Genomic DNA, 72,089 nt, shown 5'->3' on the forward strand with positions numbered 1-72,089 from the left:
AAACTCTCTAGTGAGGCTAAGCCATGTTCTAAATTTTTCGAATATCTGAGACTTTACTTTCAACTCAGGGCTAGTTATGTGAAGTGAGCCCTTTTTGCATGTTCTATTTGGTTATCTCTTAGCTCTTTACTAAATGATAAGGTCATATATAAGGGATTGGAGTGATTTCTAGTACCTGACTGACTTTGAAAGACTTTTAGTACCCGTTGGAATTTCGAGGGCGAAATTCTTTGAAGGAGGGGAGATTGTAACATCCCGAATATTAGGAGGTTGTTTGTGAAGAAAATATTAAAGTGTATTTCTTTGGGTTTGATTTAAAACCTATTTTTGTTTTAAAAAGACTAGAAACCCTAATATTGTAGCCAAAAGCCCTAGTTTACTTGTGACTAACCGGTTTACCTAAATCTCTCATATTTTAATTGAAACCCTAATTTTAATTACTGGAATTGGAAAATTCCTCACGTTTTCTTAAAAATTTCCTTTTATTTAAAAATTATTATTTATTAAAGCCCTCCTATCCAATTATTCCATAATAAGTGCAAATGAATCTAGAAAATAGGGTTTTACACTTCGGTTTCAAGATTTGAGCAAAATTAGGGTTTTCGCGATTTTTCGCCGGATGAATTTTCGGTACAGAGTAAGGATTAAATTTGGGGATTAAAAGTGACTTTTAAGTGAGAAATAATATGTGACTAGTAGCAATGATATAAGGTTAGTGAATGGGAAGTAAAAACCCTAGTACGTGTGTTTTTAAGAAAAACGGCGCGAACCGGCGGGCCCCGCGCATTACCGGTTGAACGCACCACTTGACCACCACTTTCTTACCCTACAAGCTCATTGATAATTGAGCAAAATATCTTCTTATATTACAGCTAAGGGGACCGAAATTAGTGGCTAGAAAGCAAGGGAAAGAAAGAGAAAAATGAGTGGCCAAGATTAGGCCAAGTGTTGGGCAATTTGTGGACATCATTAGTTCTAATCTTTTGGCTTTATTATAAGATAAACTTAGCCTCATTTCTCTTCATATTTCTGCCTAAGAGCCGAGAGGGAGAGGGAAGAAAACACCAAGGGAAATTTCTTCATTTCATCTTCAAATCCAACAATTTAGTGAGAAAATAAACAAAGTAAACCGATTAAACTTGTTCCTAAGTGACTAGGTGGTGATTTGTGGTAAGCTTTGGAAGGAGGAAGCTTGGGCTACTCTTTGTGATCTCTATTCAAGGTAAGAGAGTTTATCTCTCCAAGTTTTACTTCTAATCTTGTTAAATTAAGCCTAGTAACTTGATTTTATGGTGAGATTATGGATGATGAGCATGTTTTAGTAGTTTTCCCCAATTTATTTGATGCACTAGGGCTTATGGAAATTCTGCCCAAATGGTTGTATGATGTTTATATGATGCAATTGAGGTTTCATATGGTGTTGTGGTAGTGATTGGACCAAGAAATTAAGGAAAGATTCACTAGAAACTCAAAATTTCCAAAATCTGGAAAATGGTCCCAACATTCTGTCCGAATTTTTATCTATATGTTAGAGGCTTTTTTGGCCTTAGGTCAAAGAATAAAAGTTGTAGAGAATGGCATTTTATAGGTGCCTACAAAATTTCAACTCAATCGGAGCAACGTAAGACGTGGAAAGTCCAAAATACCCCTACTGTTCTAAGTATTTCCCAGCAGTCCGTTTCTTCAGTTCAGTCCAGTTTATCACGATTTTTTATCAGGATATATTCTGATTTAGCTCTGGGCGAAAACATGAAAGTTTTAGTGTTCTGAAGTAGCTTTAAAATGCCTCAAAGAAAACTTGATTCGGACTTTTGTACACTGAGTTATGTCCATTACAGTGTTCTGCATTTAAACAGCCGGTGAATTGGTTTCTGGTTTAGTAATCTGAGATTTTGACTAAGTTACATTAGGAAATGGACTAAGTGACCTTCATGAATGTTGTATCTTTGTGTCTTAGCTTTGAAACGGCATAGGTTTCGCCTTAATCCGATAAGCGTAGCCTCGGATAAGTTATTTCCGCTTTTATACGTCAAATCTGTCTTGTGCCACATTGAATTTCTGCACTTGTCCTTAATACGATTCTTGTTATTATGATATTGTGAGCCTATGGAATGGCTCTTGACATAAATTGCTGATATGTATGATGTTGGGTGGTGTTGAAGAAAAATAATGAAGCCTAAATGGCTGGAAAATTAGGTAAACACAAAGGGCATGCTGCCCAAATTTACGCTCGAAGACTAGAGAACTACTTGCAACTCGAGTATGGGTTAAGAGTGATTACTGCTTGAACCATCTAGGGTACTTGAGTCTGCGTGTTCCGAGGTATATAAGTAAGGACTTGGCCGAACTTGTACCCTTGAGAAATGCAATCATGATTGCTCGAAGTATGTTTTCCTTGTATTTTCCACTCGCATGACGATTTTAAGTATAAAAGTTATAAAGTTTTACCGTTTAAAAAGCGAGCAAGTGTTTCATGACTACTGTCCGAGTGAATTTCAATTTCTTGATTCTTATTGAACGAAACGTCTAAGTTTCGAACTCTAGTCATGTTTCAAAGTTCTCAAATTGAGTTTTATCGCAGATTTGGACTCCGAACTCGTAGTATAACCTGAAAGTGACCTGTAAAAGCACTATATCTTTTGGTGAGTGCTTTCAAATACTGAATTGAACTTGATACTTGTACTTGATACGTGCCAATATGATTACATGTCACATGCGTGAATTGTTAGGGCAAGAGTGTACTTTATCGCACTTGCCCTTACGTGATATACCTGTTTATTGATTGGAATTGACTTGATATACTTGTTATGATGCGCGCACTTCCTGGAATTCCAGAAACCCTGTGGCGAGTTACTCTAGTCGAGCCGGCAAGGGCTTGGTCGATTGGGTAACGAACCCTGGGTCTCTTGTATTGTCGAGTGGAGTGATATCTCCTCGACTAATCGGTATACTCGAGTATTACCACCCGTGTTTATTGAGGATTTTGAGCCCAGCTGGGGGTTTGAACGGTGGACGGAGAGTCGTGTAAGTGGTGTTCTACTGGATTGGTTACTTTACTTGAAAGTTGACGGAGTGTCAACTACTACGGGATCAAGCTTCTGGAAATGCCATGGGAATTTGGCTCCTGAGAGTCATCCGTATCCTTATGCTTTGGAATGATTATTGTTTATTGGATTGGATTATAGTGTCTTCTGAAAACTTTTACACTCGCTCATTTTGAGATTGCTACTTGAAGTGTTATTGCTCACTTTTATGAACTCTTCATGCTCGTTACTTTGCTATATCGAAAACTCGTACTTATAAATAATGGTCAATTTGCTATTTGGAACCTCACTGGGCTTTTACCTCATTCCACTCCATTTGTTATCCTTACAGGGGGTGCGAGTGACGCATGAGACTAGCGTAGCCTTTTGTTTTGACTTTTGGTCTTGTACTCGCACTATTCCTCGAATGGAACATGTTGTACTTGGATTGTATACGTTTTGGACTAGTTTGGTGTATTGAGGCTTTGTACCTCGATTTCTATCAATGTAAATTATAAGCTTGAATTGTGAATGTTATTTATGGTTCATGGATGTGTGTACATAACTCGATTGAGATAGTGAGTGAGTCCTGGCGAGAGCTGGGCAGACGGTCCGCCGAACCCTTTGGTACGCCTTAGGGGGAGGTGGGGTCGTCACAAAGGGTGCAAAAACATGATTTTCTTGGAAACAAAAGATAACATGAAGACCTAGGGTCAACAACCCAAAAGCCCTTCATTTCCATCAAAAGGCAAATCCAACTTAAAGAACCAAACGGCCTAGAAAATCGGACAGCATTTCCCCTCAATTTCTTACTTTTCCAGCCATTAAGGCTTCATGATTTCCTCAAATCAGTCCCAAAACCTCACACAAAAGTCATCTCATTTCCCAAAAGCCGTTCACTAGGCTCAAAGCAATACAAGTACAAAAGTTAGCTAGGAAATGACCGGAATAAGAGTAAGCCTTAAAACATGCAAACAAGTACAACGAGACTCGATAACGAATCATAAAGCCATGCCAATCACAACCCCAATAGGGTTTCATATACATATATAAGCATAATAGCAAACCAGAAAATCAGAAAATATAACTCATTTGATCAATCAACAAAAACAGGTTTGGCCTCCGTATGCGGTAATGGCACAAAATGCGCTACGCTTATCGGATGAGGGCGTAAGACCCACCATATCGAAGCTAAAAGAAAGGGCTACAACAATGTAGAAGGCCTCTCAGTCCAAATCCTAGCACAACTAGGTCAAATGTGCCAAATACTAAACCAGAATTACTAAAACAGGTTTGCAAAACACACAAAACTGTAATGAACACAACTCAGTCTATACAAGTCCAAATGCCGAAATTCCAAAGGAATAAGCTAGCTAAGACATCCAGCTACATTTCATCAGAAGACACCAACTTCAAAATCCAAACCAATGCCAGTCAAAATAGACAATTACTATCGCAGTTCGTACATTCTGTTCACCCAGAACAGCAACAGTAAAAACGGCATAACTCACTCTACAATACTCCAAATGCCCTGAACATTTGCAGTCACTTCAAACTCATCAATACCTACAACTTTCATGTTTTGAGCAAAGTCCAATTCGGCCTCTATCTATGACCTAAAATTTCGGACAGAATGTTCAACCAAGAACCCTAATTTTCCAGAAATTCTTCCAAATTCAAAATTGATTGCAATTTCCTATCATATGCACCTACTAGAGCTAAAGCCCCTTATTACCAACCATCAAAAACAACCACACCATCAAGATCATATGAAACCAGAAAATTCATCATAAAATTGAAAACTCCACCAAAACACTTCAAATCAAGAAACAAGTCACATAATCCATCACTTTAGGTCCCATTAAGCACCATATAAGCATCAATAAGTGTAGTAGAATGTTTAATCATCACTTACCTAAGAAATAAGAGAAGAGGAGTTGTAGACCACCCTAGCTCTTCAAGAAAACTTCACCAAACAACCTCTATCACCAACTAGAAAGATTTTTATGGAGTAGAAATGGATGTAAGCAAATGTTTTTGGGTGATTTGCACCAAGTAGTAGCTAGAACTTGAAGAGTTTCTTCTTCCTTCCTTGCACAAGAGGTTCGGCCAACAATAGGTAAGAAATGGTAATTTTTTTGTGCATTTTTGAGATATTTAACCAATTTTTTGGTCAAAAGTCAAAATAGTGAATAGTAACTCTTAAGTCAAACCACTAAGAGGGTGACACTTGTCACCTACATTAATGCAATCTTATCTTTCTTTTCCTCTCACATCAATCAATCTCACTCTCTACTTATCTCTTAACACCCGATAAATTTTACACAGTATCCGAAACTTAACCTTATTGGCCGAATTTTTCTGAACTTTTCGCACTAGTGGGTCCCACGTCCAATATATATTCTTAATTTTTTAAAAACTATCCAATGCTAGAAAAATTATCTAAAAACTATAATTGCTCATAAAATTTATCTAGAAAATTTTCCGGATACAGAAAGTGTAGAAAACAAGCCATTGAAAATAAGAAAGCCTAGAAAGATTATAAAACCTAACAAATGGAAAAGTTACGGGTTCTCACACTCTCTCCCCCTTAAAAGAATTTCGTCCTCGAAATTCCTTATCATCTATACAGCCAGTTAAGTCAAGTACAAACATAAACGATCCACCGAGGAATGGCCTTTCTAGTTCACCAAATCCTGTCTAACCTAGGCCCTCATATCTTTCGTATCCGGGCGCAAGAATCCCATCTAAGATAATTCACAACTCGAGCCGGCCGGTCCCAAGCGTAAATCATCCTTATTAAAGATTCCTACCCGACATACATACTTAACTTCCTCATGTCCCATGTTAATGATCCTTACACTAATGACATGCACAGTTCATAGCTTACGCTCAAAAGAGCACTGATACCTTTAAACACTTTCACCACAAGCAGGACCATAACAACCCTTGGCCCCAAGCTCGCTCCGCGCAGAGACCACGCGATGTGGCTCTGATACCAATTGTATCAGCCCCACTTTCCCCTAAGGCGAACCAAAGGGGTGAGCGGACTGCCTGCCCAGCTCTTGCCAGGACTCACGATGCAAACTAGAACTATCTATAGCGATCCGGAACTTACGAACGAGCGTAAACGAGTCAAAATGGTAAAATAACCCAAAATTTAAGAAAAATGAAATCCGAAGTCCGCCATGAATAGTGACCGATCCGTCAGAACCCAACCGAAATAGCCAACAAACATTCACATCTGAACTTTAGCGTTTACAAATCAAAATGACATACAAAAGTTTTCAAAAGTTAATATATACACACGGTTTGCCAAATCAAAAGAGAAAACGCCCCAAAAGTACACTTAGGGTTTTAATACATGAGCTATACAAAAGATATGTTCAACTAGCTCAATTTGGCAGCCATTTGTCAAATCCAGACCAAAAGGGTTTATTTTCCTGTAAGGAAAACAAAAGGAACGGAAAGGGGTGAGCTTGCGCTCAATGAGGTACCAAACAGATAGCATTAAAATCATGGCATTTCACATTTAACAAATCAGATACACATGTCAGATGTAAAGTAAAGGAACCAATGATTCAAATCAGAAGGATACGGGTGGCTCTCAGGAGCCAAATTTCCAGCGCAATACTTGATCCAAACCGGTTGACTCTTCGTCAACGTATATAGAACCAATGCGTCCGTAGACCCCTCTTATCACCGAATTCCGTCCACCAAACACCCCTTTACCGGGCCCGCTCACCTCAAACGAACAAAATGGTAATACTCGAGTATACCCGGAATCAAGGGTCTCAATACCCAAAATCCCCGAACAGACTACCGTGGTTCGTTATCTAATCGTCCAGGCCCTTGCCGGCCCGACTCGAATAACTTAGCCACAGGATTGAGCTCATAGGTCATAGAAATCCGAACAGATGCAGACACAGATAACAGATTCAAATTTTGCATAGTAAATTGGCATATGAACAGACTAGAGAACGAGTGTGATAAAGTACACCCTCGTCTCGAACAAATAAACAGATTACAGAGCAGAAATCAAGTTAAATAGCAATGGAGGGGAGTGGTACACTCACCGGCTCAACTTCAAAAGTTTTTACTTCAGATTGGCCTTAATCGCCAAGAAACCCTAAAATAATCAAAATAAACCAATTGAAGGTTTCATATCCAAAATCGAGTAAACGGAATGCACAAGTGAGGCTCGACTACACGTCGTACGCCTTGCCCAAAAATACTAATGCAAGGGTGCAAAAACATGATTTTCTTGGAAACAAAAGATAACATGAAGACCTAGGGTCAACAACCCAAAAGCCCTTCATTTCCATCAAAAGGCAAATCCAACTTAAAGAACCAAACGGCCTAGAAAATCGGACAGCATTTCCCCTCAATTTCTTACTTTTCCAGCCATTAAGGCTTCATGATTTCCTCAAATCAGTCCCAAAACCTCACACAAAAGTCATCTCATTTCCCAAAAGCCGTTCACTAGGCTCAAAGCAATACAAGTACAAAAGTTAGCTAGGAAATGACCGGAATAAGAGTAAGCCTTAAAACATGCAAACAAGTACAATGAGACTCGATAACGAATCATAAAGCCATGCCAATCACAACCCCAATAGGGTTTCATATACATATATAAGCATAATAGCAAACCAGAAAATCAGAAAATATAACTCATTTGATCAATCAACAAAAACAGGTTTGGCCTCCGTATGCGGTAATGGCACAAAATGCGCTACGCTTATCGGATGAGGGCGTAAGACCCACCATCTCGAAGCTAAAAGACAGGGCTACAACAATGTAGAAGGCCTCTCAGTCCAAATCCTAGCACAACTAGGTAAAATGTGCCAAATACTAAACCAGAATTACCAAAAGAGGTTTGCAAAACACACAAAACTGTAATGAACACAACTCAGTCTATACAAGTCCAAATGCCGAAATTCCAAAGGCATAAGCTAGCTAAGACATCCATCTACATTTCATCAGAAGACACCAACTTCAAAATCCAAACCAATGCCAGTCAAAATAGACAATTACTATCGCCGTTCGTACATTCTGTTCACCCAGAACAGCAACAGTAAAAACGGCATAACTCACTCTACACTACTCCAAATGCCCTGAAATTTTGAAGACACTTCAAACTCATCAATACCTATAACTTTCATGTTTTGAGTAAAGTCCAATTCGGCCTCTATCTATGACCTAAAATTTCGGACAGAATGTTCAACCAAGAACCCTAATTTTCCAGAAATTCTTCCAAATTCAAAATTGATTGCAATTTCCTATCATATGCACCTACTAGAGCTAAAGCCCCTTATTACCAACCATCAAAAACAACCACACCATCAAGATCATATGAAACCAGAAAATTCATCATAAAATTGAAAACTCCACCAAAACACTTCAAATCAAGAAACAAGTCACATAATCCATCACTTTAGGTCCCATTAAGCACCATATAAGCATCAATAAGTGTAGTAGAATGTTTAATCATCACTTACCTAAGAAATAAGAGAAGAGGAGTTGTAGACCACCCTAGCTCTTCAAGAAAACTTCACCAAACAACCTCTATCACCAACTAGAAAGATTTTTATGGAGTAGAAATGGATGTAAGCAAATGTTTTTGGGTGATTTGCACCAAGTAGTAGCTAGAACTTGAAGAGTTTCTTCTTCCTTCCTTGCACAAGAGGTTCGGCCAACAAGAGGTAAGAAATGGTAATTTTTTTGTGCATTTTTGAGATATTTAACCAATTTTTTGGTCAAAAGTCAAAATAGTGAATAGTAACTCTTAAGTCAAACCACTAAGAGGGTGACACTTGTCACCTACATTAATGCAATCTTATCCTTCTTTTCCTCTCACATCAATCAATCTCACTCTCTACTTATCTCTTAACACCCGATAAATTTTACACAGTATCCGAAACTTAACCTTATTGGCCGAATTTTTCCGAACTTTTCGCACTAGTGGGTCCCACGTCCAATATATATTCTTAATTTTTCAAAAACTATCCAATGCTAGAAAAATTATCTAAAAACTATAATTGCTCATAAAATTTATCTAGAAAATTTTCCGGATACAGAAAGTGTAGAAAACAAGCCATTGAAAATAAGAAAGCCTAGAAAGATTATAAAACCTAACAAATGGAAAAGTTACGGGTTCTCACAGAGTGGCCTTCTTCAAAATTGTTGCTCTATCTCTTAGCTTCGAAACTGTGTGTATTGTACCTCCATCCGATAATCATAGTGCCAATGGTGCGAAAACCGCAAAATGATGTCAAAACTGTCTTTTGTAAACTTCATTTCCGCACTTGATATTAGCTTAATTTTGTTCTTGTATTGTTTTGAGCATATGGAATGGCTATTGAACTGAAATTGTGTTATGGATAACCTTGGGTTTGATTGAGTAAAAGGATAAAGCCATAAATGGCTGAAAAATAGGAAAATACAAAGGGCATGCTGCCCAAATTTTCGCTCGAGGACTAAGTTTCTATTTGAACTGGTATACTTACGTTTGGTCTATGAAACCCTAGTTATTTTGTCCACGGGTCCAAATGTCCTCGTTTCACTTTAAAATTTTTTTGTACGTTCTACTCAATAATTGTCGAGTTTCTTTGATTGCACCTAATTGTTGTGCTAGATGATCTGTAATATTCTTTCTCGTTTAATTTAGGTTTTCTCGGTGACTGAGGATAATATCCGGAAGGATATTTTACCCGTTGTTTTGCGTACATAGGTAAGTGTTTCTTGTTTGTTATATTCTCCATGATTTCATGACTTGTTGTTGTTGTTTGATGATGTGTTAAGTGTTTTCAATGATTTTCAAAACGAATTTTCTAGGCGAGCGTGTACTTTATCGCGCTCGACCTAAATGAAATGTGAAATTTTCAATGATTTAATGATTGAAACATTAGTTGCGCATGATGTAAGCCTTTTGGCTGAATTGGACCCTGCCCTTCGTTACCGATCGACTCGAGCCAGAAGCGGACTCGGTCGGGCGATATGGTGACCCTGGGTGAATTTGGTATACTCGAGTATTACCTTGTAGGTTGGTGGAGCCTGGCCAACGTACAGGAGGGGGTTAATGAAATGAAACGAACGAACGAACGAGGGTTTTGAGCTTAACTTTCATTTCCGGACTTTTCCCTAGCTTGACTTGTACTAGGACTACTTGGAGCTTGCTGAATGGCTATTGGATGAACTTGTTGTTGTGTGTGTGTACCTTTGGGACTGGATGAGGAAATAATGAAGCCATGATGGCTGGAAAAGTAAGCAAATTCAGGGGAAGTGCTGTCCGAACTTTGAAAGGACTTGATTGCATTGAGTTTGTGATCTAAGACTTGGATTTGAGCAAGGCAATGTTATATGATGGATGATTTCTGAGCCGTGGAGGTGAGTGACCCTAAACTATTTCCAAAGTACTTGTGAAATGTTTCTTGCATTATGTACTCGATTGCATCTCATGCGTGCTTGCATGTGAATTCATGACATGATTTGGCTTCAATGAGTTCTGGGAAAGTCTTGTGCTGGACACCAACGTCTCCACCATTTTCGTGAGTTCGTGACATGATGGAGCAAATGGCTCCGGAGCTCAAAAAGGGGCTCCCTCCTTATGTCAATGTTAATGTTAAATGATCTATTTGAGCGTTGGGTGTTCAAGTGCTATGATTTCCCTGGCTCACGAGAGCACTAAACGAACATTTGATCTCTGAATCATGACATCATCGAAATGATCGAAATGCAACATTGTGAAATATATTTGATTTCTGATTTTACTGGTTACTCGCTGAGCTTCTAGCTCACCCCAAAAATGTTTTATTCCCCTCCACAGGGCTCAAAGCGAAGGAAGGTCTTGTTGTGCTTATTCACATGTCTGGATGGCCTATGTTTTGTACCGTTTGGATGTGGAATAATTTTATGTATAGTTGGAAATCGTTTCCGCTTCGCTTATGACATGTAATTATTGGAGAATTTGATGTATATTGGAGATTTATATTGTAATATGTGAGTTTTATCTTGTAATCTGTTTGAGGAATGTAGTGAACGACTGAGTCCCGGCGAGAGCTGGGCAGGCGGCCCGCCTATCCCTCTGGTTCGCCTTAGGGGGAGGTGGGGCTGTCACAGTTGGTATCAGAGCTTAGGCTTCAGATCTCTGTAGTATATCCTAGGCTTGAAGTTTAGGATGCCGGACTGTGGGTTTGATTTGACTCTTAGTGTCTGCTTGGAATGCTTGAGAGATTTTTGCGGGATGTCTTGACTTGATTGGTACAAGAGGGAATGTCGAGGACGACATTCTTTTAAGGAGGGGAGTTTGTGACGCCCCGAAAAGAATGAGTGTGAGAACCCGAAAATTTTCTAATTTTCTAGGGTTTATTTTATTTAATCGCCCGCCTTTTCTACATTTTCTTTATTAGAAAAATTCCCCAGATAAAGTTTATGAGCAAAGATAGTTTGAAAATGATTTTTCTAGTATCGGTTAGTTTTTGAGAAATTAAAAGCGTATTTTGGACGTGGGACCCGCTAGTGCGGTAAATGCATTATATTTTTGACAACTTGTTGGAATTTTGTATTAAGTGATATTATTTTACAAAGTGTTCAGATATTTGTATTGGAGAGACAAAAAGATAAGTTTTAAACCTAAAGGTGACAAGTGTCACCATAAGATTAAGTCTTGGACTTTGACTACACTATTCATGCCTTTACCAAATTAATATCAAAATTGACCAAAAACTCACCATTTATTCCTCCTTCTTGGCCGACTTCTTGCAAGCTCAAAGGGAAGAAAACTCTCTAAAATTTTGGTCTAGAAGCTTGCTCAATCTTCAACTTCAACCGGTTAAATTTGAAATTGCTCCATAAAACACCTTCAAGTAGTGATTTTGAGGTGATTGGTGAAGTTATTTGGAAAGTTAAGGTGACCACTAGCTCTCTCTCTCTTGTTTCTAAGGTGAGTTGTGAAGAACCACCCTCCTTCTTTAATTGATGCTTAAATCATGCTTAGTGGTAATATGAGATGCAAGTTTATGGATTATTTCTTGACTTGTGGTCGAAATGATGAAGTTTTATTATTTTTGGGGATTTTTCTGTTTTAATATAAGAATGATTGTGTGGTCATGTATCATGATTGGAAATGTTATGTAATGAAGCTGGAAGGTGGAAAAAGTGGACAATTGCAATCAATTTCTATTTTGGAAGAAATTTCAGAAAATTAGGGTTCTTGAGGGAGCATTCTGCCCGAATTTTTAGTTCCTAGATAGAGGCCGAATTGTCCTTGGCTTAAAACATAAAAGTTGTAGGGAATGATATTTTAGAGGTACCTACAAAATTTCAGGTCAATCGGAGTAGTGTAGAATGATATAGGTCGAAATTACTATTGCTGTTCTGGTTTTACCCGAATGCAAGAATTGCGCCTGTAATTGGTTGTTTTGGCTGGAATTGCATCCGAATTGGTTGTTGAGGCCTTCTGGTGAAATTTATCCCTGTTTCTTAGATTTCATCTGGTTTTGGAATTTCTGGATTTGGACTTGGAATGCCTGCTTTATGATGTTTCCGGTAGAATGCGTTCTGTGAATCTGTTTTTGTGATTCTGGTATGGTATCTTGCATTTTTGACCTGGTTACACTCGAAACTGGGTTGAGTGACCTTATACAATATTGTACCCCTGTCTCTTAGCTTCGAAACGGTATATCTTCCACCTTCATCCGACAATCGTAGCTCCTTTGGTACCATTACCGTAAAATAACGTCAAAACTGTTTTTCTGGTTTTGAGCTTAACTTTCATTTCCGGACTTTTCCCAAGCTTGACTTGTACTAGGACTACTTGGAGCTTGCTGAATGGCTATTGGATTGTTGTTGTGTGTGTGTACCTTTGGGACTGTATGAGGAAATAATGAAGCCATGATGGCTGGAAAAGTAAGCAAATTCAGGGGAAGTGCTGTCCGAACTTTGAAAGGACTTGATTGCATTGAGTTTGTGATCTAAGACTTGGATTTGAGCAAGGCAATGTTATATGATGGATGATTTCTGAGCCGTGGAGGTGAGTGACCCTAAGCTATTTCCAAAGTACTTGTGAAATGTTTCTTGCATTATGTACTCGATTGCATCTCATGCGTGCTTGCATGTGAATTCATGACATGATTTGGCTTCAATGAGTTCTGGGAAAGTCTTGTGCTGGACACCAACGTCTCCACCATTTTCGTGAGTTCGTGACATGATGGAGCAAATGGCTCCGGAGCTCAAAAAGGGGCTCCCTCCTAATGTCAATGTTAATGTTAAATGATCTATTTGAGCGTTGGGTGTTCAAGTGCTATGATTTCCCTGGCTCACGAGAGCACTAAACGAACATTTGATCTCTGAATCATGACATCATCGAAATGATCGAAATGCAACATTGTGAAATATATTTGATTTCTGATTTTACTGGTTACTCGCTGAGCTTCTAGCTCACCCCAAAAATGTTTTATTCCCCTCCACAGGGCTCAAAGCGAAGGAAGGTCTTGTTGTGCTTATTCACATGTCTGGATGGCCTATGTTTTGTACCGTTTGGATGTGGAATAATTTTATGTATAGTTGGAAATCGTTTCCGCTTCGCTTATGACATGTAATTATTGGAGAATTTGATGTATATTGGAGATTTATATTGTAATATGTGAGTTTTATCTTGTAATCTGTTTGAGGAATGTAGTGAACGACTGAGTCCCGGCGAGAGCTGCGCAGGCGGCCCGCCGAACCCTCTGGTTCGCCTTAGGGGGAGGTGGGGCTGTCACAGTTGGTATCAGAGCTTAGGCTTCAGATCTCTGTAGTATATCCTAGGCTTGAAGTTTAGGATGCCGGACTGTGGGTTTGATTTGACTCTTTGAGTCAGCTTGGAATGCTTGAGAGATTTTTGCGGGATGTCTTGACTTGATTGGTACAAGAGGGAATGTCGAGGACGACATTCTTTTAAGGAGGGGAGTTTGTGACGCCCCGAAAAGAATGAGTGTGAGAACCCGAAAATTTTCTAATTTTCTAGGGTTTATTTTATTTAATCGCCCGCCTTTTCTACATTTTCTTTATTAGAAAAATTTCCCAGATAAAGCTTATGAGCAAAGATAGTTTGAAAATGATTTTTCTAGTATCGGTTAGTTTTTGAGAAATTAAAAGCGTATTTTGGACGTGGGACCCGCTAGTGCGGTAAATGCATTATATTTTTGACAACTTGTTGGAATTTTGTATTAAGTGATATTATTTTACAAAGTGTTAAGATATTTGTATTGGAGAGACAAAAAGATAAGTTTTAAACCTAAAGGTGACAAGTGTCACCATAAGATTAAGTCTTGGACTTTGACTACACTATTCATGCCTTTACCAAATTAATATCAAAATTGACCAAAAACTCACCATTTATTCCTCCTTCTTGGCCGACTTCTTGCAAGCTCAAAGGGAAGAAAACTCTCCACAATTTTGGTCTACAACCTTGCTCAATCTTCAACTTCAACCGGTTAAATTTGAAATTGCTCCATAAAACACCTTCAAGTAGTGATTTTGAGGTGATTGGTGAAGTTATTTGGAAAGTTAAGGTGACCACTAGCTCTCTCTCTCTTGTTTCTAAGGTGAGTTGTGAAGAACCACCCTCCTTCTTTAATTGATGCTTAAATCATGCTTAGTGGTAATATGAGATGCAAGTTTATGGATTATTTCTTGATTTGTGGTTGAAATGATGAAGTTTTATTATTTTTGGGGATTTTTCTTTTTTAATATAAGAATGATTGTGTGGTCATGTATCATGATTGGAAATGTTATGTAATGAAGCTGGAAGGTGGAAAAAGTGGACAATTGCAATCAATTTCTGTTTTGGAAGAAATTTCAGAAAATTAGGGTTCTTGAGGGAGCATTCTGCCCGAATTTTTAGCTCCTAGATAGAGGCCGAATTGGCCTTGACTTAAAACATGAAAGTTGTAGGGAATGATATTTTAGAGGTGCCTACAAAATTTCAGGTCAATCGGAGTAGTGTAGAATGATATAAGTCGAAATTACTATTGCTATTCTGGTTTTACCCGAATGCAAGAATTGCGCCTGTAATTGGTTGTTTTGGCTGGAATTGCTTCCGAATTGGTTGTTGAGGCCTTCTGGTGAAATTTATCCCTGTTTCTTAGATTTCAGCTGGTTTTGGAATTTCTGGATTTGGACTTGGAATGCCTGCTTTATGATGTTTCCGCTAGAATGCGTTCTGTGAATCTGTTTTTGTGATTCTGGTATGGTATCTTGCATTTTTGACCTGGTTACACTCGAAACTGGGTTGAGTGACCTTATACAATATTGTACCCCTGTCTCTTAGCTTCGAAACGGTATATCTTGCACCTTCATCCGACAATCGTAGCGCCTTTGGTACCATTACCGCAAAATAACGTCGAAACTGTTTTTCTGGTTTTGAGCTTAACTTTCATTTCCGGACTTTTCCGTAGCTTGACTTGTACTAGGACTACTTGGAGCTTGCTGAATGGCTATTGGATGAACTTGTTGTTGTGTGTGTGTACCTTTGGGACTGGATGAGGAAATAATGAAGCCATGATGGCTGGAAAAGTAAGCAAATTCAGGGGAAGTCCTGTCCGAACTTTGAAAGGACTTGATTGCATTGAGTTTCTGATCTAAGACTTGGATTTGAGCAAGGCAATGTTATATGATGGATGATTTCTGAGCCGTGGAGGTGAGTGACCCTAAACTATTTCCAAAGTACTTGTGAAATGTTTCTTGCATTATGTACTCGATTGCATCTCATGCGTGCTTGCATGTGAATTCATGACATGATTTGGCTTCAATGAGTTCTGGGAAAGTCTTGTGCTGGACACCAACGTCTCCACCATTTTCGTGAGTTCGTGACATGATGGAGCAAATGGCTCCGGAGCTCAAAAAGGGGCTCCCTCCTAATGTCAATGTTAATGTTAAATGATCTATTTGAGCGTTGGGTGTTCAAGTGCTATGATTTCCCTGGCTCACGAGAGCACTAAACGAACATTTGATCTCTGAATCATGACATCATCGAAATGATCGAAATGCAACATTGTGAAATATATTTGATTTCTGATTTTACTGGTTACTCGCTGAGCTTCTAGCTCACCCCAAAAATGTTTTATTCCCCTCCACAGGGCTCAAAGCGAAGGAAGGTCTTGTTGTGCTTATTCACAAGTCTAGATGGCCTATGTTTTGTACCGTTTGGATGTGGAATCATTTTATGTATAGTTGGAAATCGTTTCCGCTTCGCTTATGACATGTAATTATTGGAGAATTTGATGTATATTGGAGATTTATATTGTAATATGTGAGTTTTATCTTGTAATCTGTTTGAGGAATGTAGTGAACGACTGAGTCCCGGCGAGAGTTGGGCAGGCGGCCCGCCGAACCCTCTGGTTCGCCTTAGGGGGAGGTGGGGCTTTCACAGTTTTGGGCGAGAGTAACACTAGGATGGGCGAGCACCCTGGGAAGTTCTCGTGTTGCACCCCTCCCTTTTTGTTTCGAAACCCAATTTTCCACCTCGTTCTTTATCCCATATTAATTTAGCTCCGTCGGAACGATTGCTTCATATTTTGCTTCTTATCGATGCATGAAAGCAAATCTAAAGGCGAGACAAATCAGAAACGGTACGGTTCGATCAAAACCCGAGTCATCGCTCAAAGTTGTCGGTGCAAATGTGTAAGCACAAGCGTCAAGGATTAATTTCAATATAACTGAGAGTTGCGCGATGAGGGAAACAAAACAACGTGCAAATCATTAATAAAAAAATATTGAAGTAAATAGATAAAAGGATAAGAAGAAAATACTTGAATTAACGCATAAAATGAAATTTGGTCTAGATAAGCCACATTGTTTCACAAAATGGGGTTACTTAGCAGAATAACGCGAGAGGTACATGGCGGGTGCGATCATACCGGCACTAATACACCGGATCCAATCAGAACTCAGAAGTTAAGAGTTCTTGGGCGGGAGTGGAACTAAGGTGGATGACCCCCAAGGAAGTTCTTGTATTGCACCCGTCCTTTTTTGTTTCGAATTCGTTCTATATCCCATAGTAATTTAGCTCCGTCGGAACCTTTGCATCATATTTTACCTACTATTGAAGCATGAAGGCGGATCTAAAGGCGAGACCAATCAGGAATGGTTCAACTCGATCAAAGCCCGAGTCATCGCTCAAAGTTGTCGGTGCAAATGTATATCCGGAAGCGTGCAGGATTAATTTCATGATAATTGAGAGTTACGTGATGAGGGAAAAAAACAAGATGCAAGTCAGTGCAAGCATGGAGGATTAATTTCATGATAATTGAGAATTACGCAATGATTGAAAAAATCGGGCTATAAATCAGTAAGGGAAAAATATAAAAAATAAAATAAATTAAAGGACATCAAGAAAAAGCTTGAATTGACACTTAAAATAAATTTTAGTCTAGAAAAGCCACATTGCTTTACATGATGATGTAATTTAAAAGAGTAAAGCGAAAGTAACATGGCTGGTGCGATCATACCGATACTATTGCACCAGATCCTATAAGAAGTCGAAAGTTAAGCGTTCTTGGATGAGAGTAGTATTAGGATAGATAAGGGTAGCACCCCTTCCCTTTTGCTCAGAAACCCAATTTTCCTTTTCGTTCTTTATCCCATAGCAATTTAGTTTCGTCGGAACGATTTCTTCGTATTCTGCCTCTTATCGAAGGATGAAGGTGGATCTAAAGGCAAGACAAATCGGGAACGGTATAGTGTCAGAACTCTAAAATTAAGCATGCTTGGACGAGAGTAATACTAGGATGGGTGTCCCTCAGGGAAATACTCGTGTTGCACCCTCCCATTTTGTTTCGAAACACAATTTTCCCCTTCATTCTTCATGCAGAGTAATTTACCACCGTTGGAGCCATTGTTTCATATTTTGTTTCTTATCAAAGCATGACGGTGGATCTAATGCGAGACAAATCAGGAATGGTACTGATCCATCAAATTTCGGGTGGTCGCTCAAAATTGTCGGTGCAAATATATAAGTGCAACCGTGAAGGATTAATATCATGATAATTGAGAGTTGCGCGATGAGCGAAAACAAACAAAGTCCAAATCAGAAAGATAAAAAATAAATAAATGTAAATGGATAAAATGAGATGAAGAAAATGCTTGAATTGACGCTTAAAATGAAATCCGGTCTAGAAAAGCTACATGGCTTTGCAGGATGGGGTAGTTTAAAAGAATAAAGCGAAAGGAACATGGTGTCTACGATCATACCGGCACTAATGCGCCGGATCCCATCAGAACTCCAAAGTTAAGCGTGCTTGGGCGAGAGTAGCACTTGGATGGCTGACTCCCTAGGAAGTCCTCGTGTCGCACCCTTCCCTTTTTGATTCCAAAACCCAATTTTTCTCTTCGTTCTTCATCCCATAGTAATTTAGCTCCGTCGGAACGATGGTTTCATAGTTTGCTTCTTGTCAAGGCATGAAGTCGAATGTAAAGACGAGACAAATCAGGAACGGTAGGGCTCTATCAAAACTCGAGTCGTCACTCAAAGTTGTCGGCACAAATGTATAAGCGAAAGTTTGAAGTATTGATTTCGAGATAATCGAGAGTTGCGTGATGAGTTATGCGATGAGGTAAAAAAACATGATGCAAATCATTCCAAAAAATATATAAATGTAAATAGATAAAAGGATAAGAAGAAAATGCTTAAATTGACGCATAAAACGAAGTCCGGTCTAGATAAGCCACATTGCTTAACAAGACCAGGTTAATTAGAAGAATAATGCGAAAGGAACATGGCAGGTGCGATCATTCCGGCACTAATGCACCGGTTCCCATCAAAACTCCGAAATTAAGCGTTTTTGGGCGAGAGTAACACTAGGATGGGCGAGCACTCCGGGAAGTTCTCGTGTTGCACCCCTCTCTTTTTGTTTCGAAACCCAATTTTCCACCTCGTTCTTTATCCCATATTAATTTAGCTCCGTCGGAACGATTTCTTCATATTTTGCTTCTTATCGATGCATGAAAGCAAATCTATAGGCGAGACAAATCAGGAACGATATGGCTCGATCAAAACCCGAGTCATCGCTCAAAGTTGTCGGCGCAAATGTGTAAGCACAAGCGTCAAGGATTAATTTCAATATAATTGAGAGTTGCGCGATGAGGGAAACAAAACAACGTGCAAATCATTGATAAAAAAATATTAAAGTAAATAGATAAAAGGATAAGAAGAAAATACTTGAATTGACGCCTAAAATGAAATTTGGTCTTGATAAGCCACTTTGTTTCACAAAACGGGTTTACTTAGCAGAATAACGCGAAAGGAACCTGGCGGGTGCGATCATACCGGAACTAATGCACCGGATCCCCTAGGAAGTCCCTAGGAAGAACTCAGAAGTTTAGCGTTCTTGGGCGAGAGTAGCACCAAGATGGGTGACCCCCTAGGAATTCCTCGTATTGCACCTGTCCTTTTTTGTTTCGAAACCTAATTTTTCCTCTTCGTTCTATATCCATAGTAATTTAGCTCCGTCAGAATGTTTGCTTCATATTTTGCCTACTATTGAAGCATGAAGGCGGATCTAAAGGCGAGACAAATCAGGAATGGTTCAACTCGATCAAAGCCCGAGTCATCGCTCAAAGTTGTCGGAGCAAATGTATAACCGGAAGCGTGCAGGATTAATTTCATGATAATTGAGAGTTGCGCGATGAGGGAAAAAATAAGATGCAAGTCAGTGCAAGCATGGAGGATAAATTTCATGATAATTGAGAGTTGCACAATGATTGAAAAAAAACGGGGTATAAATCAGTAAGGGAAAAATATAACAAATAAAATAAATTAAAGGAGATCAAGAAAAATCTTGAATCGACACTTAAAATAAATTTCAGTATAGAAAAGCCACATTGCTTTACATGATGATGTAATTTAAAAGAATAAAGCGAAAGTAACATGGCTGGTGCGATCATACCGATACTATTGCACCGGATCCTATAAGAACACGAAAGTTAAGTGTTCTTGGATGAGAGTAGTACTAGGATAGATAAGAGTAGCACCCCTTCCCTTTTGCTCAGAAACCCAATTTTCCTTTTCGTTCTTTATCCCATAGCAATTTAGTTTCGTCGGAACGATTTCTTCGTATTTTGCTTCTTTTCGAAGGATGAAGGTGGATCCAAAGGCAAGACAAATCGAGAACGGTATAGTGTCAGAACTCTAAAATTAAGCATGCTTGGACGAGAGTACTACTAGGATGGGTGTCCATCGGGGAAATACTCGTGTTGCACCCTCCCATTTTGTTTCGAAACACAATTTTCCTCTTCGTTCTTTATGCAGAGTAATTTATCACATTTGGAGCGATTGTTTCATATTTTGTTTCTTATCGAAGCATGAAGGTGGATCTAAGGCGAGACAAATCAAGAATGGTACAGATCAGTCAAATTTCGGGTGGTCGCTCAAAATTGTCGGTGCAAATATATAAGTGCAACCGTGAAGGATTAATTTCATGATAATTGAGAGTTGCGCGATGAGCGAAAACAAACAAAGTCCTAATCAGAAAGAAAAAAAAATGTAAATGGATAAAATGAGATGTAGAAAATGCTTGAATTGACGCTTAAAATGAAATCTGGTCTAGAAAAGCCACATTGCTTCGCAAGATGGGGTAGTTTAAAAGAATAAAGCGAAAGGATCATGGTGTCTGCGATCATACCGGCACTAATGCGCCAGATCCCATCAGAACTCCAAAGTTAAGCGTGCTTGGGCGAGAGTAGCACTTGGATGGCTGACTCACTGGGAAATCCTCGTGTCGCACCCCTCCCTTTTTGTTTCCAAAATCCAATTTTCCTCTTCGTTCTTCATCCCATAGTAATTTAGCTCCGTCGGAACGATGGTTTCATAGTTTGCTTCTTGTCAAGGCATGAAGTCGGATGTAAAGACGAGACAAATCAGGAACGCTAGGGCTCTATCAAAACTCGAGTCGTCACTCAAAGTTGTCAGCACAAATGTATAAGCGCAAGTTTGAAGGATTGATTTCGAGATAATAGAGAGTTGCGCGATGAGTTATGCGATGAGGTAAAAAAACATGATGCAAATCATTACAAAAAATATATAAAAGTAAATAGATAAAAGGATAAGAAGAAAATGCTTAAACTGATGCATGAAACGAAGTCCGGTATAGATAAGCCACATTGCTTAACAGGACCAGGTTAATTAGAAGAATAATGCGAAAGAAACATGGCAGGTGCGATCATATCGGCACTAATGCACCGGATCCCATCAAAACTCCGAAATTAAGCGTTTTTGGGCGAGAGTAACACTAGGATGGGCGAGCACTCCGGGAAGTTCTTGTGTTGCACCCCTCCCTTTTTGTTTCGAAACCCAATTTTCCACCTCGTCCTTTATCCCATATTAATTTAGCTCTGTCGGAACGATTGCTTCATATTTTTCTTTTTATCGATGCATGAAAGCAAATCTAAATGCGAGACAAATCAGGAACGGTACGGCTCGATCAAAACCCGAGTCATCGCTCAAAATTGTTGGCGCAAATGTGTAAGCACAAGCATCAAGGATTAATTTCAATATAATTGAGAGTTGCGCGATGAGGGAAACAAAACAACTTGCAAATCATTAATAAAAAAATATTAAAGTAAATAGATAAATGGATAAGAAGAAAATACTTGAATGGATGAATAAAATGAAATTTGGTCTAGATAAGCCACATTGTTTCACAAAACGGGGTTACTTAGCAGAATAACGCGAAAGGAACATGGCGGGTGCGATCATACCGGCACTATTACACAGGATCCCATCAGAACTCAGAAGTTAAGCGTTCTTGGGCAAGAGTGGCACTAAGGTGGGTGACCCCCTAGGAAGTCCTCGTATTGCACCCGTCCTTTTTTGTTTCGAATTCGTTCTATATCCCATAGTAATTTAGCTCCGTCGGAACGTTTGCTTCATGTTTTGCCTACTATTGAAGCATAAAGGCAGATCTAAAGGCGAGACAAATCAGGAAAGGTTCAACTCGATCAAAGCCCGAGCCATCGCTCAAAGTTGTCGGTGCAAATGTATAACCGGAAGCGTGCAAGATTAATTTCATGATAATTGAGAGTTGCATAATGAGGGAAAAAAACAAGATGCTAGTCAGTGCAAGCATGGAGGATTAATTTCATAATAATTGAGAGTTGCGCAATGATTAAAAAAATGGGGTATAAATCAGTAAGGGAAAAATATAAAAAATAAAATAAATTAAAAGACATCAAGAAAAAGCTGGAATTGACACTTCAAATAAATTTTAGTCTAGAAAAGCCATATTGCTTTACATGATCACGTAATTTAAAAGAATAAAGCGAATGTAACATGGCTGGTGCGATCATACCGATACTATTGCACCAGATCCTATAAGAACTCGAAAGTTAAGCGTTCTTGGATGAGAGTAGTGTTAGGATAGATAAGGGTAGCACCCCTTCCCTTTTGCTCAGAAACCCAATTTTCCTTTTCGTTCTTTATCCCATAGCAATTTAGTTTCGTTGGAACGATTTCTTCGTATTTTGTTTCTTATCGAAGGATGAAGGTGGATCTAAAGGCGAGACAAATCGGGAACGGTATAGTGTCAGAACTCTAAAATTAAGCATGCTTGGACGAGTGTAATACTAGGATGGGTGTCCCTCGGGCAAATACTCGTGTTGCACCCTCCCATTTTGTTTCGAAACACAATTTTCCTCTTCGTTCTTTATGCAGAGTAATTTACCACCGTTGGAGCGATTGTTTCATATTTTGTTTCTTATCGAAGGATGAAGGTGGATCTAAGGCGAGACAAATCAGGAATGGTACAGATCAATCAAATTTTGGGTGGTCGCTCAAAATTGTCGGTGCAAATATATAAGTACAACCGTGAAGGATTAATTTCATGATAATTGAGAGTTGCGCGATGAGCGAAAACAAACAAAGTCCAAATCAGAAAGAAAAAAATAAATAAATGTAAATGGATAAAATGAGATGAAGAAAATGCTTGAATTGACGCTTAAAATGAAATCCGGTCTAGAAAAGCCACATTGCTTCGCAGGATGGGGTAGTTTAAAAGAATAAAGTGAAAGGAACATGGTGTTTGCGATCATACCGGCACTAATGCGCCGGATCCCATCAGAACTCCAAAGTTAAGCGTGCTTGGGCGAGAGTAGCACTTGGATGGCTGACTCCCTGGGAAGTCCTCGTGTCGCACCCTTCCCTTTTTGTTTCCAAAACCCAATTTTTCTCTTCGTTCTTCATCCCATAGTAATTTAGCTCCGTCGGAACGATGCTTTCATAGTTTGCTTCTTGTCAAGGCATGAAATCGAATGTAAAGACGAGACAAATCAGGAACGGTAGGGCTCTATCAAAACTCGAGTCGTCACTCAAAGTTGTCGGCACAAATGTATAAGCGCAAGTTTGAAGGATTGATTTCGAGATAATCGAGAGTTGCGCGATGAGTTATGCGATGAGGTAAAAAAACATGATGCAAATCATTACAAAAAATATATAAAAGTAAATAGATAAAAGGATAAGAAGAAAATGCTTAAATTGACGCATAAAATGAAGTCCGGTCTAGATAAGCCACATTGCTTAACAGGACCAGGTTAATTAGAAGAATAATGCGAAAGGAACATGGCAGGTGCGATCATACCGGCACTAATGCACCGGATCCCATCAAAACTCCGAAATTAAGCGTTTTTGGGCGAGAGTAACACTAGGATGGGCGAGCACTCCGGGAAGTTCTCGTGTTGCACCCCTCCCTTTTTGTTTCGAAACCCAATTTTCCACCTCGTTCTTTATCCCATATTAATTTAGCTCCGTCGGAACGATTGCTTCATATTTTGCTTCTTATCGATGCATGAACGCAAATCTAAAGGCGAGACAAATCAGGAACGGTACGGCTCGATCAAAACCCGAGTCATCGCTCAAAGTTGTCGGCACAAATGTGTAAGCACAAGCGTCAAAGATTAACTTCAATATAATTGAGAGTTGCGCGATGAGGGAAACAAAACAACGTGCAAATCATTAATAAAAAAATATTAAAGTAAATAGATAAAAGGATAAGAAGAAAATACTTGAATTGATGCATAAAATGAAATTAGGTCTAGATAAGCCACATTGTTTCACAAAACGGGGTAACTTAGCAGAATGACGCGAAAGGAACATGGCGGGTGCGATCATACCGGCTCTAATACACCGGATCCCATCAGAACTCAGAAGTTAAGCGTTCTCGGGCAAGAGTGGCACTAAGGTGGGTGACCCCCTAGGAAGTCCTCGTATTGCACCCGTCTTTTTTTGTTTCGAATTCGTTCTATATCCCATAGTAATTTAGCTCCGTCGGAACGTTTGCTTCATGTTTTGCCTACTATTGAAGCATGAAGGCAGATCTAAAGACGAGACAAATCAGGAATGGTTCAACTCGATCAAAGCCCGAGCCATCGCTCAAAGTTGTCGGTGCAAATGTATAACCGGAAGCGTGCAGGATTAATTTCATGATAATTGAGAGTTGCATGATGAGGGAAAAAAACAAGTTGCAAGTCAGTGCAAGCATGGAGGATTAATTTCATGATAATTGAGAGTTGCGCAATGATTAAAAAAATGGGGTATAAATCAGTAAGGGAAAAATATAAGAAATAAAATAAATTAAAGGACATTAAGAAAAAGCTGGAATTGACACTTCAAATAAATTTTAGTCTAGAAAAGCCATATTGCTTTACATGATGATGTAATTTAAAAGAATAAAGCGAATGTAACATGGTTGGTGCGATCATACCTGTGACGCCCCCGCTTCTCCCAAGGGCGAACCCTAGGGTATCGGCGGGACGCCTGCCTAGCTCGCGCCGGGACTCAAAATTTCAAAACAATAAAACTAGATAAACCCACAAGCGTACTATTCACTATATATCTAACGCCAAAAGAGTTCTATTTACATCTTCAAAAGTATCGAGTCAAACCACTCTAATACATTAGAATAACAACCAGCAGAAGGTAGACCCTATGGAGGGTCCTTATACAAACCACCAAAACAAAAAAAAAACATCCTAACTGTCCGACTATTACAATCAAACCTAACTATACTAGTGAAGGTGCCAAGAAGTTCCCCGCGTCGTCCCCTGCTAAGGAAAACAAAGGAAATGGGGTAAGCTAGAAGCTTAGTAAGTGAACAGGGTAAAAGTGTAAAATTTCACATTTAAATAAACAGCTATTCCACAAAATGTCAAGTTGAGTGCAAAAGTAACAATACAAAGGACGGATACAGGTTGGCTCCAAAGCCAAGTCATTTGCCATGCGTGATCTCCTGTCGACACTCCGTCGACCATAAATAAGGTCCGTAGAACTCCATTTGTACACCCACCGAACACCTTATCACCCTCACTGGCCAGTCACCTCACAAACTTGCCCGGGCGAACGAAATCACAAACTTGAGCTTGAGTCACAAGCTCGGGTCACAAACTTGGTCCACATTCTCGGTGAACCGGATTCACAAACTTGGTGACCTCAGACTAAGTTGGACTGGCTTCGACCAAGCCCTGACCGGCTCGAATAGTCCATCTAGGTCGGAAGATCAACCCCAACTTACAAACGTCACCCCGAGCTACAAGCTCAAGGGGTTCAAACCCAAAACTCACAAACGTCACCTCGAGCTACAAGCTCAAGGGGTTCAAACCCAAAATAATTCATGTATACACATCTCATAAAGAAACATAGGTACAAACTAGGGTTTAGGTCGAGTGTGATAAAGTACACCCTCGCCTAAGTTCCCCTTTTATTCACATCAAAACACATAAGCAGTTTATACACATAAACGGCCTGAATACTTACTCAAAATATAAAAGTAGTACAAGAACAAAATCACTTCGTGCGTGTTCGCTAGTAGTGGGCCCCACCGGCTCCGCCTAGCTCACCACTGTCTGAAATAGAAGATTGCATCACATATTATCACAAACGGCCACTAACATGCCCAAAACAAGTAAAACGGCAAAATCGGCACATGCAAGTGCGGAAACGGCAAAATGGGCGCATGCGCGCGCGGGACGGCAAACGGAAATGGCCAAATCTGCCATCTCAAACCGTTTTGATCAAAAGTTAGGCTAGGAATGTCGGATCAAGGTGAGCAAGACACCATTTCGAAGCTATGAGGAAGGGCTACAATTCTCATGAAGACACCTTAATCTAGATCTGAATGGAAGCAGGTCGAAATTATGGAAAACCGTACCAGAAATTTACGTGTTCGGGTGACGAACAGGGTTTGTTTTCTAGACCATAACTGACAGCTCACAAATCCAAATCAAGAAATTCCAAAGGCGTTGGAAAGCTAGGACATAAGGCTATAACTTTCATGTTTGGAACAAAAGCTGAATCAATACAGAGCATGGAGAAAAATAGGTCCAAACATTCCTGTCAGAACTGTCCAAATTCGAAGGCAGTTCTGACAACCGATCTTGTTTTGGTCATAACTGGAGCTAAGGGACTCGGATTTTGATGAAATTTATACCGTTTCGAAGCTGAAACCAAGATCTATATTTATTATGAAGGGGTCAACACCCAGTTCGTACGTTATCAAAACGGATAAAGCAAGGTCAGAAGCAAAATTCAGAACGTACGCAATTCCAGGGTACAAAACAGGTGCGAGTGCTTTGGCTATAACTCGGGCTACCTCTGTCCAAATCAAGTGATTCCAAAGCCAACCGAAAGCTAAGACACCAGGTTACATTTATTAAGAAGACGTCAACAACCAAATCAGAAGTATTCCCAACCAAATTAACCAATTACAGAAGCAATTATCAAGTTCGGATAGAAACAGGGCAGCAGGGGTATTTCAGTCTTTTCACTGGCTACGTTGCTCCGATTGAGCTGAAATTTTGTAGGCACCTATAAAATACCATTCTATACAACTTTAATGTTTTATTCCAAGCCTAATTCGGCCTCTAAGATGGTGCAATAAAACCGGACAGAACAAGGCTGAAATTTTCCAGAAATCTGGGAATTTTGGGATTCAATGAAACTTTCTTCATTTCTTGCCTCAATCCACCACCACAACCTCCTATATAAGCTTAGATACAACATATATCATCCATATAGCAAATATAGGCAGAAATCATCAAACCCTAACTTACATATATCACCTTAAAATCATCCCAACAACTTGTATCACAACTAATCTAACCAAAACATGAATTATATAACATCTTAATAAAAAATAAAAGAACCAAAGCTATGGGTTAGACCTTGTACCTCAACGAAAGAAGCTTGCAAGAGTAATACTTCACCTTCTCTTGGAATTTTTGTTTCCCCTAGCTTCCCAAGATCACAACTCATACTTTAATCGGTTTAGTTTTTCTTGTTTTCACTCATTCAAGCTAAAACCAAGATTGATTGAAGTTTCCTTTTCTTTTGTTTTTCCTCCCTCAACTCACGGCTGATATGCAGAAATAATGGAGGAAATAGGTTGGTTTTTGGTGATAAATATGGTGTAAAGTAGTTAGTCAACCATCCAATGAAATACCGCCACTTGTCGCCACCAATTCCATTCATTTTTTCCCTTCTCTCTCTTGGTATTTAAAGTCAACAATTGTGGCTGATGTATGAGATATTTTGAGGGTTAATTAGCTGTAATAAAATAAGAAGATTAAGGTAATAAAGTAGGGATCAAGTGGTGTGTTCAATTGGTAGCGCGCGACACTCGTCGGTCCAAGCCGTTTGTCCTAAAATCGCATATACTTGAGTTTTTAACTTCTAATCACTAACTTATTATTATTACTTCTAATCATATAATATTTCCTCATCCAAAAGTCACTCTTAGCTACCAAATTTGATCCTTACTCGGTACCGAATAGGCACACTACGGAAAAATGTGAAAACCCTAATTTGCTCCAATCTTGAAACCGAAAAGTGAAACCCTACTTTTTAGGTTCATTTACACTTATAGTGGAATGACTGGGTAGTAGGGCTATAATAAATAAATAATTTCCAAATAAAGGGCATTGTTAAGAAAAACGTGAGGAATTTTACAATTCCAGTGATTAAAATTAGGGTTTCAATTAAAATATGAGGGATTTAAGAAATCCGGTTAGTCACAAGTAAACTAGGGTTTTTGATTAAAATATTAGGGTTTCTAATCTTTTAAAACAAAATAAGGTTTTAAATCAAATCCAAAGAAATAGTATTTTCTTTACAAACAACCTCCTAATATTCGGGGTGTCACAATACCGATACTATTGCACCAGATCCTATAAGAACTCGAAAGTTAAGCGTTCTTGGATGAGAGTAGTGTTAGGATAGATAAGGGTAGCACCCCTTCCCTTTTGCTCAGAAACCCAATTTTCCTTTTCGTTCTTTATCCCATAGCAATTTAGTTTCGTTGGAACGATTTCTTCGTATTTTGCTTCTTATCGAAAGATGAAGGTGGATCTAAAGGCAAGACAAATCGGGAACGGTATAGTGTCAGAACTGTGAGGACTCGCAAAATTTACTTATTTAATCTCCTATTTTTAGCTTATTTAATTATTTATTTGGTCTTTTACTCCGAATATTATTTTCTAAGCTCTTGAGACCTAATTACATGAAAATATAGTTTCATTATATTTTTAAAATGACTTGTTTCAAAAATTAATTTTCGGAAGCTCGTTTAGTGAAAATAGTGAACACGTCTTTGGAAATCTTGATCGATTGAGAGTACAATAGGTTTGAAATATTGGAGACATGTACAATGGACCTAAATTAGGCATTTTAATGTTTAAATACTCAAGTGATAGTTATTAGTACTATCGTTATAAGAATTTCTCGGAAGTTTCGCGTTATCGCGCTTAAATTGGAGATACGCGTTTTCACACGCGCGATTTAAATTCAGGAACTTTAGACCCTTGTTTCGAGACAATTAAGAGTGAATAATGTTTATATTAACATGAGTGCATTAGAGGTTTAGTGCACTAGTGAACCAAACGCGCGAGAAAATCGAGCCTAAAAACGTGCCAAACGAGCCTTACAAGAGTTGACTTTGGAACAATTTTTCACCACACATTTAATCTTCTTTGAGAAGCCAACTTAGATCAAAATCACACTCTCTCTTCTCTCTCCTCACAGCCGGCCAAGCTCCTCTCTCTCTCTAACTCATTTGCAACAAAAATTCTGCACACTAATCTCAACCAAAACTACCCCAAATCACCTCCAAATCACACCAAACTTGGAGACCACTTAGCAAACCTCTTGGAGGTTGGATTTAGCTAACAAAAGGCTGCATCTTCACGGGTTCTTGGAGCTTCAAGAGGGCCGAAATTTCTGATCTTGCACACCCAAGGAATAGGTAATGATCAACCCTTGGATTCTTGTCTTTTGGAATTTATATAGCAAGATTAAGCTCATGCATGCACTTAGTTAGCTTGTTTATGGTGAAAATGAAATGAGTGGGCTCTTGGTATTCCCACACTTGGGTTGTTGTTGCTGATTTAAGGATTACTGTTGGATTTAATGGTAGTTTAGTGGTTATAATGATGAGTTTATGGAGTGTTATTGTTGGAAACTCAAAGTAGAGGTCTTGGCAAGAATTTCCGAAAATGCCCCTGTTTTGTTCGGCCATAAGAAGGCCCATTTTTGGTGATCTATTGGCATGAACCTGATGTATATATGTTATATTATGTGTGTAAAAATTTTCGTTGGAAAACATTAACGTTTGGTGGGTCAAATGAATTTTTCTCCTAGAAGTGGCAATCTGGAAATCTGTTCCGTATTGCACTGTCCAGCGTTGGCATTTTGGCTATAACTCTGTCCTCGGATGTCGAAATCATGTGCCGTCGGTGGCGTTTGAAACTAGACATTCCTAGCTTTAATTTGGTATAAAATTTACGTTCTGATTCCTTGTGAGAAAGCCGAACCAAATGTTTTAAGTTCGCTGTCCTGTTGCTCTGTTCGTCTGGAATGAAGTGTTCAGGCAGCAACTTGATGCCCGAATTTGAACCAGATGGGTGCCGAATTTGGGAATGACTTCTTCTGTGATGTTTTAGTACTATGAATGTATTTTCCAACGGCATAAGCCATGCTCAATTTCGAGCTATATTGACTGAGTTGTGACTGAAACAAGTGGACTGCTCTGTTTTGGAAAACCCTAATGTTGGGACTGGTTTGGAACCAAATCTTGGAATGAACTTGTTAGTTGATGTTTTTGATATTAAACACTTACCAAAGATATTATGGGTGTATCTTAGACCCTTATTTCACAAATGAACCATGGTTGGATAACTTTCTTGGTTAGACGATTGGAAATTTGGAAAATGAAAGTCAAAGGCAGATTGCCTTATAATTTTCCTGAACTTTGGTTGACTAATTAACTATCTTACCGAAAGTATTTTTCCCTGAAATTTGATAGAGTGGTACCTTTCATATGGGAGTAAAATACTGCCAATTTTGGTACCAATCCAAGTTCGTTTCGATACCGAATTAAATTTCTAGTGTTGGAGGTTCAAAACTGGAAATTCTTCTTCAGTCTTGAATCTTCCTCAACTTGGGGCTACTATATCTTGGTGCTCGAAACTCCATTTCTCAATCCGCTTGTATTGTTATACTCTTGGATTGTAACACTATTTGATTTCCAAATTTCAAAGGTTAGTTCAAAACAAGTGAATTTTACTGAATTTCCAAAATTGGCCAAAAACCAACCTTGAAACTGTCTTAGTATTCTACAGCTGTAACTTTGATCCAACTTTTGAATACCTTCCATTTGGAATCATGGGAAAGTGTCTTCTAGAAACTTGTAGTACTCGGAATGTAGTTTCCAATGGTATCAAGCTTTCCAATTTTGGACCTACGTAGTGCAAGATACGATTTTTCTAGAATTGACACCCAAAGCTAAAATTTGACAATTTCTTAGAAATGAGATTTTGGAAACTTACCTTCTTTTCTCGATACCGATTGAACATTTTTAACTCGATTTCATGAAAAATGTTAGTCTCTTTCTTTAGACTTTAAAACTTTACTCTTGAGCCTCGATTATTAATAATTAAGGCCCAATTCATGAATTCCCTTTAGATTGTACAACCTTCTTTGATAAGTAGGAGTTCTAAGTGATAGTGTATAATAGTTAATGGTTGTTTACTCAGGCACTCGAGGGAATCTCCAAGGGGAACTCGGAGCGGACACCTAAAACGCTTGTTTGAAAACTACTCGCTTGTTTTGACTAGGTGAGTGTTCCATATAGGAATACGTAATTGAATAAGTCTAGGACACGCTTATTTCATGATTATTAAGTGCTATGTGTTAAGTATTTACCATACTCATGCCTATTTAAGGAATGTATACTTGCATTGTATATCTACACGAATTGGTTAAATCATTAACCATATCAAATGACCATATGAACTCGATACATGCTTAACTTGCTAGATTGTTTACTTAGTCTACTTGGTTTTGAAAAATGGAGTCGAGTGTGTACTTTATCGCACTCGTTCTCTTTTGAGATGAATAATTCATGCTTGAAAATACTCGAATAACATGACTTGGTATGCTAAGGTTGCATACGTCGTTGGAGTGAATCTCCTCGACTCTCACGTGGTAAAAATGGGATAACGGCCAATGATGGCCTATGCATATGACCAATGCTTGTCAATTAACCGTCAACCGTGAACAGTTAACCGTTAACCGTGAACCGTTTACCAACCCACATGACTACCTGATTACCTGACTATTTGCTCATATGATTTCTAATCTATATGATTATTCGATATCCGTGAATTATATGCTCCCATGAAATCAACTTGTATTGCTTACGTGCTTACGTGCTAAGTATCCACTTGATCACTTGATTATCATGAATCACATGTTATATGAAGTTGTCCATCATTGTTAGGCGAGTGTGTACTTTATCTCACTCGACCTACTCAAATGATGAATTTTACCTTTTGTCGAATTACTTGATTACTTGTGCATGTTGTAAGCTCTAAGCTGAACTTGGGCCCTGCCTCGGTTACTGACCTACTCGAGCCAGGACTGGGCTCGGTCGGGTAGGTTGGAACCCTGGACAACCGTTTCGGTATACTCGAGTATTACCACTGGAGGGATAAGGTGATGGCCAGTCAAACCGAGGGGATCCGGAAGTCATAAGGTGCAGATGACTGACAGAGTTCCACTGGAACACCGTATCCTACATTATATGTTTACCTTGTATCATAATAATTGTTTCGTGCTAAAATGCCAACATGAAATCCTGAGCTATGCCTGTAATAAGCTCCAATCACTCGTGAACTATACATGCCAATGTCTCATACCATGATAAATGTCTCAAATTACCGTACAAAGATTATCACCTCATGATAACATGCCATTGTGTAACCTTGAACCATGCATATGATATGCCCAACTTACTTGATTTATTTGAACCGTTAGAGTGTCTTGGAACCTCACTGGGCTGTGTAGCTCATTCCACGTTGTGGTTTTCTTTTACAGGGTTCGAGACCAAGGGTACTCGTGAGTAGTACTAGAATGTTTTCTTTTGAAGACTTTAAGTTATATTATAACGGATGGCTATTGTACCATTTTCCGTTGGGTTGTATTTAAGCTTGAAAGCTACTTAGTTGTAAGTGTGAGATATTTGAAGTACCTTAATTGTGTATTGAAGTTAATTAAAGTATTTCGAGCTCTTGAATGATGGATTGTAGTGAGTCCTGGCGAGAGCTGGGCAGGCGTCCCGCGGATACCCTTTGGTTCGCCTTTGGGAGAAGTGGGGGCGTCACAAGAACTCTAAAATTAAGCATGCTTGGACTAGTGTAATACTAGGATGGGTGTCCCTCGGGCAAATACTCGTGTTGCACCCTCCTATTTTGTTTCGAAACACAATTTTCCTCTTCGTTCTTTATGCAGAGTAATTTACCACCGTTGGAGCGATTGTTTCATATTTTGTTTCTTATCGAAGCATGAAGGCGGATCTAAGGAGAGACAAATTAGGAATGGTACAGATCAATCAAATTTCGGGTGGTCGCTGAAAATTGTCGGTGCAAATATATATGTGTAACCGTGAAGGATTAATTTCATGATAATTGAGAGTTGCGCGATGAGCGAAAACAAACAAAGTCCAAATCAGAAAGAAAAAAATAAATAAATGTAAATGGATAAAATGAGATGAAGAAAATGCTTGAATTGACGCTTAAAATGAAATCCGGTCTAGAAAAGCCACATTGCTTCGCAGGATGGGGTAGTTTAAAAGAATAAAGCGAATTCGCAGGATGGGGTAGTTTAAAAGAATAAAGCGAAAGGAACATGGTGTCTGCGATCATACCGGCACTAATGCGCCGGATCCCATCAGAACTCCAAAGTTAAGCGTGCTTGGGCGAGAGTAACACTTGGATGGCTGACTCCCTGGGAAGTCCTCGTGTCGCACCCTTCCCTTTTTGTTTCCAAAACCCAATTTTTCTCTTCGTTCTTCATCCCATAGTAATTTAGCTCCGTCGGAACGATGGTTTCATAGTTTGCTTCTTGTCAAGGCATGAATTCGGATGTAAAGACGAGACAAATCAGGAACGGTACGGCTCTATCAAAACTCGAGTCGTCACTCAAAGTTGTCGGCACAAATGTATAAGCGCAAGTTTGAAGGATTGATTTCGAGATAATCGAGAGTTACGCGATGAGTTATGCGATGAGGTAAAAAAACATGATGCAATTCATTACAAAAAATATATAAAAATAAATACATAAAAGGAAAAGAAGAAAATGCTTAAATTGACGCATAAAACGAAGTCCGGTCTAGATAAGCCACATTGCTTAACAGGACCAGGTTAATTAGAAGAATAATGCGAAAGGAACATGGCAGGTACGATCATACCGGCACTAATGCACCGGATCCCATCAGAACTCCGAAATTAAGCATTTTTGGGCGAGAGTAACACTAGGATGGGCGAGCACTCCGGGAAGTTCTCGTGTTGCACCCCTCCCTTTTTGTTTCGAAACCCAATTTTCCACCTCGTTCTTTATCCCATATTAATTTAGCTCCATCGGAACGATTGCTTCATATTTTGCTTCTTATAGATGCATGAAAGCAAATCCATAGGTGAGACAAATCAGGAACGATATGGCTCGATCAAAACCCGAGTCATCACTCAAAGTTGTCGGCGCAAACGTGTAAGCACAAGCGTCAAGTATTAATTTCAATATAATTGAGAGTTGCGCGATGAGGGAAACAAAACAACGTGCAAATCATTAATAAAAAATTATTAAAGTAAATAGATAAAAGGATAAGAAGAAAATACTTGAATTGACGCACAAAATGAAATTTGGTCTTGATAAGCCACTTTGTTTCACAAAACGGGGTTACTTAGCAGAATAACGCGAAAGGAACATGGCGGGTGCGATCATACCGGCACTAATGCACCGGATCCCCTAGGAAGTCCCTAAGAAGAACTCAAAAGTTTAGCATTCTTGGGCGAGAGTAGCACTAAGATGGGTGACCCCCTAGGAAGTCCTCGTATTGCACCTATCCTTTTTTGTTTCGAAACCTAATTTTTCCTCTTCGCTCTATATCCATAGTAATTTAGCTCCGTCGGAACGTTTGCTTCATATTTTGCCTACTATTGAAGCATGAAGGCGGATCTAAAGGCGAGACAAATCAGGAATGGTTCAACTCGATCAAAGCCCGAGTCATCGCTCAAAGTTGTCGGTGCAAATGTATGACCGGAAGCGTGCAGGATTAATTTCATGATAATTGAGAGTTGCGCGATGATGGTAAAAATAAGATGCAAGTCAGTGCAAGCATGGAGGATTAATTTCATGATAATTGAGAGTTGCGCAATGATTGAAAAAAACGGGGTATAAATCAGTAAGGGAAAAATTTAAAAAATAAATTAAATTAAAGGACATCAAGAAAAATCTTGAATTGACACTTAAAATAAATTTCAGTATAGAAAAGCCACATTGCTTTACATGATGATGTAATTTAAAAGAATAAAGCGAAAGTAACATGGCTGGTGCGATCATACCGATACTATTGCACCGGATCCTATAAGAACTCGAAAGTTAAGCGTTCTTGGATGAGAGTAGTACTAGGATAGATAAGAGTAGCACCCCTTCCCTTTTGCTCAGAAACCCAATTTTTCTTTTCGTTCTTTATCCCATAGCAATTTAGCTCTGTCCGAACGATTTCTTCATATTTTACTTCTTATCGAAGGATGAAGGTGGATCAAAAGGCGAGACAAATCAGGAACGGTACAGCTCGAGCAAACCTCGGATCCTCGCTCAAAGTTGTTGGGTCAAATGTATAAGCGCAAGCGGGAAAGATTAATTCAATGATAATTGAGTGTTGGGCAATGAGTGAAAAAAAACAAGGCTCAAATCCGTAAGAAAAAAAAATGAAACTAAATAAATAAAATGATAAGAAAAAAATGCTTGAATTGATGCTTAAAATGAAGTTCGGTCTAGAAAAACCACATCACTTCACAAGATGAGGCAGTTTAAAAGAATAAAGCGATCATACAGGCACTAATGCACCGGATCCCATCAGAACTCTAAAATTAAGCATGCTTGGACGAGAGTAATACTAGGATGGGTGACCCTCGGGGAAATCCTCGTGTTGCACCTCTCTCTTTTTGTTTCGAAATCCAATTTTCCTCTTTGTTTTTTATCCCAGAATAATTTAGCACGTCGGAACGATTGCTTCATATTTTGTTTCTTATCGAAGCATGAAGGCGGATCTAAGACGAGACAAATCAGGATTGGTACAGTTCGATCAAAGCCCGGGTGGTCGCTCAAAATTGTCAGTGCAAAGGTATAAGCGCAACCGCGAAGGATTAATTTCATAATAATTAAAAGTTGTGCGATGAGGGAAAACAAACATGGTGCAAATATAAAAGTAAATAGATAAAAGGATAAGAAGAAAATGCTTGAATTGACGCATAAAATGAAATCCGCTCTAGATAACCCACATTGCTTTACAAAACGGGGTTACTTAGTAGAATAACACGAAAGGAACATGGCGGGTGCGATCATACCTGCACTAATACACCGGATCCCATCAGAACTCTGAAGTTAAGCATTCTTGGACGAAAGTAGCACTAGGATGGGTGACCCCCTAGGAAGTCCTCGTATTGCACCCCTCCCTTTTTGTTTCAAAACCTAATTTTCCTCTTCGTTCTATATCCCATAGTAATTTAGCTCCGTCGGAACGTTTGCTTCATATTTTGCCTATTATTGAAGCATGAAGGCGGATCTAAAGGCGAGGCAAATCAAGAATGGTACAACTCGATCAAAACCCGAGTTATCGCTCAAAGTTGTCTGTGCAAATGTATAACCGGAAGCGTGCAGGATAAATAAGGTGCCAGTCAATGCAAGCGTGCAGGATTAATTTCATGATAATTGAAAGTTGCGTAATGAGGGAAAAAAAGGGGGTATAAATCAGTAAGGAAAAAATATATAAAAGTAAAAAAATAAAAAGATATCAAGAAAAAGCTTGAATTGACACTTAAAATAAATTTCGGTCTAGAAAAGCCACATTGCTTTACATGACGGTGTAGTTGTCACACCCCCACTTCTCCCTAGGACGGACTCAAGGGTATTAGCGGAATGCCTGCCTAACTCTCGCCAGGACTCGATACGAATCCAATTCAAACTTAAGGATAAACAACTAATAATAAAAGTCGAAGTAAGGAAAAGTCGCTTCCTTAATTAAACATTCAAATCTTACTTCATAAGTTACCAAAAGTACATCAATTTTTCCTAAAAATACAACCACCATAAGACGAATAATCGATTACATCCAAAATTCTACTAAAAAGGTAATCAAGTTAGCTTCTCCAAAAATCTTTCCATTCCGAGCTCCTATTAAGGAAAACAAACTAATGGGGTGAGCGAACGCTCAGTGGGGCCAAGAAAAACATGCAAACACATAGTTCAAGTAACAATAACACTTATACAGGAAATAAAGCTATAAAGTTCAAGAAATTCACAATTAACAATAAACACACTCAATAAGGATACGGGAGCTCTCAGGAGCTAGATTCCACTTGCTTTGCTGAGACTCGATCCAATACCTCCAAATGTGATATATAAAAAGATTAAAAGATGAAAAAGATTGACTAAATCAAATGCTCGGACCCTCTAAGTCCCCAGTGGAGTCGCCAAACTATAGCGCCCCATTTTAAAAAAAAAGAGTTATAAAAATGAATTTTGATTTATTTGATTAAAAAAATGTGTTTTTGATTTTTTAGTAAATGAATAAAGAAAATGATGGGCCTAAAATGGGGTTTAATAAGTGCGACGGTTTGGGCCCCAAAAAATAGTTAAAAAGGGTATTTAAAAAAAAATAGGAGTTGCCATTTGGTATTGAGTAAAGGTGTACCAAGTCACCTAAAAGTAATTTTTAAAGGAAAGGTAGGAAAAACTCTTTTTAACGACTCCAAGTCTGCGAAAGCTAAGAGAAAAAGGATCGGGAATCACATTTGAAGAAAAGGAAGGTCAGAATAAAATCCCAGGCACCCTTTCAACCTAGCCAAAGCTAGTTGTGTAATTTAGTCAAAAAGTTTTCTTAATTTAACCTAAAAATTTATCACATTTTTGGAGGTATTTACTTGGATGCAAACCTAGACCTAATTATCAGGGTCAGAATATCTCTTCGAAGTTATTTGATGCAAATCACATTAATTGCGACGCCCAAAAGTAAACTTTCGAAGAAGTCACAAATTGTGCAAAAATATGAGACTCAAAGAAAAGAAAAAGAAAAATAATTATATACGAATACATGATCTAAAGGAATGCATCATAAAGGATGAGGGGAGCTAAAATTCGTGACTTTAATTTTTCCTTTTATAGAGGGAACACGAGCGTGCTAAGGCTAGAAAGCCAAACTCGTCCATATCCCATATTTGAGGGGTATTTTCTAATCTAATCAAGCAAATGTACTAACCTATCTCTAGTTTTCCTTATATGAAATGCAAGTCTAATGTTATGTCTCACACATAGGGATAGGGAATAAAAATAATATGGGATAAGGGATATACATATAAGGGGGAACATGGGGTAAGGAATATACGTATAAGGGGGGATGTTATGCAAAAATGATAAAAAAACCCTAGAAAGTGAAAAATATGCATGAAAATGCAGTGTAGTCACATAAACATGATCCAGCGTGTGAAGGGTTCCTAAGGGTCTAGCGTTGGACTAGCACATGTCTATAAGCTCTCACTAGAAATCGGAACAAAGGGCCACAACTAGCGTTAGTGTGACGACCCCACCTCCCCCTAAGGCGTACCAAAGGGTTCGGCGGACCGCCTGCCCAGCTCTCGCCAGGACTCTCTCACTCGTATCACATGCATACATCCATAGACCATAAATAACATCGCAATTCCAGCTTATAATTTACATTGACGCACAATCAAGATACAAAACCTCAATATACCCAAACTGGTTCAAAGTGTATACAATCCAGATACAAAACATTCTATTCGAGTAATAGCGCGAGTACAAGTCAAAAGTCAAAACAACTAGTCTACGCTAGTCTTTACATATCTCACGCCTCGCTCGTACCCCTGAAAGGAAAACAAATGGAGTGGAATGAGCTAAAAGCCCAGTGAGGTTCCAAATAGCAAATTGACCATTATTTATAAGTACAAGTTTTCGATATAGCAAAGTAACGAGTATGAAGAGTTCATAAAGGTGAGCAATAACACGTCAAGTAGCAATCTCAAAATGAGCGAGTGTAAAAGTTTTTCAAAATAAACAATAATCCAATAAGCAATAATCATTCCAAGGCATAAGGATACGGATGGCTCTCAGGAGCCAACTTCCATTCATCATCAGGAGCTTGATCACGTAGTAGTTGACACTCCGTTAACTTTCAAGTAAAGGAACCAATCCAGTAGAACACCACTTAAACGACTCTCCGTCCACCGTTCAAACCCCCAGCTGGGCCCAAAATCCTCAAGAAACACGGGTAGTAATACTCGAGTATACCGATTAGTCGAGGAGATATCACTCCATTCGACAAAACAAGAGACCCAGGGTTCGTTACCCAATCGACCAAGCCCTTGCCGGCTCGACTTAAATAACTCGCCGCAGGGTTTCTGGAATTCTAGGAAGTGCGCGCATCATAAACAAGTATATCGAGTCAATTGCAACAATAAACAAGTATATATCACATAAGGGCAAGTGCGATAAAGTACACTCTTGCCCTAACAATTCACGTATATAACATGTAATCATATTGGCCACGTATCAAGTTCAAGTATCAAGTCCAATTCGGTATTTGAAAGCACTCACCAAAAGATGTAGTGCCTTTACTGGTCACTTTCAGGTTATACTCCGGGTTCGGAGTCCAAATCTGCGATAAAACTCAGTTTGAGAATTTTGAAACATGACTAAGATTCGAAACTTAGACGTTTCGTTCAATAAAAATCAAGAAATTGGAATTCACTTGGAGAGTAGTCGTGAAACACTTGCTCGATTTTTAAACGATAAACTTTGTAACATTTATACTTGAAAATGCCATGCGAGTCGAAAGTATAAGGAAAACATACTCCGAACAATCATTATTTCATTTCTCAAGGGTACAAGTTCGGCCAAGTCCTTACTTATATACCTCGGAACAAGAAGACTCAAGTACCCTAGATGGTTCAAGTGATATTCATATCAACTCTACCCAAGTCGCAAGTGTATTTCTATAGTCCTTGAGCGTAAATTTGGGCAGCACGCCCTTTGTGTTTACCAAATTTTCCAGCCATTTATGGCTTCATTATTTTTCCTCAGCCAATCCCAAAGTCATACATATCATAGATTCAAGTAAATAGCCGTTCCACAGGCTCATAACAACATAAGAATAAAAGTCAAAGTGATAACAAGTACGGAAATGTAACCTAGCAAAAGACAGATTTGACGTGGGGTTGCGGAAAGAACACATCCGAGGCTACGCTTATCAGATTAAGGCGTAAATTATATTGTTTCGAAGCTAAGACACAGGGCTAAAATTTTCATGAAGATCACTTAGTCCAGTTTCCAATGCAACCTAGTCAAATTCCCAATTTACAGAACCAAAATCCAACTAGTCGGCTAATTAACTGTACTGCACTGGAATGGTCATATCTCAGGTTACCAAGGTCCGATTAAGGTGTTCTTGGAGGCGTTTAAAAGCTAAGATAGAATAATAAAACTTTCATGTTTTGGAAAATAGCTACATCCCAACGGATTATATTGAATAAACACAACCAAATAGACTAAACTGTCCACGCGGAACTCTGGAATGTAACCTGGAACAGCGAGGGTATTTTCATATTTTCACAAGATACGTTGCTCCGATTGAGCTGAAATTTTGTAGGAACCTATAAAATAACATTATATAAAACTTTAATGTTTTATTCCAAGCCTAATTCGGCCTCTAACATGGTGTAACAAAAACGGGCAGAATAGGGTGAAAATTTCCAGATATCTGAAATCTTTTGGTTTCATTGATAGTTTTCTTAATTTCTTGCTACACTTGCTACCAAAACCCCCTATATAACCTTGGATACAACATATATCAATCATACATCAAGTATAGACAGCAAGCCATCAAACCCTAATTCATGTAACAAAAGGGAAAACTACCCAAAACATGATAATAACCGTCATTCATCACAATATTGAGAAGCTAAGCTAATTTAAACAAGATTAAGAGTAAAATTTGGGGAAATCATCATCCTTACCTTGCTTAGTGTCTACCAAGAGCAACCCTAGCTTTCCCCTTCAAAATTTCACAAATAGCTCACTAAATAAACACTCAAGGGTGCCTTTAATCGGTTTAGTTTCTTTGTTTCCTCCCTTGGTTGCTAGATTCAAAAAGAAATGAAGAAGTTTTTCTCTTGTTCTTTCCCTCTCTCTCTCTCGGCTCTTCAGCAGAAAAATGAAGGAGTATGGAGCAATTTGGGGGATAAGAAGGTTGGACAATTGTCTTGGTCAATGGCCCCTAATGGTGTGACACTTGTCACAACCCTTACCAAGTAAAATTTTCTTTTTCTCTCTTGTATTTTCAGCCCTTAATTTCGGTCAAGCTTAGCTGGAAATTAGGAGATATTTTGATCAAATATTAATGAGTTTGTATGGTAAGAAAGTGGTGGTCAAGTGGTGTGTTCAATCGGTAGTGCGCGGTACCCGTCGGTTCGCGCCGTTTTTCTTAAAAACACACGTACTAGGGTTTTTACTTCCTATTCACTAACCTTGTATCATTGCTCCTAATCACATATTATTTCTCACTTAAAAGTCATTTTTAATCACCAAATTTGGTCCTTGCTCCGTACCGAAAATTCATCCGGCGAAAAATCGCGAAAACCCTAATTTTGCCCCAATCTTGAAAACGAAGAGTAAAACCCTACTTTCTAGGTTTATTTGCACTTATTGTGGAACGATTGGGTAGCAGGGCTTTAATAAATAATGAATTTCCAAATAAAAGGAAATTTTTAAGAAAAACGTGAGGGTTTTACAATTTCAGTGATTAAAATTAGGGTTTCTATTAAAATATGAGACATTTAAGAAAACCGGTTAGTCACAAGTAAACTAGGGTTTTTGATTAAAATTTTAGTGTTTCTAGTCTTTTAAAACAAAATAAGGTTTTAAATCAAACCCAAAGAAATACACTTTAGTATCTTCTTTACAAACAACCTCCTAATATTCGGGGTGTCACAATCTCCTCTCCTTAAAAGAATTTCGTCCTCGAAATTCATACATGCACTTCGAATAACGTAGGGTATTTTCCTTATATATTCATTTCCAGCTCTCAGGTCTCATTATAGCCAAAACTTAGTTAAACAATAGAAATCACGAATCATACCTTCTACTATCTCCGAGGGTTCAGGTAATGCCTGTTGATCCAAGGCGTACACTCTAGCTGGCACTCTTGGCTTAGTCCCTCCTACATTTGCTTGTTCAGGGTTTAGGTGTGATCTACGGGGACAGGTTGCAAGCTGGTGTTTGGTACTACCACACCATAAACATTTTCCTGTTTTCCGCCAGCAATCATTCTCCGTATGATTGACCTTTCCACAGTACCCACAAGATACTTGAGGGGCTGAGGTCTGACCTCCTTGTGCGGCACCTCTTGCTTGGCCCCAGCCACGCGAAGCTCCTCTTGGAGTACTTTCCTTAGATATCCCTGAAATTTTCTCACCACCATCTCCTCGACCTATCTTAGAGGGTGGCATATCTAATTCACCTTGTTCTTGCCTATGACTTCCACCAGGCGTACCTCTCCTTTTTGCATGAAAAGCCCTCACTTGTGCCGTAGCAATTTCTATTCGTTGGGCCTTCTCCAAAACCTCCGTAAACGTGTTAATTTGGGCTGCCGCTAAGGCTTCTTGTAACTCCACATTTAGCCCTTGCACAAACCTCCGTACTTTTCTTTGCTCCGTGGCTATCAGTTCAGGAGCAAATTTGGACAACTTTGTAAACTGAGTCTCATACTCGGCTACACTCAACATTCCCTGACGGAGTTTAATGAAATCGCCCTCTCTCTTCTCCTGGACGATAGGAGGAAGGTATTTTTCGTTAAACTCCCGTACAAAATTTAACCAGGTCCATGCAGTCACTTCTCTCTCCCATTTGGCCCTCACTACATTCCACCAAGCTCTAGCTGGCCCTTCAAACTGGAAAACAGTGAATTGCACTTGCCTCTCCTCGGTATAGTTTAAGGCGGCAAAAATATTAATCATGGCCTCCAGCCATTTCTCAGCTCCATCCGGGTCTGGCCCTCCTAAGAATTTGGGTGGAGAGAACTTATGGAATCTCTCTAAGGCCCTATCTTGCCCATTATCAGGGTCCCTAGGTTGATGTACAGGGGCTTGACCCTGTTGTTCCACTAACCGAGCCAGAATGTTAGTCATCTGTTGAATGGCAGTTGCCACTTGATCTCCCCCTGCAGCCTGGGGTTCAGGTTGTGGCTCAACCGTTGCCTCTCTCTCCTCTCTCGGTTCTCGTACCGGTTCCTGGGCTTGTCCACCCCCACGGCTACGACTAGGACCGCGTCTTCGGTTATTTCCCCTAGCTTGACTTCTTCTACCCTCCATGTTTCGCAGCTAATCAACTATAACAATATAACCAACTATTCAATGATAGAATATAGCCACTAAGTAACTATATAAATATAAACAGCATAAAATAGAATAACACAAATCATAAACCTCTCTAAATCATAAAACAGGGCAATACAACACATTCAATCAAAACAAGTCACATAACTTATAAAGCATTAATCCTAGGTATCGCTCAGGCACTACACTTAATCAAGGCTCGAAACTCGTGAATAAGAAGGATCCCAAATCCCATGAATATCTTCAATATATTTCAAGTCCAAACTATTCGCATTCCCCGTGCCTTTGTTTTCGCAATCCAAACTTATCCCAATATTACGCGAGATCTCAAATTATCGTAAAGGTGTCACTCTTTGGTATTCGGGGACAAGAATCCGAAAATATGATAATTCACCACTCAAGCTGGCCAGGCTCAAGAGCAAATCACCCGTATTAGAGATTCCTACCCAACATACATATCTAAGGTCCCCAATAATAGACAATTGTTCCACACTTAACAAGTCAATCCCCACAATCCGAGAACCCTCTCCCGGCACGAGCTCAATAGGAGCTCTGATACCATCTGTGACGACCCCACCTCCCCCTAAGGCGTACCAAAGGGTTCGGCGGACCGCCTGCCCAGTTCTCGCCAGGACTCTCTCACTCGCATCACATGCATACATCCATAGACCATAAATAACATCGCAATTCCAGCTTATAATTTACATTGACGCACAATCAAGATACAAAACCTCAATATACCCAAACTGGTTCAAAGTGTATACAATCCAGATACAAAACATTCTATTCGAGTAATAGCGCGAGTACAAGTCAAAAGTCAAAACAACTAGTCTACGCTAGTCTTTACATATCTCACGCCTCGCTCGTACCCCTGAAAGGAAAACAAATGGAGTGGAATGAGCTAAAAGCCCAGTGAGGTTCCAAATAGCAAATTGACCATTATTTATAAGTACAAGTTTTCGATATAGCAAAGTAACGAGTATGAAGAGTTCATAAAGGTGAGCAATAACACGTCAAGTAGCAATCTCAAAATGAGCGAGTGTAAAAGTTTTTCAAAATAAACAATAATCCAATAAGCAATAATCATTCCAAGGCATAAGGATACGGATGGCTCTCAGGAGCCAACTTCCATTCATCATCAGGAGCTTGATCACGTTGTAGTTGACACTCCGTCAACTTTCAAGTAAAGGAACCAATCCAGTAGAACACCACTTAAACGACTCTCCGTCCACCGTTCAAACCCCCAGCTGGGCCCAAAATCCTCAAGAAACACGGGTGGTAATACTCGAGTATACCGATTAGTTGAGGAGATATCACTCCACTCGACAAAACAAGAGACCCAGGGTTCGTTACCCAATCGACCAAGCCCTTGCCAGCTCAACTTAAGTAACTCGCCGCAGGGTTTCTGGAATTCCAGGAAGTGCGCGCATCATAAACAAGTATATCCAGTCAATTGCAACAATAAACAAGTATATATCACATAAGGGCAAGTGCGATAATGTACACTCTTGCCCTAACAATTCATGTATATAACATGTAATCATATTGGCCACGTATCAAGTTCAAGTATCAAGTCCAATTCGGTATTTGAAAGCACTCACCAAAAGATGTAGTGTCTTTACTGGTTACTTTCAGGTTATACTCCGTGTTCGGAGTCCAAATCTGCGATAAAACTCAGTTTGAGAACTTTGAAACATGACTAAGATTCGAAACTTAGACGTTTCGTTCAATAAAAATCAAGAAATTGGAATTCACTTGGAGAGTAGTCGTGAAACACTTGCTCGCTTTTTAAACGATAAACTTTGTAACATTTATACTTGAAAATGCCATGCGAGTCGAAAGTATAAGGAAAACATACTCCGAACAATCATTATTTCATTTCTCAAGGGTACAAGTTCGGCCAAGTCCTTACTTATATACCTCGGAACAAGAAGACTCGAGTACCCTAGATGGTTCAAGTGATATTCATATCAACTCTACCCAAGTCGCAAGTGTATTTCTATAGTCCTTGAGCGTAAATTTGGGCAGCACGCCCTTTGTGTTTACCAAATTTTCCAGCCATTTATGGCTTCATTATTTTTCCTCAGCCAATCCCAAAGTCATACATATCATAGATTCAAGTAAATAGCCGTTCCACAGGCTCATAACAACATAAGAATAAAAGTCAAAGTGATAACAAGTGCGGAAATGTAACCTAGCAAAAGACAGATTTGACGTGGGGTTGCGGAAAGAACACATCCAAGGCTACGCTTATCGGATTGAGGCGCAACTTATACTTTCGAAGCTAAGACACAGGGCTAAAATTTTCATGAAGATCACTTAGTCCAGTTTCAATGCAACCTAGTCAAATTCCCAATTTACAGAACCAAAATCCAACTAGTCGGCTAATTAACTGCATTGCACTGGAATGGTCATATCTCAGGTTACCAAGGTCCGATTAAGGTGTTCTTGGAGGCGTTTAAAAGCTAAGACAGAAAGCCATCAAGTATAGACATATAACCTTGGATACAACATATATCAAACCCTATATAACCTTGGATACAACATATATCAATCATACATCAAGTATAGACAGAAAGCCATCAAACCCTAATTCATGTAACAAAAGGGAAAACTACCCAAAGCATGATAATAACCGTCATTCATCACAATATTGAGAAGCTAAGCAAATTTAAACAAGATTAAGAGTAAAATTTGGGGAAATCATCATCCTTACCTTGCTTAGTGTCTACCAAGAGCAACCCTAGCTTTCCCCTTCAAAATTTCACCAATAGCTCACAAAATAAACACTCAAGGGTGCCTTTAATCGGTTTAGTTTCTTTGTTTCCTCCCTTGGTTGCTAGATTCAAAAAGAAATGAAGAAGTTTTTCTCTTGTTCTTTCCCTCTCTCTCTCTCGGCTCTTCAGCAGAAAAATGAAGGAGTATGGAGCAATTTGGGGGATAAGAAGGTTGGACAATTGTCTTGGTCAATGGCCCCTAATGGTGTGACACTTGTCACAACCCTTACCAAGTAAAATTTTCTTTTTCTCTCTTGTATTTTCAGCCCTTAATTTCGGTCAAGCTTAGCTGGAAATTAGGAGATATTTTGATCAAATATTAATGAGTTTGTATGGTAAGAAAGTGGTGGTCAAGTGGTGTGTTCAATCGGTAGTGCGCGGTACCCGTCGGTTCGCGCCGTTTTTCTTAAAAACACACGTACTAGGGTTTTTACTTCCTATTCACTAACCTTGTATCATTGCTCCTAATCACATATTATTTCTCACTTAAAAGTCATTTTTAATCACCAAATTTGGTCCTTGCTCCGTACCGAAAATTCATCCGGCGAAAAATCGCGAAAACCCTAATTTTGCCCCAATCTTGAAAACGAAGAGTAAAACCCTACTTTCTAGGTTTATTTGCACTTATTGTGGAACGATTGGGTAGCAGGGCTTTAATAAATAATGAATTTCCAAATAAAAGGAAATTTTTAAGAAAAACGTGAGGGTTTTACAATTTCAGTGATTAAAATTAGGGTTTCTATTAAAATATGAGACATTTAAGAAAACCGGTTAGTCACAAGTAAACTAGGGTTTTTGATTAAAATTTTAGGGTTTCTAGTCTTTTAAAACAAAATAAGGTTTTAAATCAAACCCAAAGAAATACACTTTAGTATCTTCTTTACGAACAACCTCCTAATATTCGGGGTGTCACAGTTAGACTAGTGTGGAATCGGAAAAAAGGTGCCACAACTAGCATTGGACTAGTGCGGTGACGTCATGCATTTATTACAATGAAATAAGTCATATAAAACATAATAAAGCGAATAAATACATAAATCACATAAAACACATAGCACATAAGCATGGTATCCAGATGCAAGGTCCTAAGAAAGCGAGTAACACATAACACAGAAGCATGCAAAACCTACCAAGTAAATAAAGCAAATAAACCCCTAACTATTACACTTAGGGCCCTAACTACAATCTAGAGGAGCAAGAATGAAGTAAAATAAAATAATAACCTAACTATTATAATTTTGGCATTTAATTGCCTTCCCAAATAATCAAAATTGAACTAAAATAAATATACAAAATTAAAATAAATAAAGCGAATAAATAAATAAATGAAATGAAAACATTCAAAAGGCATGCAATTAGGCACATAAAGTCACATAAGCGCACATAGGGTCAAGTTAAATCAAATGAAGGGGTAGAGTGTACCTCCCTTGAATTGGTGCCCTAATGAAATGAAATTTTCTTATTTACCCTCCAAAAACAAAGAAAAGGTCAAGGCATTACTTTAATTAACAAATAATCGCAAGAAATGGAAATAAACACAAAATTGAATCAATCAAGGTACTCAAATAAAAGTAAACAAGCCATATTTGACAAATTAACACAAATAAGGACCCAATTGAAAGAATTAAAGAAGTTTGAGGGGTCAAATCATTATTATTGTAAAAATTAAAGGTTTAAATTAAAATAAATTAAAATTAACGTCTTAAGATGAAACTACCAAAATCAAATGCTAAAACTCGTGAAAATGAATGAAAGCCTATTTGCTATACCTAAACAAACAAGATTATCCAAAATTTCACTAAAGTCCAAAGTAAAATATAAATCTATCGAAAATTATTAAACCTTTGAAATTCATCCTAAAATTTCCAAATAATCCACTCAAAAATCATATTAAAATATGCCAAAAGCAATTAAGATTTTGAAATGACAAAATTGATCATGTTTTTCCAAATTTTGGGCCATAGTGAAACAAGAGGAAACTTGAGGGGTTAGACTATAATTTTTAAAGTTTTGCATGCATAGCTTCGTAGAAGCTTTGTCCTGCAACCGAGGCTTTGTTTTCCAGTTCCTGGGTTCATCTTCTGCAATTTCATTTCATTTTACCAGAGCACAAACGCAGGCGATAAACCTCGAAGTTTGGATCAGGAAAGGATTGTGTATCTTGGAAACTTAACCAAATGTGATTACTCAGACATAATATCTAACCACATACAAACATAGCAAAATCTGGAGCTCATAACCCAAAAAAAAAAATGCAGCGAAAAGAAAAGACACAAGAACAGATGGATCTTTCCTCCAATCTCCTGGGTTTACAAGACAAGTTTCTCCTTTCTAAACATGATTAAAGTCTCAACCAAACGTCAAGCATTGATCTTTAAGCAAGGAAAACACAGAAATTCGATCATCAAGCATGCAAATCTTCAGCAAGAATTTCCTGCAATTTTCTGGGTTTTCGTTTTCAAGCACACAAAACCAGCCATGACTCAAACAAAATCCTACAAATTCACAAGATAAAAACTATAGAAAGATCCCAAACTTCCATCCCCAAAAACCAGGCCAAACCACACGGATTTCTTAATCATAAGCCGAAAGAAAAGCAAACAACGGGAAACCCAGAACTAAACATGGATGGAACTCAACAAAACCAATGAACTTAACAGGGAAACAAACAAAGAAAACCCTCACACAATCATAGATCAAAGGCCTTCTCCTTCCCCCCAAACCCAACCAAATTCACAACAGGATATACAAAGAGGAAAAACAACAGAAACAGGCATGACTCTTAATGCAGATCCAACAATCTACTATCAAACAAGGTGGAAAACATCACCTTTAGCCTTTTAAAAGGCAAAGCCAGGCGTGAGATGATCGGAAAGAGCAGGCCTTGTGCTGGGAATAACTCAACTCTGGTACTGATGATGCCGTGGGTTTCTCCAGAAACGTTCGCTGCCTTTCTCCTTCCAGCCCTCTCTCTCACTCTTTCTCCTCTCTGAAGTTTTTTCTTTTTACCGTTCATTTCTCTGCTTTTCCCCCAAACTCTCCGCTCAGCCGTAGCTCTCTCTCGCTCACTTGGCTTTTTCCTTTCTTCCTCAAACCCTCAGCCCGTAACCTCTTTTTTTTGCTCTCAGTCTCTCTCGCCCACTCTATCTCTCACTCTATTCTTCCCTCCAGCCGCCATCCCTAGATTCTTCTTCTTGCTGTTACTCCTGCTCCTCGTTTCACTCTTGCTCTCCCTGTAGCCTTCTTGCTCTCATTTCTTATTTTCCAGTTTCTTTCTTTCTCACCCTCAACCCCGATGAAGCCCTTTCCTTCCCTTTTTCCTTTCTAGCCGCCCCCTCTCTATCCTTTCTCTTCAGAAGGCTGATCCTTTTATATCAGATGAGGGTTCCTAACCCTTATGTCAAGGGTTCATATGGAATCCCAATTCTACTGCCTACCTTTCGAGCCATTAGATTGGCTTTGTTTCCATGAAATTTTTGAGGTTTGGATCAAAGCCAGGTGGAGTGGTGTTAGAATGATCCAATGGTGAAAAAAAATGAAGGAAAGAAATGGTGGAAAATCATAGGAATTGAAGCTGCGTTTCTTGTATTGTAGCGTTTTCCATGGCTTCGTAGCAGAAGCCATGAGAAAGAATTGGCGCGCGTGCAAATTCCCCCCTTTTCTTTTTTTTTTTAACACAAAACCGATTTTCATTTTTTCTATTTTTTTCTTTCTTTCTTTCTAATTATTTTCTTTCTAATTTTCTTTTTTGATTTTCTAAAATGATTTTTCTCAAGAAAAACAAAATAAATTAAAATTAAATAAACAAAAATTATGAATAAAAATGATGAAAATATGAAATTTTGGTGTCTACAGTTTCCTTCAATATCCTCTTGAGCGCCTGAAGAAATAATGACCAACCATCACTCATATATACTCACAATCACTTATCATTCGAGGAAGAAAGTGCATTTGCTTAGACATAGGACAATGTCTTAAAAGAGAACTCTAGTCTCTCAAAAATCGAGATTCAAAAATGAAAATTTAAAGTCTCAAGTTAGACTTGAATCATCCATGAAATCAAGTTTAAAACGGTCTATCAATATCGAAAGGAAATGAAAAGTTCTTAAAAACTCATTTCCTACGAAATCGAAAATTTTCCGCTTTACGCGACAAAACTTGGAAAATTAGATCTTGAGTTTGGTATATCCAAAAATGGAAAACTTTATACCGTTGGAAACTAGATTAAAAGTACTAAAACTTTCCTGAAAACACCTTTCCAAGATTCCAACCAGAAAGCATTCAAATTTCAGCTCAAAGTTGCAGTTTCAAGAAGGTAGGACAGAACCAGTCTTGGTTTTTCAGCAATGTTTGGAAATTTGGCAAAATTCACAGGAAGTGAATCAGTCTCTAAAATTTATAATGCAATAAGAGTTCCAAACCAAGTTTCAAACACAACAAGCGGAACTAAATTCGAAGTTTTGAGCAACAAGATATAATAGTTTGAAGTCGGCTGATTTTTGAAACCTGATCAGTGGATTTCCAAATTGAAGAGCAATATTTGGGGCATTGTTTGGGCCTCGAAATGATATTGAAATTACACCAAATTTGGTACACTTAAACTTCCATATGTGGACTACCTCTCTATCAAAATTTAGGCAAAAACTCACATGAAAAGGCAGTCAACGAAACGACCAAAATTTGTGAAATTTCTCAAAGTTAATCTGCCAACCCTATCTCTCTGTCTTTTTCAAAAGTTTTGTCCAACGAAATCAGCAACCAAGATTCCCGAAACATTTAATAAGCAATTGATAGGTAAATGACACTAAAACTTTTGAAATAAAACACTCCAAAACAGAATTGACCATTCGGTCAGCGGGGAAGGGAAAATTTTTCAGTTTCCAGCTTTATTGCAGTTTCGAAATCAAACCATATCTAACTCTATACAAATCCAAATTGAGAATTGTTCATGGCGTTGAAAATCAGGTTCAAAATTCTAAAATTCTCAGAAGGCATCTATTTATCTCAGTCCCTGACTTTTGATGATTACAAAACAAATGGATGTTACTAAAATTCCCTGATTAGACCTTTTCAGAATCGAAGCAGAACAGGTTCAAAGGCTAACATACGCTGAAATAGCCGTCGGACGCATAAAAAGACTGCATCGGCCGTCCGATATGTGACAGCCCCACCTTCCCCTAAGGCGTACCAAAGGGGTTAGCGGACTGCCTGCCCAGCTCTCGCCAGGACTACTAAAACGGTAAAACAGTAACTCAAGTCGTTCAGGAATCTACTAGCGCGCTTAACCAAGCCAACAATCAAGAAACGGAAAAAACAAAAGTTAAACATAAAGTGAATGGTGACTACCACGTCACAATCCGTCAGGACCCAATCGAATACAAGTAACTTTTTACAACCCCTGAAAGGAATATATACAAGCCAAATATAATACATTGAACATAAGTACACACACACTGTTACAAACCACATTCGTGTGTTTACAAGCCAAAAGGAAGCATTTAAATCCAAGTACAATTAAGTTTCCAACTATTGAGGAGCTATACAAAATCTCTCAACTAGCTCTACTCAACTCATTCTTCAAAATCAAAAGTCCAAAAGGTAAATCACTGTAAGGAAAACAAAATTCACGGAGTGAGCTTTCGCCCAATGAGGTACCGTCACGTAAATTTACCAGTATCACATAAACACAAGAATATTCAATCCAAATACGTACGTCCAGCAAGCAAAACAACAACACCCAAGTATAAGGAATAAAAGGATACGGATGGCTCTCAAGAGCTCTTTTCCTCTTTTGCCATGCTTGATCTCATCTCATTGACTCTCCGTCAATGTATACCAGGTAATCATGACCGTAGACTCCTCTTTACTCCAATTATCCGTCCACCTCACTTTCCCCTTACCGGGCCCGAACACCAAACAGTACAGAGTTGGTATTACTCGAGTATACCGGAATCAAGGGTCTCATACCCAAAGATTCCCAAATACAGTCCCCATGGCTTGTCAAATGTCCCCGACCAAGTCCTTACTGGCTCGAGTCCATTGACTTCCAATGAGGTAGAGCTCAGAGTGAACAGTAAAGATTGGTATCCAATCGACACCAAATCAAGTACAGTCAAGAGTATTCAAGTGATACAAGTACAGTCAAGTAAGCCTAATATAATAACCAATCAAGAAGGCCAGAGAGTACGAGAGTGGTAAAGTACACCCTCGCCTCACCTAGCTCAAACAATCATCTCAACTAGTCCAAATCACAGAATTCAAGTACAAGAAAGCCACGGAATAACAAACATGTGAGTAGTACACTCACCAAGTTCAACAAAGAAATTTTACAAGTTTTCGCCCGACGTGAGCCTCGGATCACCGGCACGCCCTATAACAATCAAGAAAGTACAATGAAAACTCAAACACAAGTCGAATACCTTTTTCTAGGAACTATTAAGGCAAGACCCAAATATAGCTTGGAAATGAAAAATACATAACATTTAGGGTTAAAAGTAGAAATAAACCCTAAGATTATTCATTTCTATCAAATCTCAACCCAACTCATAAGAATCCGATACCCTAGACACTTGGACAGCATTTCCAACCTATAAGACAACCATTAAAAGCTATCCAACACAACCACAAGCACCCAAACAATTCATAAGCCATTCAATATACTTCATTGGGGTCATAATACCCCTCAATTATAGCCAATTAGAAGCTCAACTATCAACCATAGAAAACCCCCAATTAGTAACCCTAAATCTGAAATTTTCCGCACAAGCGGAAATTTTCCGCAATTAACCACAATTAATGCACAAGAGAGCTATATAATGCCATTTAGAACCATCAATTCCAGCTCAATCATATCAATCATAGGAAAGCAGAAAATTCCCACAAAAATCAGAAAATTAGCTAGCTTCACTCCAATCCACCAAATCTTCCGAAAAATCACGTATATAGCTACTATAAGGCACCAATTGGCCAAAATTAGAAACAAAAGATGAGTTCCAAGCAAGATGTGAGAACCCGTAAAACCCTAATTATTTTCCTAGGGTTTATTTCCCCTTAATTGCATGTTTTCTGCATTTTCTGGCTTAGAAATATTTTCTTAGTGGATTTTATGAGTAATTATAGTTTTTAGATGATTTTTCTAGTATTGGAGAGTTTTTAGAAAATTAAGAATATATATTGGACGTGGGACCCGCTAGTGCGAAAAGTTCGGAAAAATTCGGCCAATAAGGTTAAGTTTCGGATACTGTGTAAAATTTATCGGGTGTTAAGAGATTAGTAGAGAGTGTGAAGTGATTGATGTGAGAGAGAAAAGAAAGATAGGAATGCATTTAAGGAGGTAACAAGTGTCACCTTCTCATTTGATGCCTTTTAAGAATTACTATTCACAATTTTGACTTTTTTGACCAAAGGTTAAATATCTCAAAAAATTGCACAAAATTCACCATTTTTACACCCTTGATGGCCGGCTCTCTCTCTCTCAAAGAAGAAGACAATTTCCTAACTTTCAAGCTTCCATAAGCTTCAATCTTCCATGAACAAAGGCTTAGACTAGATTCTACTCCATAAAACCTTATCTTCTAGTGATAGTAAGTTGCTTGGTGAAGTTTGTCGCGCCCCACTTTTCGATATGGATGATGTGTGGTGTGTGGTGTGAGTGTGTGTGTGATATACATGTGAACGTGTGCGAAATGAAAAGTAAAAGGCCATGGGACTTAAGAATGCGACGATTTGGCCAAGTGAAGTTCAAAAAGGGTTTTTTAATGAAAATGGAGTCGCCACTTGGTATCGAGTTAGGGTGTACCAAGTCACCCAAAAATGATTTTTTGTTTTTGAATGAAAAAAAAGTAAATAAACCCTTTTAAAGAACTTTTTGGGTCTACGTAACCAAAAGAGGGATCGGGGGTCACATTTGACGAAGGGGAAGGCAAGGATAAAAATCCAAGGCACCCCTTCGACCTAGCCAAGGCTAGTTGCGTGACTTAAACCAATTTTTCCTAATTTTTCTACCCAAGGTATGTATCGCGTATTGGATATGTCTATATGAATGCAAAAACCTAGACCTAGGGGGACATGGGGGAAATTTCTCTTCAAAGGTTGAGTGATGCCAATCACATTAATTGTGAAGCCCAACAATGATCCTTTTGGAGAGGTCACACCTAAACCTAAATGACGTGAAAAATGAGTGGATGAATGCATGCCATGAAAAATGTGCGTTTGTGTAAAAAAAGTAATAAAAACAATAGTGTGAGTGGAAGTGTGCAAAGAAAATGTCCTTGAATGTATAAAATATACTCCAAGTGCTAGTGGGCAAAATGCATGTATGCAATTTAAAGAAAAGTGCGAAAGTGTCGGTGTGCAAATGAAGATGAAAGTACTCGTGTGCGAGTGAAGATAAAAGTGTTCGTGTGCAAGTGGAAAAAAGTGTTCGTGAACAAGTGAAAGTGATAAAAAGGTGCATGTGTGCAAATGAGACAAAAGTGAAAGTGTGATGATAGAGTGGATTGAGAATGCATGAGCCTAGGGAATTCATGCATATTGGGTACGGGGAGACCTAAATCGTGACTTGATTTTCCCTTTGATTAGAAGGCGAAACTAGCGTGCTAAGGCTATCAAGTAGCCACACTCGCTCGTTTCCCTTATCGGAAGGGGACTCTTCAGGCAAATGTACCCTAACTAGCATGAGATGCAAAGAATCCTAAAATGAGGGAAAAGGGGCTCGAGGAGCATGCCAAATGATAAAACTAAGAAAAATGCATGACATGTAGTGAACATGCAAATATGCACTAACAAAAAGGGATGGCCTAATGAGCCACAACTAGCATTGGACTAGTGTGGTGACGTACATTCATCCATTCCATTCATTCATGGTTATGAAAGCAAGTAGACATGCCAAAACGCTCGTAAACACGTAGCACGTAGCACTTAGCATGCTCGACTAGATGCAAGAGCCTACTAAAGCAATTAAACATGTAGCAACAAAAACAAGCAACCAAGGGGAAGGGGAAATGGACCAGGTGCTCTCCGAGCGCTATCTATTACAAGCCAAGAGGTGTACACATACCCCATAAAAGCATAAAGGGGAAAGGGAAATGGACCAAATGCTCTCCGAGCCCTATCTATTACAAACCAAGAGGTGTACACATACCCCATAAAAGCATAAAGGGGAAAGGGAAATGGACCAAATGCTCTCCGAGCCCTATCTATTACAAGCCAAGGGGTGTACACATACCCCATAAAACTTAAATAAAAGTAAAAGCAAGTAAATGCACGCAAAGAGGTAAGGAAAGCGGAGTAGGCATGCATTTCTCACGTAGCACGTAGGAGCACGTAGGGTCAAATGAAGTGCGAATATAAGGGATAGAGTGTACCTCCCTTGCGACGGTAATCAAATGAAGTAAAAATGGCTTCAAAACAATAAAAATGTCAAGGTACCACTTTATTTAAGAAAAATTAAAAGAAATGTGCCAAGCCAAGCTCACTTGACTCATGGCTCATGACTCAAGCGCAATCGAAACAAAGCATGATAGTTAATTGAAGCAAAGAAGCAATGAAGTTGCACAAATTAAAATTATCAAGGACCAAATTGATGAAATTATTCAATTGATTGGGCCATAGTAGGATAAGGGGAGACTTGGGGGCCAAAGTGAAATTTTAGAAAACGAATTCATGCAATCTCCATGCAATCTACGTGAATGACTTCTGCAACCCAGAAACATTTCTGCAGCCAAGACATACCGCAACTTCCATTTTTTTTTGCAAGCAACTATCAATCTCAACATAAATTGGATCAAAATCCTTTCAACCAAACATCCAAAACATGACAAACAAATCTAACATTCAAACAAACCAAAACATAGAAAAACAAAATCATGCAAATGTTGGAGAGTTTTATGCAAAAGATTCGACATTTTTCATCCGCAAGTTCCTGCAACTTGTGTTCATTCTAATGCAACTTTTCCAATCCCAACTTAGCTAGACTCTTAAACAAACATCACCACCTTGACCTTAACAACAACATCACCAAAACTCAACATCAAAATAAACTAAAAGACTTAGCATGAGAAGGCAACTCCAGCAAATTTCTGCTGCAATTTTCTGGTTTCATTATGCAAGCCAAATCAGCAAGTTACCAAGGTTTCAATTACTTGTTGCGGGTTTGAAGCCAAGCATCTAAGTTAACCCAACAGCAAAACGAAAGGGAAGAAATGCAGCAAGGAACGCCAGAGGTTTCATGCAAACGAAACTGATCATCAATGATATAAGCAAACAGCAAAACAGCAATAGAGGAAAAGGAAAAATGTGTCGCGAGTTTCTGCAATTCTTCCCAGCCGCAGCCTTTTTCTATTCCATCACGCAAACCAGATTTTCAATTCGAATACGCAACTTTGATCAAACATTTTCCAGTCCAACATCACAGCTTTACACTAAATAACAAACTACCTACTGATCACAATCCAAATGGCTAGAAAACTTAGGAAGATGTCATATGAAATTCTGGAAAATGCGTGCAACATGGATCGACAACCTGATGATTTATTTTCCAGCAAGTATGATTCAAGTGTTTTATACTCTAAACATGCAAAACTCAACACCAAATCAAACGCTTTAACTATGTAAAAACTTCAGCAAATAGACATGCAGGCCTGCTGCATTCTTTTTCCAAACTCAAGTTTCAAACCCAAGCAGTCAGCTTTGCTCAAAATTTTTTATCAAAATCATAACTTGAGCCTAAGAACCAAATGCATAACTTCAACGTTCAAGCAGGCAAGAACATAAGTGGAAATAAAGCAGATTTTTTTTGAAGCTTTTATGCAAAAATGGTTCAGCCAAGACACACACATACAGGATACCGACTCAAATTCCAGATTGATCAATACCCAACCAGTCATGTTGAAACAAGAATACAACCAATGAACAACCAAGAAATGCGAGCAATCAACTAAAGACAAAAACTTTCATCCTTGAAAGGAGAGTTCAATACCTTAACCGAAGAAAGGGAAAAAGAAAACTCGGATGATTCGGCTAAACTGTCAGTGGAGGAAGTTAAGATGATGATGCGATTGCCTCCTTCCAATTTCAAGTCCCTCTTCGCCCTCACGGTTGGAACTTTTCTGGGTTTGTTTTTCTTCAGCAGTCCGCAACCCTCCCCCAAGGATCTTCCTTCCTTTTTATCTCTCAAGCTCACGGCTTTTTCTAACCTTTCTTTCCTTTCTTCCTGGTTTCTATCTCAGCCCACGCTCTATCGATTGCTTTCTCTCTCTTTTTCCCTCTTCGTAGCTTTCTTTTCTTGTTTCAGATTTCGGCTGTCACTCCTAAAGCTCTCGGCTGTTCCCTTTCTCCCCCAGATTTCTTTCAACTAATCCTCCCGGCCCTTCTCCCTTTCAGCTGCCTTTCTTTTTTTCTTTGCTGTTTTCTGTCTCCGTTGGTTCCCCCTGCGGCTACCTGCCCTCTTTCTATTTATATGGGAGCCACAACCCTAAAACAATCTCCCCATATTTGCAGCCAAAGGGGCTGCCCAGCCCTTTGTTTGCAAGCTGCGGCAATACGCAGCTTGCATGCCGCGTTACACCCTTTTTTTTTTTTTTTGAACTTAATAACTTAATAAATACAGAAACGATAAAATATAAATAATAATAATAATAACAAATTGCCAAAAACCAGGTAATAATAATAATAATAATAATGAAAATAATTTAAAAACTAAACAACTAAAAACAACAAAAATGGCCATTTTCCATCTTTTTTGTTCCATTTTTCATTTTTCATATTTTTCATTTTTTCCTTTCAAGAAAGCATTGAATTTAAATTACAAATGACTAAATCATATTTTTTTGAATGCTTTTCTTTTCTTTTTTTTCTAAAAACTCTACGCTAATTTTAAACTTAAAAGCTAAAACTAAAAATTAAAACTAAAAGTAAACAACGAATGCAAGCAATCTAAAATGAAAATCATGAAATAGATGGCTACATAAAATTATTCAAAAATTTGGTGTCTACAGTTTGCCCCTCTTTGTCTGAGTTTTGGAAAAACTTGAGACAAAGAAGTAGACACCAAATACTTACCTGTGTTATTGGGCTGCAAAAGATTCCAACGAACAGAAATTCTAATACGGGACTGACCCGAACAGAAATTTAAAATTGGGATAGACCCGGACAGAAATGTAAAATTGGACGAATTGAAGTGAGATAGAGTGTTGGTGGGATGGAAACACGCACATTAGTGAGATAGGCTCGATGCTAACGGCGGTAGGATGAAAACGCGCGTGTTAGTGAGATAGGCTCGATGCTAACGGCGGTAGAAATGAAACGCGCACGTTAGTGAGATAGACTCGATGCTAACGGCGGTAGAATGAAAACACGCACATTAGTGAGATAGACTCGATGCTAACGGCGGTAGAAATGAGAACACGCACGTTAGTGAGATAGACTCGATGCTAACGGCGGTGAAATAGAAACGCACACGTTAGTGAGATAGACTCGATGCTAACGGCGGTGAAATAGAAACGCACACGTTAGTGAGATAGACTCGATGCTAACGGTGGTTGGAGTAAAACACGCACGTTAGTGAGATAGACTCGATGCTAACGGCGGTAGAAATGAAACACGTACGTTAGTGAGATAGACTCGATGCTAACGGCGGTAGAATGAAAACACGCACATTAGTGAGATAGACTCGATGCTAACGGCGGTAGAATGGAAACACGCACATTAGTGAGATAGACTCGATGCTAACGGCGGTGAAATAGAAACGCACACGTTAGTGAGATAGACTCGATGCTAACGGTGGTTGGAGTAAAACACGCACGTTAGTGAGATAGACTCGATGCTAACGGCGGTAGAATGAAAACACGCACATTAGTGAGATAGACTCGATGCTAACGGCGGTAGAATGGAAACACGCACATTAGTGAGATAGACTCGATGCTAACGGCGGTTGGATCAGTGAATATAGTTGTCAAGAAAGGAAGTAAAAGGGTGCGTGGCGGACGCTGAGACTTGTCAATAAAACATTAAAGTTGAGATTTGAAATTGATTTCTTCAAGAAGTTAAACCTAATTTTTGATTGATTGATTTTTGATGATTTTGTTGTTTTTTTTTTTTTTTTTTTTTTGAAGCATCTTTCCAAAAATTTGCCCCAGTATGATGAATTTTGCAAATTGAACCCATAGTTGATGTTGTTGCACCTTTTGATCAAATTTGCTTGCAAACAATTTTCAATCTGCCTTTGTTCACTGGAGGACTCTTTCCGACATCGATTCTAGTGCGAGGCGTGGTTACTTTCATCTTGTGCATGCAATTTTTCCTGTGAAAGAGAAAAAACAAAGAAATTGCCACCACCATTTGATCCATTTTCCTTTGAGAATCGTGTAAACATGAGTTTTTCGATGCCCGTATCAACTTTTGCTGCGGCAGCCGATTGAGTTGGATTTTTCACCCTGAGGCTTTTCTGATTTTCAAACTGACCAGGTATGTGCTTTGCTATATTGAAGTCTGTGTAGCTGGCTTGGCTGAATTTCAACTGTTCTCAAAAGATGACTGAATCCAAGCATACTTTTTGCAATAAACCACGGGGATTGTCATTCACCACAATTCAATGATAAAGAATGAGGTATGCAAGAAAATTCATATGTCATGTAAAAATAATTATGCACAAGAATGCACACTTAACCATTTGTGCTTAAATTCTACAAAAAATGCCATGAATGCGAGTAATTTGGAAAAAATGAGTTTCCTAAGAATGTATTCGCAAAAGAATGTTTTACAAAAAATGACACAGTTTTGGCCAACGGATGTCTCTGGGTATCCTTGTTCTGGAATTCAATATTGGCAGGGGTATGACAAAAATGAGGAGAAACCCAAATGGACTAAACCACCAGTTGTTCTTCCTTGTGCTTGCTCATTGCAGAAATCCTACCTTGGCGCCCTTTCGGGTTTTCACCCTTTTTCTTTTGTTTTGTTTTTGCTTTTGTTTTTCTCTTTTCTTTTCTTTTTCCCCTTTTCTTTTGAGGTGCCCTTTCGGGTTTTCACCTAAGGAACAATGGAAAAACTCAACCATAATCGACTTAGGAGTATGAACTGAAGATTGCTGACATCAGTAAAATGCGCTTCCCTTGTAAGATTAGGCGAAGGCATTATGGACATCACTTGCCAGTTGATTAGCAAATTTCCCAACAGAAAATACGGCAAATAACGAAAGCCAGGACTTTGGGCTTTTGAAATGAAGTCAGGTGGGGTGTTTTTCCAGAAAAGTTGAGGCTTGAAAGCAAATTCTGATGAGAGGGGTGTGAAATAGCCTGAGATTGCATCATTTTGCAATTATTTCCAATTTTGAACGAAACTGAGGAAAATTTTTGCCCCAGTTTGATTGGATTTTATTTCTTTGCATTTTCTTCATTGCATTCTTCTTACTTTTTGCATTTTTCTTCAAAAACTAGACTTGCCCCAGTGTGGGGTTCTTTTCCCTTTTTCATCTCTTTCAAAGATAAATTTGCCCCAGTGTGGGTTTTTTCTTTCCTTTCTGATCATTTGCAAAATGAATTTGCCCCAGTGTGGGGTTTGCAGTTCTCAGGGGTTGCCAAACGAAAATTATTGTTCTGAAAGCTCAAAGGGGACAAGTAGGGATAAAATGCTTTAAATGTAAAAGAAGAGGGCCTGACTTGCATTTCGCCATTTGCACGAATTTCTAAGGAAATTTGCATGATCAAATGAAAATCTTCTTGCACATATCTGATTTGATGGGTTGAGGGTATGTCTGTCCTTCCATCTCTCCTTTGAACACCCAATAAGCTTTGTTAATTTGAAGCAAATTTGCCTTCGACTTCGTCTTTCATCGCTTTAGCACTTTGTTTCCTTCTTCAGAAGATCGGTGGCGGATCTTTTTGTTATGAACATAGGCCATGCGTTTTGACAACGTTGGTCATAGCATTCAACTGCCTTCCATCAATCAGAAACAATCATTAATGATATTGCTTTAACCAATCAACTTTCAACCTGGCTGGGAAGGGATTTTCTCAAATGAAGGGATTTTTCTAGTGAAGGGATTTATCAATGAAGGGACTTTTCCAGCGAAGTGATTTTCAACGAAGGGATTTCTCAATGGTTTTTCTCAATGAAAGCTTTCTCAATGAAGGAATTTCTCAATGAGGGCTTTTTAATGGAGGGATTTTCAATAAAGGGTTTCATCAAATTCCAAAACAGTGATATTCAAAGAGTCAAATAACTTCACCTTTGGCCATCTCAAAGAATTAACAAAAAATCAAAACAATAATCAAATAAACAAATAATCAAATTGCAAAAGATGCTTTCATTAAGCTATGTACATATGCAAGAAAAAGTTTTCATGAATTTTAGCAAATGACAACCCCTAGATTTATCAAAATTCCCTTCGAGAGGGAAGATACTCGGCCATCCAAATTGTGCAGAATTCCTTCAGGATTTTCAAGTTTCGTCATTGGAAGTGGATGCCTCAAAGGTGTCCTTGTGTTCAGAAAAAGGATTCGTACTTATGTTCAGTCCTTGTTCTTCCCTTTTCCTTAACACTACATTTCCTGCTTCGATCATGTCCTGAATCTTATGTTTTAGTACCCAACATTTACTGGTCGAATGACCGGGCGCTCCAGAATGGTAGGCACACGCGGCTTGAGGGTCGTATCCAGAAGCGAGACCTCGACGAGAGTAGTTTGGAGGAGGTATGTCATCTATTTTACCGGCAGCCTTCAATTGCTCATACAACTGGTCCAACGGCCTGCCTAGATTAGTAAAAGTGCGATTGCGGTTTTGCCTTTGAGGTTCAGTGGGTTGAGGGTAGTTGTAGGTGAGTCTATTTAGTGGAGGAAGTTGTTGATTGTAAGAGGGCCGGGATCGAATTTGTTGAAAATTAGGGTGAGTTATTTGAAAAGGGACTACAGGTGGATTAGGATAGCTTGGGCGAGGTCGAGGGTGGTGGATGTTGGTGTGATAAACAGGATGAGAGTTTGGATAATGAGGGTAAGGGTTAGAGTAGGCAGGGTATCGTCGAAATCTGGGTTTTGGGGTAGGGTTTTGATCCCAGACAAAAGCAGTTTCCCCCTCTTGCCTTTTGAGTTGTTGCTTCTTCCCATTGTTACTTTGACTTTGCAAAACTTCCACTTGAGTTTTCAGGGCAGACACATTAACAATCTTTCCAGCTTTCACGAAGTCATCATATTCCTCCAGCTTATTGACAATAGCGGCAAATGAGCATCCAGTCATGCGAAAAATTTCCTCAAAGTACGGGGGGTCGTGTGCCTTAATGAAAGCTCGTATGATTTCGTCTTCAGTCATCGATGGCTCGACTTTTGCAGCTATTTTCCTCCATCTCTTGGCATAGGTCTTGTGATCCTCGGAGGGTCTTCTTTTCGTTCCTTCCAATGTGGTTCGCGTCGGAGCCAACTCGCAATTATACTCGTATTGCCTTATAAATGCATTGGACAGGTCCAGCCAGGTCTTTGCTTCTTCGGGTTTCAGTTTGGAATACCAGTCGAGTGCGTCCCCCTCCAGACTTTCTGGGAATAGCCTCAAAGGCAGATTTTCATCATCTGTTGGCCTACCCAACTTGTTGGCGAACAATCGGAGGTGTGTCTTGGGATTGCCCGTTCCATCATACTTGCTGAATTTCGGGGTTTTGAACCCCTCAGGCAATTGCAAATTCGGGAAAAGGCAAAGCTCATCGTAATCCAAGACTCCTTGTTTGTTCACCCCCTGACTTTTCTTTATAAACTCATCGAAACGGTCCAGGCGTTTGAGAAGCTTTATATCAACGGGAGCGGAAGAGTCCCCAATTTCTGCCTTGGTTTGAACAATATGGTCTGGTAGGAATGGCTCAGCAATAGAGTGATAAAAGGTATGCGGCTTAGGAGGTATATTCGAAGTGATTTGGGGTTGTGGGCCTTGCATGTAAGTAGGGAAGAATGAAGGATCAGGAGGGCAAGTGTATGGCAAATGTATGGTGGGATAGGTGAAAGTTCCTTCGGGTGAAATAATAAAGGGTGGAGTAAAAGTGGTTTGGGTCGTGGGCATGACCAATGATTCTGGCCCCGATTGACTGATGAGTACAGACTCGGGTCGAACTCCGCTACTGATGAGCTCATCGATTAATTTCTTTTGGATGGCCATTTCAGATGCCATCTCACCAAACTTCGTGAGCATATCAGTCAGTTGGACCCCCAAACTTGCAGTCTCAGGTTGGGCTGTAGTAGCAGACTTATCCGACAGTTCCGGTTGCAAACTCATGTCTACACGATTCCTCTGGGCTTGACTGTGGGATCACGTTATGATGGGGCTTCGACGAGAAGCGATGTTTAAATATTGCCTGAAAATTTTGAAGGATTGCCTTTAGATTCAACTCTCGCTCAATTATTCCAACGAAAATAAAGAAAAGGAAAAGAAAAAGGCAAGAGTTAGTAGATATCCAGAAAAATCGGATGCATGTCCTATGGGGGAACCCTTTTATGCCAAGGGTAGGCCTAGCATGAAAATGCAATCCTCCAGAGCAGGCACTATACAATACCTGATGGATCCAATCAGCTTATGGAGTGAAAATAATTTGAAAAATTTGGCCCATTGGAATGAGAAGAGATTGATCACTTTTGATCGATACAAAAACTTGCAAAAACGCACGGGTTTGACCTTGACGAACTTCCTATCGAAGAGATTGGAAATCGTTTTGACAACTTTTCTTAGTGAAGCACGGGTCAAAACTCCAACTGATCAAATGGCTGGATGCAATGGATGCTTTTCTCAAAATCGACTAGGTTTTCCATTTTGAAATTCGACATTGAAATCCTAATTGGTCAAATGAAATTGACAAATTATTAAAAATCGACCGGATTACCCTAAAAAGGGAAACAGGTCAAACGAATCGAATGAAATTAATTTATCCAAAATTAATCAGATCACCCTAAAAAGGGTAAATTGATCAAATAGATTGAACGAAACTTGATTTATCCAAAATCAGCTCGGTTGCCCTAAAAATGGGTAAATTGGCCAAATGAATGAAATTGAATTAGTGATTTATTTCAAAAATCGGCCGAATGACCCTAAAAAGGGTAAATTGGTCAAAAGACCCTAAAAAGGGTAATTTGGTCAATTGAATTGATAATTTATTCAAAATCGACCGAATGACCCTAAAAAGGGTAAATTGGTCAAAAGACCCTAAAAAGGGTAATTTGGTCAATTGAATTGATAATTTATTCAAAATCGACCGAATGACCCTAAAAAGGGTAAATTGGTCAAATGATTTGATGATTTATTCAAAATCGACCGAATGACCCTAAAAAGGGTAAATTGGTCAAATGATTTGATGATTTATTCAAAATCGACCGGGTGACCCTAAAAAGGGTAAATTGGAATGGTTTATTTAAAATTGATTATGAATTGACAAAATGGATTGATCGAATCGGCCGGCCATTGGTGGTTTCAGAAAATCAGTCTATGAGCCTTCTAAAATCACAATTTGGCCTCAATTTATTTATCACCTCAATAGGAGGAATCATTTGTGAATTTCTTCAAATTAATGTCCTTCACGCAAGGAATTTTTACCAATTTTTGATAAAATGGCCAAAAAGTGATTATTAGATGCTCATATTCCAAAGATCACTCTATGAAAATAATCGGATCCTACCTTACCTTGTGCACTACCCCTTTGGATGGTACAAAAATGTAAACGTGCAAGTCTCACTGGATTAAGTATCCGAGACACAAGGTGGCTTATTCCTAAACACGGGATTCCCTAATGGCATTCCCTTTCTAGGGTTAATGCATGATGCCAGTTTATTAAAGCTATGCAAATATGTGACAAATATGACCTAAAGGACATAAATAATGCATCGAGGGGGAAAAGGTCTAAAATGAAATGTATTTATTAAGTATAATGACTGAAATTTAAACATGTGAGTTATCTAGTGGGTGAGTCACTAAAAGAGTGCCAAAAAGGCCTCTTATTGCTATGGCACATGAATGCAGGCCAAGAAAACAAAGAAATGGTTAGTGCAATTGATAGTACACATAACACATTGGGAGCAATTAAGAAAAGAAATACAATAAAAGCAAGTAAAAGGGGTGGAACCCCCTCCCTCGTGCCTAATGTGCTTAAAAGGGTGAGGCTGACTCTAACCTAGGCAAACTCTAACATGGATGCATGAGGCTGGGGCTTACTAATGCCTAGACTCGATAAAGTTTCGGCTCCCAAGCCTTCAGACCTAAAGGCGAAGGGTCATCACTCCCAGGGCCTTTGGTCGGTGGCTCGAGTGATCCCTTAGGTAGCGCTATGGGCGCAGAGCACACCATCCGCCTACCCAAGGCAATCGGTCCTAGTCCTACAAGGCGGTGTGGGATGGCGCCCACGAAAATAAAAATAAAATGGGATAAAGCAAGTAAACATGCACGTATGAAGTGTTCCCCTATTTTGAGGGAAGGGGTTGAGAACCAACGTGAGGCTCTAAAGGTGACACGCCCCCTCCCAAATGCAATGCAAGCGCGAGATAACTAAATAAACATACATCCAATCAACCAATCACACATACGTGAGTGAGGGAAAAGTTTGATACGCGCGCGAGGCAAAAGGCCCTAAAACAAAAATGCAATCCTAATATCCAAATGCAATGCATAAAAAGGGTAGAAAAAGGAAACGAATGGCCAAGTCAAATGCTCGGACCCACTTAGGAAGTCCCCAGTGGAGTCGCCAACTGTCGCGCCCCACTTTTCGATATGGATGATGTGTGGTGTGTGGTGTGAGTGTGTGTGTGATATACATGTGAACGTGTGCGAAATGAAAAGTAAAAGGCCATGGGACTTAAGAATGCGACGATTTGGCCAAGTGAAATTCAAAAAGGGTTTTTTAATGAAAATGGAGTCGCCACTTGGTATCGAGTTAGGGTGTACCAAGTCACCCAAAAATGATTTTTTGTTTTTGAATGAAAAAAAGTAAATAAACCCTTTTAAAGAACTTTTTGGGTCTACGTAACCAAAAGAGGGATCGGGGGTCACATTTGACGAAGGGGAAGGCAAGGATAAAAATCCAAGGCACCCCTTCGACCTAGCCAAGGCTAGTTGCGTGACTTAAACCAATTTTTCCTAATTTTTCTACCCAAGGTATGTATCGCGTATTGGATATGTCTATATGAATGCAAAAACCTAGACCTAGGGGGACATGGGGGAAATTTCTCTTCAAAGGTTGAGTGATGCCAATCACATTAATTGTGAAGCCCAACAATGATCCTTTTGGAGAGGTCACACCTAAACCTAAATGACGTGAAAAATGAGTGGATGAATGCATGCCATGAAAAATGTGCGTTTGTGTAAAAAAAGTAATAAAAACAATAGTGTGAGTGGAAGTGTGCAAAGAAAATGTCCTTGAATGTATAAAATATACTCCAAGTGCTAGTGGGCAAAATGCATGTATGCAATTTAAAGAAAAGTGCGAAAGTGTCGGTGTGCAAATGAAGATGAAAGTACTCGTGTGCGAGTGAAGATAAAAGTGTTCGTGTGCAAGTGGAAAAAAGTGTTCGTGAACAAGTGAAAGTGATAAAAAGGTGCATGTGTGCAAATGAGACAAAAGTGAAAGTGTGATGATAGAGTGGATTGAGAATGCATGAGCCTAGGGAATTCATGCATATTGGGTACGGGGAGACCTAAATCGTGACTTGATTTTCCCTTTGATTAGAAGGCGAAACTAGCGTGCTAAGGCTATCAAGTAGCCACACTCGCTCGTTTCCCTTATCGGAAGGGGACTCTTCAGGCAAATGTACCCTAACTAGCATGAGATGCAAAGAATCCTAAAATGAGGGAAAAGGGGCTCGAGGAGCATGCCAAATGATAAAACTAAGAAAAATGCATGACATGTAGTGAACATGCAAATATGCACTAACAAAAAGGGATGGCCTAATGAGCCACAACTAGCATTGGACTAGTGTGGTGACGTACATTCATCCATTCCATTCATTCATGGTTATGAAAGCAAGTAGACATGCCAAAACGCTCGTAAACACGTAGCACGTAGCACTTAGCATGCTCGACTAGATGCAAGAGCCTACTAAAGCAATTAAACATGTAGCAACAAAAACAAGCAACCAAGGGGAAGGGGAAATGGACCAGGTGCTCTCCGAGCGCTATCTATTACAAGCCAAGAGGTGTACACATACCCCATAAAAGCATAAAGGGGAAAGGGAAATGGACCAAATGCTCTCCGAGCCCTATCTATTACAAACCAAGAGGTGTACACATACCCCATAAAAGCATAAAGGGGAAAGGAAAATGGACCAAATGCTCTCCGAGCCCTATCTATTACAAGCCAAGGGGTGTACACATACCCCATAAAACTTAAATAAAAGTAAAAGCAAGTAAATGCACGCAAAGAGGTAAGGAAAGCGGAGTAGGCATGCATTTCTCACGTAGCACGTAGGAGCACGTAGGGTCAAATGAAGTGCGAATATAAGGGATAGAGTGTACCTCCCTTGCGACGGTAATCAAATGAAGTAAAAATGGCTTCAAAACAATAAAAATGTCAAGGTACCACTTTATTTAAGAAAAATTAAAAGAAATGTGCCAAGCCAAGCTCACTTGACTCATGGCTCATGACTCAAGCGCAATCGAAACAAAGCATGATAGTTAATTGAAGCAAAGAAGCAATGAAGTTGCACAAATTAAAATTATCAAGGACCAAATTGATGAAATTATTCAATTGATTGGGCCATAGTAGGATAAGGGGAGACTTGGGGGCCAAAGTGAAATTTTAGAAAACGAATTCATGCAATCTCCATGCAATCTACGTGAATGACTTCTGCAACCCAGAAACATTTCTGCAGCCAAGACATACCGCAACTTCCATTTTTTTTTGCAAGCAACTATCAATCTCAACATAAATTGGATCAAAATCCTTTCAACCAAACATCCAAAACATGACAAACAAATCTAACATTCAAACAAACCAAAACATAGAAAAACAAAATCATGCAAATGTTGGAGAGTTTTATGCAAAAGATTCGACATTTTTCATCCGCAAGTTCCTGCAACTTGTGTTCATTCTAATGCAACTTTTCCAATCCCAACTTAGCTAGACTCTTAAACAAACATCACCACCTTGACCTTAACAACAACATCACCAAAACTCAACATCAAAATAAACTAAAAGACTTAGCATGAGAAGGCAACTCCAGCAAATTTCTGCTGCAATTTTCTGGTTTCATTATGCAAGCCAAATCAGCAAGTTACCAAGGTTTCAATTACTTGTTGCGGGTTTGAAGCCAAGCATCTAAGTTAACCCAACAGCAAAACGAAAGGGAAGAAATGCAGCAAGGAACGCCAGAGGTTTCATGCAAACGAAACTGATCATCAATGATATAAGCAAACAGCAAAACAGCAATAGAGGAAAAGGAAAAATGTGTCGCGAGTTTCTGCAATTCTTCCCAGCCGCAGCCTTTTTCTATTCCATCACGCAAACCAGATTTTCAATTCGAATACGCAACTTTGATCAAACATTTTCCAGTCCAACATCACAGCTTTACACTAAATAACAAACTACCTACTGATCACAATCCAAATGGCTAGAAAACTTAGGAAGATGTCATATGAAATTCTGGAAAATGCGTGCAACATGGATCGACAACCTGATGATTTATTTTCCAGCAAGTATGATTCAAGTGTTTTATACTCTAAACATGCAAAACTCAACACCAAATCAAACGCTTTAACTATGTAAAAACTTCAGCAAATAGACATGCAGGCCTGCTGCATTCTTTTTCCAAACTCAAGTTTCAAACCCAAGCAGTCAGCTTTGCTCAAAATTTTTTATCAAAATCATAACTTGAGCCTAAGAACCAAATGCATAACTTCAACGTTCAAGCAGGCAAGAACATAAGTGGAAATAAAGCAGATTTTTTTTGAAGCTTTTATGCAAAAATGGTTCAGCCAAGACACACACATACAGGATACCGACTCAAATTCCAGATTGATCAATACCCAACCAGTCATGTTGAAACAAGAATACAACCAATGAACAACCAAGAAATGCGAGCAATCAACTAAAGACAAAAACTTTCATCCTTGAAAGGAGAGTTCAATACCTTAACCGAAGAAAGGGAAAAAGAAAACTCGGATGATTCGGCTAAACTGTCAGTGGAGGAAGTTAAGATGATGATGCGATTGCCTCCTTCCAATTTCAAGTCCCTCTTCGCCCTCACGGTTGGAACTTTTCTGGGTTTGTTTTTCTTCAGCAGTCCGCAACCCTCCCCCAAGGATCTTCCTTCCTTTTTATCTCTCAAGCTCACGGCTTTTTCTAACCTTTCTTTCCTTTCTTCCTGGTTTCTATCTCAGCCCACGCTCTATCGATTGCTTTCTCTCTCTTTTTCCCTCTTCGTAGCTTTCTTTTCTTGTTTCAGATTTCGGCTGTCACTCCTAAAGCTCTCGGCTGTTCCCTTTCTCCCCCAGATTTCTTTCAACTAATCCTCCCGGCCCTTCTCCCTTTCAGCTGCCTTTCTTTTTTTCTTTGCTGTTTTCTGTCTCCGTTGGTTCCCCCTGCGGCTACCTGCCCTCTTTCTATTTATATGGGAGCCACAACCCTAAAACAATCTCCCCATATTTGCAGCCAAAGGGGCTGCCCAGCCCTTTGTTTGCAAGCTGCGGCAATACGCAGCTTGCATGCCGCGTTACACCCTTTTTTTTCTTTTTTTTTTTTTTTGAACTTAATAACTTAATAAATACAGAAACGATAAAATATAAATAATAATAATAATAACAAATTGCCAAAAACCAGGTAATAATAATAATAATAATAATGAAAATAATTTAAAAACTAAACAACTAAAAACAACAAAAATGGCCATTTTCCATCTTTTTTGTTCCATTTTTCATTTTTCATATTTTTCATTTTTTCCTTTCAAGAAAGCATTGAATTTAAATTACAAATGACTAAATCATATTTTTTTGAATGCTTTTCTTTTCTTTTTTTTCTAAAAACTCTACGCTAATTTTAAACTTAAAAGCTAAAACTAAAAATTAAAACTAAAAGTAAACAACGAATGCAAGCAATCTAAAATGAAAATCATGAAATAGATGGCTACATAAAATTATTCAAAAATTTGGTGTCTACAAAGTTGTTTTGAAGCTCTAAGGTGGCAAACCTCTCTATCTCTCTTAATTCCTTGGTAAGTGATGCTTGAACACCCTACTACACCTAATGATGGTTATATTATGCTTAGAAGTGGCTTGAGTGTTGGATTATATGATTTATTTCTTGGTTTGGCTTGATTTGGTGAAGTTTTCCATTTTATGATGAATTTTCTGGTTTCATATGATTTTGATGTTTTGGACTAGTATGATGGTTGGTAATAAGGGGCTTTGGCTCTAGTAGGTGTGAATTGTTGTTAAATGCAATCAATTTTGGATTTGGAATGAAATGTGAAAAGTTAGGGTTCTTGAACCCCTATTCTGTCCGAAATTTTAGGTCATAGCTAGAGGCCGAATTAGACTTTCCTCAAAACATGAAAGTTGTAGGTATTGATGAGTTTAGTGTGCCTGCAAAATGTCAGGGAAATTGGCCAAGTGTAGAGTGAGTTATGCCGTTTTTTCTGTTGCTGTTTTTGGTGCACAGAAGGTCCGAACTGCGATAGTAATTGCCTGTTTTGACTGGAATTGGTTTGGATTTTGGAGTTGGTGTCTTCTGATGAAATGTATCTGGATGTCTTAAATAACTTATGCCTTTGGAATTTCGGCATTTGGACTTGTATGGACTGAGATATACCGATTACAGTTTTCTGTGTTTTGCAAACCTGTTTTGGTGATTCTGGTTTAGTGTTTGGCATTTTTGACCTAGTTGGGTCAGGAACTGGATTGAGTGACCTTCTACATTGTTGTAGCCCTGTCCCATAGCTTCGAAACGGTGGGTCTTACACCCCTAACCGATAATTGTAGTGAGAGTTGTGCCATTACCGCATTATGACGTCAAAACCGGTTTTCTTATCAAGGCCAACATTAAAGCCTTTCTTAATTTCTGGTTTGCTTTCATGCTTGTATATGTTTATAAAACCCTATTGGGGTTGTGAATTGGTGTTGTTTATGGCTCGGTATGGTTTCTTGTTTTATGATATTGTGAGCTATGGAACGGCTCTTGACATGAAATGCTTATATGCGTGTTGTTGGGTTGTGATTGAAGAAAAATAATGAAGCCTTATGGCTGGAAAATTTGGTAAACATAAAGGGCATGCTGCCCGAATTTTTACTCGCGATTTAGAAAACTATATTCTCGACTTGAGTAAAGGTTAAGTATTTAACCCTTGAATTTCCATGCATGAAACCCTATTGGGCGATAATTGGTTTGACTTTATGACTCGTTATCGAGTCTTATGGTATTTGTTTACATGTTCTAGGGCGTGACGATAGCTCACGACATTCTCCTGACGGAAGTGCATGAAATAGCACTTAATTGATTGGTGAGTGTACTACTCACTTGTGTGCTATTATATGGCTTTGATATTGGAACTTGAGATGTTGTATGTTAATGGATTGATGTGAGAGTGTACTTTATCACTCTCACTTATTGTTTCACATGTTATTGAAAAGTTATTGGAAAGTTATTGGAAAGTTATATGAACTGATATATGAAATGAAATACATGACTTGATATCGATTGGACAAGTATCCAACGACTACAAATGTTATCATTGAGCTCAACCCCATTGGTAGTTGATTGAATCGAGCCGACAAGGGTTTGGTCGTGACAATTAATGAGCCTTGGGTAAAGTTATAAGGAATCTTGTAGTATGAGAGACTCTTGATTCCGGTATACTCGAGTAATACCACAGTGCAAGTGTTTGGAGTGCGGGCCCGGTAGGGGGATGTTTGGTGGAAGGAATGGGAGAGAAGAGGAGTCTACGGTTGGTTACTCTTCAACATTGACGGAGGGTCAATGAGGTTGGATCAAGAATGGAAGCGTGGAAATGGGCTCTTGAGAGCCGTCCGTATCCTTTTATCGATGTGTTTCATTCCTTAATTGTGTACTTGAAATGAAAGGTTATGCTATATGCTCTTAGTTGCTTATGTGGTAGTAACTCACTGGGCTTTAGCTCATCCCGTTCCATTTGTTTTCCTTACAGGGATATAATTACTTTTGGGACTGATTTGGATAGTCAATTGCCAAGTTGAGCTAGTGTAAATGGCATTTGTTTAGCTGGTCGAATGAAACCCTATTGGGTTCATTTTCTTTGATTGGCAAACCGAGTATGTATATTCATGATAGATGGTTTTTGGCATGACACTATGGTTGTAAAAGTTGAATTTCAATGTATATATGCTTGGTTGATGT

At 38.9% G+C, this 72,089-nt stretch overlaps 1 long non-coding RNA gene, 3 other non-coding genes and 12 pseudogenes across 5 annotated transcripts; all 16 read left to right on the forward strand.

Annotated features, from left to right (window-relative positions):
* The first annotated feature begins 16,907 nt into the window (after positions 1-16,907).
* On the forward strand, positions 16,908-17,026 carry LOC113719754 (5S ribosomal RNA; annotated as a pseudogene).
* A 1,214-nt stretch (positions 17,027-18,240) lies between these two features.
* On the forward strand, positions 18,241-18,359 carry LOC113719810 (5S ribosomal RNA; annotated as a pseudogene).
* A 424-nt stretch (positions 18,360-18,783) lies between these two features.
* Positions 18,784-18,903, forward strand: LOC113719781 (5S ribosomal RNA; annotated as a pseudogene).
* Positions 18,904-19,315: 412 nt separating this feature from the next.
* Positions 19,316-19,448, forward strand: LOC113719779 (5S ribosomal RNA; annotated as a pseudogene).
* Positions 19,449-20,669: 1,221 nt separating this feature from the next.
* LOC113719798 (5S ribosomal RNA) lies at positions 20,670-20,788 on the forward strand (annotated as a pseudogene).
* Positions 20,789-21,212: 424 nt separating this feature from the next.
* Positions 21,213-21,332, forward strand: LOC113719778 (5S ribosomal RNA; annotated as a pseudogene).
* Positions 21,333-21,744: 412 nt separating this feature from the next.
* Positions 21,745-21,863, forward strand: LOC113719780 (5S ribosomal RNA; annotated as a pseudogene).
* A 1,212-nt stretch (positions 21,864-23,075) lies between these two features.
* On the forward strand, positions 23,076-23,194 carry LOC113719735 (5S ribosomal RNA). The gene has a single exon (XR_003454995.1). It is a non-coding gene; the product is annotated as a 5S ribosomal RNA (ribosomal RNA).
* Positions 23,195-23,618: 424 nt separating this feature from the next.
* Positions 23,619-23,738, forward strand: LOC113719775 (5S ribosomal RNA; annotated as a pseudogene).
* Positions 23,739-24,150: 412 nt separating this feature from the next.
* LOC113719742 (5S ribosomal RNA) lies at positions 24,151-24,269 on the forward strand (annotated as a pseudogene).
* A 4,798-nt stretch (positions 24,270-29,067) lies between these two features.
* Positions 29,068-32,608, forward strand: LOC140021648 (uncharacterized). Of its 2 annotated transcripts, XR_011825550.1 has the most exons (3): positions 29,068-29,284; positions 31,074-31,154; positions 32,416-32,608. It is a non-coding gene; the product is annotated as an uncharacterized lncRNA (long non-coding RNA). The 2 variants fall into 2 exon arrangements; XR_011825551.1 differs by lacking the exon at positions 32,416-32,608 and having other exon boundaries at positions 31,074-31,452.
* Positions 32,609-33,230: 622 nt separating this feature from the next.
* On the forward strand, positions 33,231-33,349 carry LOC113719787 (5S ribosomal RNA). The gene has a single exon (XR_003455032.1). It is a non-coding gene; the product is annotated as a 5S ribosomal RNA (ribosomal RNA).
* A 424-nt stretch (positions 33,350-33,773) lies between these two features.
* Positions 33,774-33,893, forward strand: LOC113719777 (5S ribosomal RNA; annotated as a pseudogene).
* Positions 33,894-34,305: 412 nt separating this feature from the next.
* Positions 34,306-34,438, forward strand: LOC113719776 (5S ribosomal RNA; annotated as a pseudogene).
* A 979-nt stretch (positions 34,439-35,417) lies between these two features.
* LOC113719766 (5S ribosomal RNA) lies at positions 35,418-35,536 on the forward strand (annotated as a pseudogene).
* A 395-nt stretch (positions 35,537-35,931) lies between these two features.
* On the forward strand, positions 35,932-36,050 carry LOC113719783 (5S ribosomal RNA). Its single transcript, XR_003455028.1, has one exon. It is a non-coding gene; the product is annotated as a 5S ribosomal RNA (ribosomal RNA).
* The last annotated feature ends 36,039 nt before the right edge of the window (positions 36,051-72,089 follow it).

This window comes from Coffea arabica, chromosome 11e (genome assembly GCF_036785885.1).
Source record: "Coffea arabica cultivar ET-39 chromosome 11e, Coffea Arabica ET-39 HiFi, whole genome shotgun sequence".
Lineage (NCBI taxonomy): Eukaryota > Viridiplantae > Streptophyta > Magnoliopsida > Gentianales > Rubiaceae > Coffea > Coffea arabica.